At 39.5% G+C, this 54,400-nt stretch overlaps 1 pseudogene; it reads left to right on the top strand.

Annotated features, from left to right (window-relative positions):
- Nucleotides 1-11,566: 11,566 nt before the first annotated feature.
- Nucleotides 11,567-48,815, top strand: LOC100439876 (olfactory receptor 6M1-like; annotated as a pseudogene).
- Nucleotides 48,816-54,400: the final 5,585 nt, after the last annotated feature.

Below are 54,400 nucleotides of genomic sequence, written 5' to 3'. Positions count from 1 at the left end.
CCTTTGTAGGGACAAGGATGAAATTGGAAATCATCATTCTCAGTAAACTATCACAAGAACAAAAAACCAAACACCACATATTCTCACTCATAGGTGGGAATTGAACAATGAGAACACATGGACACAGGAAGGGGAACATCACACTCTGGGGACTGTTGTGGGGTGGGGGGAGGGGGGAGGGATAGCATTGGGAGATATACCTAATGCTAGATGACGAGTTAGTGGGTGCAGCGCACCAGCATGGCACATGTATACATATGTAACAAACCTGCACATTGCACACATGTACCCTAAAACCTAAAGTATAATAATAATAAGTAAAGAAAGAAAGAAAGAAAAGGAGTGATTAGAGGAGACATATTTGCTTTGTTCCTGATCTTAGTGGGAAAGCTTCTCATTTCTCACCATTAAGTATGATCTTTAAGTCAATTTTTTTCTAGATGTTCTTTATCCAATTGAGATAGTTTCCTTTTATTTCTTGTTTTGGGAGAGTTTTTATTATAAACCAGTCTTGGATTTTGTCAAATCTTTTTCTGTATCTATTGATATGATCATGTGATTTTTCCTTGTTAGCCTGTTATGTGATGGGCTACATTAGTTGATTTTCAATGGTGAAATATCTTGTTGAAGATTTTTGCATCTACCTTCATGAGAGATGTTCTGTAGTTTATTTGCTTATAATGTCTTTGGTTTTGGGTAACACTACCCTTATAGAATGTTAAAAATTCCTTCTGCTTCTGTCTTCTGGAAGAGGTTATAGAAAATTCGTATAATTTCTTCTTCAAATGTTTAGCACATTTCAGAGGAGAACCTATCTGGGCCTTGTGCTTTCTATTTTGGAAGGTTATTAATCATTAATTCAATTTCTTTGATACAGGCCTATGAAGAGTGTTTGTTTTTTCTTATGTTGGTTGTGGCACATTGTTTCTTTCAAAGAATCGGTTATCAAATTTGTGGCCACAGAGGTGTTCACAAAATTATTTTATTATTATTTTACTCCCCATGGGATCTGTTGTTATATGACCTCTTTCATTTCTGATATTAGTAATTTGTGTCTTCTCTATTTTTTTTCTTACTTAGCCTGGCTGGAAGTTTATTAATTTTACTAATCATTTTGCAAAACCAGTTTTTGGTTTTCTTTAATTTTCTCTACTGATTTCCTGTTTTCAACTTCATTGACTTCTCCAATTTTTTTCTTCTGATTATTTTGGATTTGATTTACTCTTCTTTTTCCAGTTTCCTAAAATGGAAGTTTAAATTACTGATTGTAAATATTTATTCTTTTCAATTACAGTTGACCCTTGAGCAACACAGGTTTGAACTATGTAGGTCTACTTATACATGGATTTTTCTCAATAAATGTGTTGCAAAATATTTCAGAAATCTGTGACAATTTGAAAATTATTACAGACAAGCTGCATAGACTAGAAATATCAAAAAAATTAGAAAACATTGGGTATGTCACGAATGCATAACAGCTGTAGATACTAGTCTATTTTATCATTTACTACTACGTTATATACACAAATCCATTATAAAAAAGTTAAAATTTATCAACACATGCACACAAACACAGACAATATGTGGTACCATTTGCAATTGAGAGAAATACAAAAAAATGCAGTGTTAAATCATAACTGCATAAAATTTACTGTAGTACATGTTGTACTACTGTAATAATTTTGTAACCACCTCTGTTGCTATTGTGGTGAGCTCAAGTGTTGACCATCCACTGAAAACGGTATGACACTAATCATATCCATGTGAGCAGTTTGTCTTTCCAGTAAATTGCATATCACAGTAAAAAGTAATCTCTCATGGTTCTTGCATATTTTCATGTTTAGTGCAATACAGTAAATCTTGAATAACACCATGGGACTCATATGAAGTGCCACTAGTGATGCTGGAAGTGCTCCCAAGAGGCAAAGTCACGAAGTTAGAAGAAAAAGTTGAATTGCTTTATATGTACCATAGATTGAGGTTTGCAACTGCAGCTGTTCACCATTTCAAGATAAATGAATTAAGTGAAAGGATCATAGTATAAAATTAAAAACAAATTTCTGAAGCTATCACTGAAGTTATGCCAGCAAATAAAAAAAATTTACTTTTTGCTAAATACCTTTTAATCTCACATTGAAAATGTAGCTTTTGGTGCGGTGGTTCACGCCTATAATCCCAGCACTTTTCAGAGGCTGAGGTGGGCAGATTGCCTGAGGTCAGAAGTTCAAGAGCAGCCTGGCCTACATGGCAAAACCCCATCTCTACTAAAAATACAAAAATTAGCTGGGTGTGGTGGCAGGTGCCTGTAATCCCAGCTACTTGGGAGGTTGAGGCAGGAGAATCGCTTGAACCCAGGAGGCAAAGGTTGCAATGAGCGGAGTCCATGCCATTGCACTCCAGCCTAGGTGACAAGAAGGAAACTCCGTCTCAAAAAAAAAGAAAGGAAAGAAAATGTAGCTTTCATGTCATTGCAGGATTGTTATAAGAAAGACATACCTGACCAGGTGCAGAGGCTGATGCCTGTAATCCCATGATATGTGTAAGTGGAGATATGCAATCCCTCTTATTAAAAAGAAGGGTGCATAATGATGGAACAATAATACAATCTACCAATGTTGCTTAATGTTTGCCTTGTATATCCCTTTTCTATTCTTTTATTTTTCAGTTATTACTTGTGCTTCTGTATTAGGTGTGCCTCAAGTAAACAAACTATATTTGAATTGCCTAACTTAACGCAGCAATCTCTGACTTTTAATAGATAGAAATGTCAAAGCTTCAAAGCTTTGATAGTAAGAACTTGATGGGTCCCAAAGACTGAATTTCTGTCCTTGAATAGAGGTGCTAAGAGCCGCAATGCAAAGAACACATACAGGAGCACACTGTCAGAGAGAAATGTTAATTGACCAGCTCTCCATTCCATGTCTGGCTGCTTTGGAAGGTGTCGATCCCATATCTTTTTGAGATTACTTTTCAAATCTAGAAAACAACTGCGTTCACTTATTTACATCTAGTCATCACTCTAATTCATCAACCTTAGGGATTTAGGCTAGTATAAGGATTAGGTATAGACTAATATAAATATGGAGAAAGTTACCTTTTATAGATCTTTGCAAAAATAAGAGAGTTTATCTGCATTTTAACAGAGAAATAAAGGTACGTTTATTATTTCAGGCCATTAGAAGGATCATTATTGCAGCATTCTTAGGAAAGAAAAATATGACATAATTTTGTCAAACATTTGGAAAGATTAAAAGTTTTCATGTTTCCAGTTTCCACAATGCTCTAATGCAGGCCACCAAGCTTTCATTAACTGAATAAAGCAAAACACCAGGAACCATTGCCCTAGAGTCCCAAGTTAGTCTATTTGGCATTTCCCACTAAACTTTGTAATTGTGACTGATTTTTCAGGCTTAAAATGCTTTGATTACAATAATAGTAATTAACCTCTTTCACTCAATGTTCCCAAGAGTCATTCTCAATCAAATCCCTAACAGCAAGCATGAGCTTCAATTGTCACAGTTTATTAATGGCCTATTTTAATAGAGAAAAGGACATATCACATCCTAGAGTCAGAAAAAGAGGTAGAAGCTCAACGTTCCATTTACCTTATAAAGGATGTGAAGTTTTCAGAATATATACATAAAAATAACTGGTAAGCAAATTCTAAGTCAACATAATGGCAAATTCTATGGTAGAGATGGACAAAGATGTAATAGACTATCCACAGTAAGTCTCTCAGGCTAGAACAATATTTTGGAAGAATATTGATATTTTGACCTTGATAAGGCTACATGATCCTAAATATCTCTTTCAATCCTGAGATTTTTTTCTGGATCTTAAAATGTTCCAGTTACTCAGTTACTCAAAGTAGTAAGAACATTTCCAAACATGGAACATGCTGCTGAGATTAACATATCTGCATTTACTAAACTAGAGCTGAGCCCTAGTTCTGCTTTAACAGACTTCTCATCTTGTTTTCCCTTTCTGCAAAAGTGGTAATAAGAGCCCCTACTATGCCTATCTGTGAGTAATGAAAATCTTTGAGTCACACAGAGCTGCATTCAATCTGGCTTTGCTACCTACTAGCTATGTGATTTTAAGTACGTCAACCTCCATAAATTTCCGCAAAATGTTTATTTTAACAATTCTCGATGAAAACAGTCAAACTTGGTAAAATATTTGAAGAGATTTATTCTGAGCCAAATATGAGTGACCACGGCCCATGACACAGCCCTTAGAAGGTCCTGAGAACATGTACCCAAGGTAGTTGGGGTACAGCTTGGTTTTATACATTTTGGGGAGGCATGAAATATCAATCAAACACATTTGAGAAATACATTGGTTGGGCCTGGAAAGGAAGGATAATTTGAAGCTGGAAAGGGGCTTCCAGGTTATAGGTAGAGTTAAACATGTTCTAGTTTACAATTGGTTGAGTTTGTCTAAAGACCTGGGATTAATAGAAAGACAATGTTCAGATTAAGATAAAAGACTGTGGAGACCAAGGTTCTTTTGAAGTCTCATAGTGGCTGCCTTAGACACAATAGATGACAAATGTTTCCTATTGAGGCTTTTAAAAGGTGCTAGCCCAAAATCTCCTTAAGCTGATAAGCTACTTCAGCAAAGTCTCAGAATACAAAATCAGTATGCAAAAATCACAAGCATTCCTATCCATCAATAATAGACAAACCAAGAACCAAGTCATGAGTGAACTCCCAATAACAATTGCTACAAAGAGAATAAAATACCTAGGAATACAACTTACAAGAGATGTGAAGGACCTCTTCAAGGAGAACTACAAACTGCTGCTCAAGAAAATAAGAGAGGACACAAACAAATGGAAAAACATTCCATGCTCATGGATAGAAACAATCAATATCATGAAAATGGCCATACTGCCCAAAGTAATTTATAGATTCAATGCTATCTCCATCAGGCTATGATTGGCTTTCTTTACAGAATTAGAAAAAACTACTTTAAATGTCATATGGAACCAAAAAAGAGCACATATAGCCAAAACAATCCTAAGCAAAAAGAACAAAGCTGGAGGCATCACGCTACCTGACTTTAAACTACACTACAAGGCTACAGTAACCAAAACAGCATGATACTGGAACCAAAACAGAGATATAGACCAATGGAACAGAACAGAGGCCTCAGAAATAATACCACACATCTACAACCATCTAATCTTTGACAAACCTGAAAAAAACAAGCAATAGGGAAAGGATTCCCCATTTAATAGATGGTGCTGGGAAAACTGGCTAGCCATATGCAGAAAACTGAAACTGGACCCCTTCCTTATACGAAAATTAATTCAAGATGGATTAAAGACTTAAATGTAAGACCTAAAACCATAAAAACCCTAGGAGAAAACCTAGGCAATACCATTCAGGACATAGGCATGGCCAAAGACTTCATGACTAAAACACCAAAATCAAGGGCAACAAAAGCCAAAACTGACAAATGGGATCTAATTAAACTAAAGAGCTTCTGAACAGCAAAAGAAACTATCACCAGAGTGAACAGGCAACCTAGAGAATGCGAGAAAATTTTTGCAATCTATCCATCTGACAAAGGGCTAATATCCAGAATCTACAAAGAACTTAAACAAATTTACAAGAAAAAAACAAACAACCCCATCAAAAAAGTGGGCGAGGGATATGAACAGACACTTCTCAAAAGAAGACATTTATGTGGCCAACAAACATATGAAAAAAAGCTCATCATCACTGGTCATTAGAGAAATGCAAATCAAAATCACAATGAGATACCACCTCACGCCAGTTAGAATGGTGATCATTAAAAAGTCAGAAAACAACAGGTGCTGGAGAGGATGTAGAGAAATAGGAATGCTTTTACACTGTTGGTGAGAGTGTAAATTAGTTCAACCATCGTGGAAGACAGTGTGGTGATTCCTCAAGGATCTAGAATCAGAAATACCATTTGACCCAGCAATTCCTTTACTGGGTATATACCAAAAGGATTATAAATCATTCTATTATAAATACACATGCATACATATGTTTATCACAGCACCATTCACAATAGCAAAGACTTGGAACCAACCCAAATGCCCATCAGTGATAGACCAGATAAAGAAAATGTGGCACATATATACCATGGAATACTATGCAGCCCTAAAAAAAGGATGAGTTCATGTCCTTTGTAGGGACATGGATGAAGCTGGAAACCATCATTCTCAGCAAACTAACACAGGAACAGAAAACCAAATACCGCATGTTCTCACTCATAAGTGGGAGTTAAATAACGAGAACACATGGACACAGAGAGGGGACCATCACACACCAGGGCCCGAGGGGCATGGGGGGCTAGGGGAGGGATACTATTACGAGAAATACCTAATGTAGATGACGGATTGATGGGTGCAGCAAACCATCGTGGCATGTGTATACCTATGTAACAAACCTGCCCGTTCTGCACATGTATCCCAGAATTTAAAGTATAATAATAATAATAATAATAAAGAACCTGGTAAGAGGAATCAGGAATGGGGAGGGAGAGAGAAGGAAGAGACAGAAATATGCAATTTTAAAGAGAGTAGTGAGGGTAGGCTTTATGATCAATGAAGTCTCTCAATCATTTTGAACCTCACTTTCCATAACCAAAAAAGCTCATAGTAGCATATGATAGTTATGAAAACAAAATGAGCCTGTGACATAAAACAACACCACACATAAACTGAGAATTTCTATACATGTATTGATTACAATTAATCTATGAACTGTAATTTTTCTATGTGATCTTTGGCAAATCATTTCTTGTGGCAGACATCCGCATCTGTGGCAGAGACTAGTAGATGTGCCCCATTTCCATGCCTCACACGCCCCTTCCCAATAGAGTGTGGGGACTTTCAGTTAGGCACATAGCCACGCAGTATAAAAGTAACATTTCCTAGCTTGCCTCTCACCTGGATGTGGTCAGGTGACTAAGTTCTGTCTAATAGAAAAGGTTTGAAATTTTCATGTGGTAGATTCCAGAAACCTTCCTTGAGAGACACTGTCATGTTCTTATGGTTCCCACGCTCCTCCTACCATCCCATTTCTTCTGTCCTGCTGCATGGGACATAGATAGGATAGCTGGAGCTACATAATGGACCATAAGAATGAAGACCACACCCTAAAGATGGTGAAATCTGAAAGTGAAAGGAGATGGGACCTTGAATAACTTGGGGAGCTGTCTTACCAGCCCTGAACTTTCTACCTCTACTTTTAATGTGATAAATAAGCTTTTTTACATCCTTTTTACTTACAGTGTGGTCCTCAACCCACCAGCATCATCAGTATTCCTTGCAACCTTGTCAGAACTGCAGATTTTCAGGCCCCATCCTGATGCACTGAATGACAATCTGCATTTTAACAATCCCCAGCCAATCCCTATGCTCAGTAAGCTCGGAAAGGAATTAGTTTAAACCACTGTTATTTTATATGTCTCCTTATAGCTGATCATTGTCTTCACTGATAACAATGTTTTATTTCATCTGTTCAAATAAGTGGATAGTTGAACAATTCCTGAGATTTTAACCACCTTATGAGTCTATGTCTCTTTGATTTATATTTACATTGAAAATATATTATTTTTGTTCCTCAGTGAAAAATTATTTTAAATATCCAGACATTTTTCTAGCACTGTCCTATAATATACCACTGGTTTCCAAAAAAATCTGCAAACACCATTCACCTAGAGTATAATTTATAGTGGAAGATATTTGATATGGTTTTTCTGTGTCCACACCCAAATCTCATCTTGAATTGTAGCTCCCATAATTCCCAAATATCGTGGGAGGGACCCGGTAGGAGGTAATTGAATCATGGGGGCGGGTCTTTCCTGTGCTGTTCTCATGATAGTGAATAAGTCTCTAGAGATCTGAGATCTGATGGTTTTATAAAGGGGAGTTTCCCTGCACATACTCTCTTTTGCCTGATGACATGTAAGATGTGACTTTGCTCCTCATTCACCTTCTGCCATGATTGTGAGGCCTCCTCAGCCATGTGGAACTGTGAGTCAATTAAACCTCTTTCCTTTATAAATTAAAAAAAAAAAAAAAAAGATACTAGACTCTCAGTTAATCTCTTCAGGATTGGGAGGGCCTGGAAGAAAAAGATCTAGCTATATTAATAGAGATTCTTTACAGATGCAAATTTTCCCCCACAAAGGACAGCTTTGCAAGGCCTTTTCAAAATATGTCAAAGAAACATGTCTTGGGGTAAAGTATTTTGATTTTATTTGTCACATAATGTTATGCCAGAGTCAGACTGGAAAGTAAGTCATGATATACAGGGTTAAATAAACCCATCTGATGAGAATTTATGATTTGTAGGGCATGACTCCCCAGACTCCTTAGACAGGAATTTGGGTAAGACAAAAATAAAATCAGAGCTTAGTCCTCACGGTCTACAAAAATGTAGGCCTAAAAATGTAGATCACAACAACACCTACTTTCAACTTCAAAGGGTTGTTCAAACAGCAGAGTCCTAAAGTGGACTAAAACAACTACTGACAAAATTGCTAGGTGAATCTGACAAATTCAAAATTGATTTTAGGTATAATTTAATATACATGTACCAGAAACTGATAGCTCAACAAAAAAAGTGTTATGAAAACACAAAAGCTTCAAAACTAAAAATTAGCAAGAAAACTTTGTATCTAAGAAATAGAAAATGCACATTTTTTTTCTAATGCCATTCAAAAAGTTTTAAAGCATCTAAAACAGTGCCTGGCACATACTAACCAAGAATTCAACGTATGTTAGCTAGTAACACAGCTATTATTTGAGACCAAAAATTAGAAATCAAGGCCTGTGGAGAAGATGAGAGTAGTGACTTTGTACAGGTTTCAGTGAAAGTCACTGGGAAAAAAGTTTTGCCTCAAGTTAAAGTATTTTCTAAAGATCAGAGATAACAAAATATGAAACAAGATATATGAATAAGCAGGACGTTCCCGAAAGTAAGAGGAGGAACACATCCACCCTAGGTACAATGCTTGCATATATGGGGAGATGTACTCTGCTACAAGGGCTCCTGACTTCTAAATGTGACTTTAATTTTCTCACTTGTAAATGGAGATATAATAAATACCTTCTGCTTAGGATGACAGTAAGAATGGAAATTAGACAAGGTATTTACTTACCAGCAAACAACTAACACAGTACCTGGAACAAAATAGCTGTTCAGTAAATGTTTTTGAAAAAAAATAAATAAACAAAAACAGGACTGGAAGCTGGGTAGGTGGAAAGGAAGGAAGAACGTTTAAGGATAAAATACAAAGAAAATACATTGCCATGAATAATAAAAATGTGAAAATACTAATATGCAGTGGAGGTGTGATAACACAGATCTCTCTGCTTAACCTGTTTGACTTCTGTCCACAATAAAACCTTAACCGATGACATTCCACCACAAAAGAAGTAAAAATGGCCTGTTCCTGCCTTAACTGATGACATTATCTTGTGAAATTCCTTCTCCTGGCTCATCCTGGCTCAAAACCTCCCCTGCTGAGCACCTTGTGACCCTCACTCCTGCCCGCCAGAGAACAAACCCACTTTTTCCTTTACCTACCCAAATCTTATAAAATGGCCCCACCCCTATCTCCCTTTGCTGACTCTCTTTCGGACTCAGCCCACCTGCACCCAGGTGAAATAAACAGCCTTGTTGCTCACACAAAGCCTGTTTGGTGGTCTCTTCACACGGACGTGCATGAACTTTGGTGCCGTGACTCGGATCGGGGGACCTCCCTTGGGAGATCAATCCCCTGTTCTCCTGCTCTTTGCTCCGTGAGAAAGATCCACCTATGACCTCAGGTCCTCAGACGGACCAGCTCAAGGAACATCTCACCAATTTCAAATCCGGTAAGTGGCCTCTTTTTACTCTCTTCTCCAATCTCCCTCACTATCCCTCAACCTCTTTCTCCTTTCAATCTTGGCGCCACACTTCAATCTCTCCCTTCTCTTAATTTCAGTTCCTTTCCTTTTCTGGTAGAGAGAGACAAAGGAAATGCGCTTTATCCATGGACCCAAAACTCCAGCGCTGGTCACAGACTCGGAAAGGCAGCCTTCCCTTGGTGTTTAATCATTGCGGGGACGTCTCTCTGATTATTCATGCATGTTCCATTGGTGTCTGATCTCCGCGAGGATGCCTGCCTTGATCATTCAACCACATTCCCTTGGTGGCAAGTCAATTGCAGGGACACCTGCTTTGGCTGCTCACCCACGTTGCAGCCCAGGGCTGCTCCCCACCCCCTTCTCCGTGTCTCTACCCTTCTCTTTAAACTTGCCTCCTTCACTATAGGCAAACTTCCACCCTCCATTCCTCCTTCTCCCTTAGCCTGTGTTCTCAACAACTTAAAACCTCTTCAACTCACACCTGACCTAAAACCTAAATGCCTTATTTTCTTCTACAATGACGCTTGGCCCCAATACAAACTCGACAGTGGTTCCAAATAGCCAGAAAATGGCACTTTCGATTTTTCCATCCCACAAGATCTAAATAATTCTTGTCATAAAATAGGCAAATGGTCTGAGGTGCCTGACCTCCAGGCATTCTTTTACACATCGGTCCCTCCCTAGTCTCTGTTCCCAATGCAACTCGTCCCAAATCTTCCTTCTTTCCCTCCCTCCTGTCCCCTCAGTCCCAACCCCAAGTGTCTCTGAGTCTAATCTTCCTTTTCTACAGACCCATCTGACCTCTTCCCTCCTTGGCAGGCCGAGCTAGGTCCCAATTCTTCCTCAGCCTCCGCTCCTCACCCTATAATCCTTTTATCACCTCCCCTCCTCACACCCGGTCCCGCTTACAGTTTCATTCTGTGACTAGCCCTCCCCCACCTGCCCAGCAATTTCCTCTTAAAAAGGTGGCTGGAGCTAAAGGCATAATCAAGGTTAATGCTCCTTTTTCTTTATCCCAAATCAGATAGCGTTTAGGCTTTTTTTCATCAAATATAAAAACCCAGCCCAGTTCATGGCTCATTTGGCAGCAACCCTGAGATGCTTTACAGCCCTAGACCCTAAAAAGTCAAAAGGCCATCTTATTCTCAATATACATTTTATTACCCAATCCACTACCGACATTAAATAAAACTCCAAATATTAAATTCTGGCCCTCAAACCCCTCAACAGAACTTAATTAACCTCGCCTTCGAGGTAAACAATAATAGAGTAGAGGCAGCCAAGTAGCAACATATTTCTGAGTTGCAATTCCTTGCCTCCACTGTAAGACAAACCCCAGCCACATCTCCAGCACACAAGAACTTCCAAATGCCTAAACCGCAGTGGCCAGGCATTCCTCCAGGCCCGCCTCCCCCAGGAGCTTGCTACAAGTGCCAGAAATCTGGCCACCAGGCCAAGGAATGCCCGCAGCCCGGGATTCCTCCTAAGCCTTGTGCCATCTGTGCAGGACCCCACTGGAAATCAGACTGTCCAACTCACCTGGCAGCCACTCCCAGAGCCCCTGGAACTCTGGCCCAAGGCTTTCTGACTGACTCCTTCCCAGATCTTCTCGGCTTAGCGGCTGAAGACTGACACTGCCCAATGGCCTCAGAAGCCCCCTAGACCATCATGGACGCCGAGCTTCGAGTAACTCTCACAGTGGAAAGTAAGTCTGTCCCCTTCTTAATCAATACAGAGGCTACCCACTCCACATTACCTTCTTTTCAAGAGCCTGTTTCCCTTGCCTCCATAACTGCTGTGGGTATTGACCACCAGGCTTCAAAACCTCTTGAAACTCCCCAACTCTGGTGCCAACTTAGACAATACTTTTTTAAGCACTCCTTTTTAGTTATCCCCACCTGCCCAGTTCCCTTATTAAGTTGAGACATTTTAACTAAATTATCTGCTTCCCTGACTATTCCTGGACTACAGCCACATCTCATTGCCGCCCTTCTTCCCAATCCAAAGCCTCCTTTGCATCCTCCTCTTGTATCCCCCCACCTTAACCCACAAGTATAGGATACCTCTACTCCCTCCTTGGTGACCGATCATGCACTCCTTACCATCTCATTAAAACCTAATCACCCTTACCCAGCTCAATGCCAACATCCCATCACACAGGGCGCTTTAAAAAGATTAAAGCCTGTTATCACTCGCCTGCTACAGCATGGCCTTCTAAAGCCTATAAACTCTCCTTACAATTCCCCCATTTTACCTGTCCTAAAACCAGACAAGCCTTACAAGTTAGTTCAGGATCTGCACCTTATCAACCAAACTGTTTTGCCTATCCACCCTGTGGTGCCAAACCCATATACTCTCCTATCCTCAATACCTGCCTCTACAACCCATTATTCTGTTCTGGATCTCAAACATGCTTTCTTTACTATTCCTTTGCACCCTTCATCCCAGCCTCTCTTTGCTTTCACTTGGACTGACCCTGACACCCATAAGGCTCAGCAAATTACCTGGGCTCTACTGCCGCAAGGCTTCACAGACAGCCCCCATTACTTCTGTCAAGCCCAAATTTCATCCTCGTCTATTACCTATCTCGGCATAATTCTCATAAAAACACACGTGCTCTCCCTGCTGATCATGTCCGACTGATCTCTCAAACCCCAGCACCTTCTACAAAACAACAACTCCTTTCCTTTCTAGGCATGGTTAGATACTTTCGACTTTAGATACCTGGTTTTGCCATCCTACCAAAACCATTATATAAACTCACAAAAGGAAACCTAGCTGACCCCATAGATCCTAAATCCTTTCCCCACTCCTCTTTCCATTCCTTGAAGACAGCTTCAGAGACTGCCCCCACCCTAGCTCTCCCTGACTGATCCCAACCCTTTTCATTACCCACAGCCAAAGTGCAGGGCTGTGCAGTCAGAATTCTTACACAAGAACCAGGACTGTGCCCTGTAGCCTTTTTATCCAGACAACTTGACCTTAGTGTTTTGCCTAGCCCTCAAGTCTGCGTGCAGCAGCCGCCACCGCCCTAATACTTTTAGAGGCCCTTAAAATCACAAACCATGCTCAACTCGCTCTCTACAGTTCTCATAACTTCCAAAATCTATTTTCTTCCTCACACCTGACACATATACTTTCTGCTTCCCGGCTCCTTCAGTTGTACTCACTCTTTGTTGAGTTTCCCACAATTACCATTGTTCCTGGCCCGGACTTCAATCCGGCCTCCCACATTATTCCTGATACCACATGTGACCCCCATGACTGTATCTCTCTGATCCACCTGACATTCACCCCATTTCCCCGTATTTCCTTCTTTCCTGTTCCTCACCCTGATCACACTTGGTTTATTGATGGCAGTTCAACCAGGCCTAATCGTCACACACCAGCAAAGGCAGGCTACGCTATAGTAGAAGCCACTAGCCCGCCTCTTACAACCTCTCATTTCCTTTCCATTGTGGAAATCTATCCTCAAAGAAATAACTTCTCAGTGCTCCATCTGCTATTCTACTACTTCTCAGGGATTATTCAGGCCCCCTCCCTTCCCTACACATCAAACTCAAGGATTTGCCCCCACCCAGGACTGGCAAATTGACTTTACTCAACATGCCCCGAGTCAGGAAACTAAAATACCTCTTGGTCTAGGTAGACACTTTCACTGGATAGGTAGAGGCCTTTCCCAAAGGTCTGAGAAGGCCACCACGGTCTTTTCTTCCATTCTGTCAGACATAATTCCTCGGTTTGGCCTTCCCACCTCTATACAGTCCGATAGCGGACCGGCCTTTATTAGTCAAATCGGCCAAGCAGTTTTTCAGGCTCTTGGTATTCAGTGAAACCTTTAAATTCCTTACGGTCCTCAGTCTCCAGGAAAGGTAGAATGGACTAAAGGTCTTTTAAAAACAAACCTCACCAAGCCCAGCCACCAACTTAAAAAGGACTGGACAATACTTTTACCACTTTCCCTTCTCAGAATTCATGCCTGTCCTCAGAATGCTACAAGGTACAGCCCATTTGAGCTCCTGTATGGACGCTCCTTTTTATTAGGCCCCAGTCTCATTCCAGACACCAGACCAACTTGGACTATGCCCCAAAAAATTTGTCATCCCTACTATCTTCTCTCTAGTCATACTCCTATTCACCGTTCTCAACTACTCATACATGCCCTGCTCTTGTTTACACTGCCGGTTTACACTGTTTCTCCAAGCCATCACAGCTGACATCTCCTGGTGCTATCGTCAAACCACCACTCTTAACTCTTAAAGTAAATAAATAATCTTTGCTGGCAAGGCTATTCTAAACCTCCTTAGGCACTCTCTAATTAGATGTCCTAGGTCCTCCCAATTCTTAGTCCTTTAATACCTGTTTTTCTCCTTCTCTTATTCCGTTTAGTTTCTCAATTCATCCAAAACCATATCTGGGCCATCACCAATAATTCTACATGACAAATGTCTCTTCTAACAACCTCACAATATCACCCCTTACCATAAAATCTTCCTTTAGCTTAATCTCTCCCACTCTAGGTTCCCACGCCGCCCCTAATCCCGCTTGAAGCAGCCCTGAGAAACATCACCCATTACCTCTCCATACCATCCCCAAACATTTTTGCCATCCCAACACTTTACCACTATTTCGTTTTATTTTTCTTATTAATTATAAGAAGACAGGAATGTCTGGCCTCTGAGCCCAAGCTAAGCCATCATATCCCCTGTGACCTGCACGTACACACCCAGATGGCCGGTTCCTGCCTTAACTGATGACATTCCACCACAAAAGAAGTGAAAATGGCCTGTTCCTGCCTTAACTGATGACATTATCTTGTGAAATTCCTTCTCCTGGCTCATCCTGGCTCAAAACCTCCCCTCCTGAGCACGTTGTGACCCCCACTCCTGCCCGCCAGAGAACAACCCCACTTTTTCCTTAACCTACCCAAATCTTATAAAATGGCCCCACTCCATCTCCCTTCGCTGACTCTCTCTTCGGACTCAGCCCGGCTGCACCAGGTGAAATAAACAGTCTTGTTGCTCACACAAAGCCTGTTTGGTGGTCTCTTCACACAGACACGCATGAAAAATAGGAACCATGGAAAATACTTTAGAAGAGACATACCTTAGTAACTACCAATAAAAGTCATATAAAATTAAGCTATTTATGTCTTTAATCAATCATCCTTGTGAAAAATGTCTTGTTGAGCTTGTTACACACACACACACACACACGGTTACAGAATTTTTAATACCATAAATTCTTTCTTTCTTTTTAAATCACTGCCAGCTGTGGGGTTAGAGATGATTAAAACAAAACAAAACAAACAAAAAAAGCCTTGCTTCAAAAACCCTGTTTTATCAAAAGATGAAAATTTAATCTCATTTAGGCATATAGGCAACTGGACTACCAATAGATGAAGAAGAAAGCAATGAGGTATTTTCTCAAGGAGAAAATGTCACAAGAAAAGACACATAAGAAAGAGAAGAGATGTTCAGTGGATTTCAGAAAACACTTGAACATAAGGCAGCATGTAGCATGTAGAACATGCTAGCTCCAAACAAAAACCAAATACTTGAAGTCATACAGAAGGAACAACAATTTCAAATGCTGGGTAATGAATAAACTGAATGACCTAATATTTCAATTTTCTGCATTCAAGTAGATAACACTGAATGCAATTAACAACCTGTGCACTTCCAATTAGCCATCCTTATATAGTTTGTGCTCAAATATTTTATCATAAAGCAATAAACCAACTTTTTCTTCAGATGACTTACTTGACATATGATGGGCTGATGGTCTATGCTACAGTCCTAAATAAAAGATTCTAAATGATTAAATGGGTTATGAATTGAGGGAAACCCAGCATTACATTAACAACTCAAAAGAATCTCAGAGCAAAGATATTGTGAATATCTTGTCCAGTAGGAGGCTTGTATTTTCATTTTGTATCAGATCCCTTTTGAATAGCAAGAATTCTTAATTTTAAAATATTTGAATTCCCTAATATTATCTCTTACTGTTAAGATTTCTTTAGCATTGCTGAGAAATCATCCCTACAGAATTTCAGAAATATACTTCTTTATACGTCTTTAAATGTTTAAGTTTAGGTTTTATATTTAAATCTCTAGTCTAATCATAGTTGATACTTTGTAACAAGGAGAAATCTCCTATTTCTATGGATTGGCTAATCTGAAATTTTCGGAGAATGCCAGGAATAGTTTTCATAAAATTACAGACTCTCAAAAACTTACAGGCTGTCTACTCCACTATTCCAATACAGTATTTAACCCATCACTAAAATATCACTGTTGACCTTGCTATTGCTGTTGTTACATTTTTGTTTTTACAGCCTCTTCCCTTAGGATTGGAACAGTCATAACCTTTGATTCATAATGTATTCTGATCTTTCTTCCAATTATGACCCTCTTTTATTTTACTGTTTGTTTTTAATAGTGAAATAAACATCTACCACCTGCCCAAGAATGAGAACATTATAAATGAATTACAACTACCTATGTGTTCTTTCTCCATCCTCACCTCCTGCTCCCTCATAGCCATATATATGGAAATATAGTATTGATATATATGGAAAATATAATTTTTATATATATTATTTTTTCCACATTTTCTGAAAATTTCTTCTTTTGCCACTGATTTGCCATACACATAAATTATATATCAAAGTCCTCTATATTCCATGGGTCTGTTTTATGGGGTTACGGGGTTTCTATTTTCTGGTCAACTTTTCAATCCTTGCACAAATGTGACATATTCTGAAAGAAAATTACTTTCTTACTGATAAGCAATAGTGTAATTCCTCTCTTCAATACATTGTTGATTAAATGAGCAACAGTGGTTATGCTTATCTTATTCCTGATTTTCAATTCTTCAAATGTTTCCTCATTTGGAATAATAATTTATGTAATTTTGGATAAATATTTTATACAAAATTAAATAAGTTTATTTCTATTTCTTTCTATTTCTATAATGACTATGTGTTTAAACCTATTAAATACTTTTTCTGTCCATTGAGGTGACAAAGTGGTTTGTCCTTGAACCTGTGAATGTGAAAGAATATTTACAAAAATTTAATATTCAACCATTCTTTCATCCCTGGGATAAGCTTATAGACACTACTGATTTTGGCTTACTTATCCTCTTTTGTTTTTTTCACTTACCAGTTTATTATAAAGGACATTACAAAGGATACAGATGAAGAGATGTGTAGGGTGAGGTATGGGGTAAGGGGCACGCCCTCCCTGGGTGTGCCACCATCCAAAAACCTCCACGTGTTCAGCTCTCCAGAAGCTCTCCAAACCTTGTCCTCTTGGGTTTTTTGGAGGTTTCACTATGTAAGCATGATTGATTAAACCATTGGTCATTGGTGATCAACTTTACCTTCAGCCTCTCTACCCTCCCCAGATGTTGGGGGTGGAGCTGAAAGTCCCAACCCTCTAATCATGCCTTGGTCTTTCCAGTGATCATCCCCACCTGTAACAAGGGTTATGAGACTTATCAGCCAGGAACTGTGGACAAAAAACAATATATATCATCATAATATCACAGTCCACTCACTGGTTTTCAAACACAGATGTTTTATATCCAAATAATACGCAACTCGAAAGATACTGCCACATTACTAGAATCCCATTCAATCATTAATAACTAGTCCAGCACATCATACCATATGAATATCTCACAGGGTGAGGCAACTCAGGTTTGCAAGCTTCTTTTCAATCTTCTCAGTTTCCAAAATCAGGAATGGTTTCAGCAAGCACAGCTTCACCCTTTCATGCATCTGGAATAATTGAGCTAAGAGACAATGTCATTTCTTGCTCTAAGAGTGTTTTGAGTTGTTAATGTAATGTTGGAGTTCCCTCAATTCATAGCCCATTTATTCATTTCTTTACTCTCAGCTACTATTTCCCCTTCTCTCCATTAGTACTCAAACTTTTTCACCTTTTGAAGGGACATCAGAATCACCACTATGCTGGTCTAGATTGCAGGAAGCAATACTAGTCTAGCAAATACCTCCCCCTCAGTCCACTCCCATTTAGATAATGTTACATAGGTGCAGAACTAGTGAGCTATTTTTACCACCAGGCAATATAGCTGCATTCACTCAGCCTCAATTTTGCTAGATAGGGTGAAAGCACAACCCATCCCCATTGGGTTCCTATTTAAAAACATAGCGATAGTTTCTTGCTTAGAAATTATTCCTGCTTCCAGCACTTGTAGTTGCAACCCTAGTCCTAGGATCATTGCATTAGGTAGGGGAGAAAAGAAAAAAAAAAAGGTTTTTTTGCAGTGATTTGGAGAAGAAAGAAAAAATTACAGTTGTTATACTAGGGTACTCCTCCCTTGGTAAGAATTGCCTAGTCATATCAGCATCCTCCCCACTGCCACTTCCCCAGATCAACAAGAAAAACAGAAAAATCTAATGGGGATACTCCTTTAGCTGCACTCTTATTGAGTGTGAACACACACTCATGAAGGTGTGAAAGCCAGCCCTTCATGCTTTCATCCTCCCCTGTTTTAGATAACCAATGTTTTAGTTGCTCCTTATGCTTCTCTATTAAACTATCAGTCTAAGTCTAAGGAGGGTATCTTTCAGCCCATTGCTGGATAGTATGGATTGCATGGTATGTTCCCTGGTGTGAAGGAATGACAGTCAGCCATCCAAATCCATGCAATATCTCCTGTTCTGGTTTCTTTACGGCATTCTGAGCATCTGCATCTTTCACTGGGAAAGCAAAACCCACTCCAGAGTCAGTGTCTATTCCTGCCAAGACCTATTTGTAACCCCTCAGGACTACCAGCATCAGTCTCCATTGCCACCTATGTTCAGGGCCTTTGTTCAGCTATGGGGCAAGGAATCTGACAGAACAAGAGCTGCTGAGATTGCAGATGACAGTTCCAAGGTGAACGGACATCATCCTGTTTGGAAGTCTGCTACTCTGACCAAAGAAGGTAAAAACAAATCAGCTTGGTGGGCTGAATTGCTTGCTGTTTTCTTAACAGAGATGAAAGAATTGAACAATAATAGAAGCCCCAGTGGTTTGGGTTTTTACTGACCCATGGGCAGTGACCAATGGCCCGGCCATACTCTCATGCAAGAAGGCAATGGAAACCTGGCCTATTAAAGGTATGGCCATGTGGAGCATGGCCCTGTGGAAATTTAAGGGGGTGCATTAAAGCTGCATGTGTTCTGCTGTCTAAAGCTCCAATTTGTTTATTCTTTATGTAGGATATTTGCATGTATACATGAATAAAATAGGCCTGTAATTTTCCTTTCCATATTTATCTGATTATAATCAATGTTATTATTGGCTTCATAGAATGAATTGCAAAGTATCTCCCGTTTCTTAAAATTTTCTGAGTTTTCATCACATTGCAACTAGTTGTTCCATGAAAGTCCCATAGAGGTCACCTGAAAAATTATGTGGACCTTCTTTGTAAGAAGATTTTAATTACTTATTCAATTCCTATAAGAGTTTTAAGACTACTAAGGTCTTTTTATTTTTTCCTCAGTTAGTTGTGTTAAGAACAAGTCTATTTCTTGTCAGTTTTCAAATGATACAGCCTATAGTTAGTGACATAGTCTCATTAACTCTTTAATGTTTGCCTTATTTTCTGTATTCATTCTTGATATAATATCATTTTACCTTCTCTTTCTTCTTCCTTGTCTCTTAATGAATCTCACCAGGATTTAGTCTTTTCAGATAATTAATTTTGGCTTTATTAATCAGATTGGATTTTTTTTGTTTTTCATTTTATTGATTTCTGCTTTAATCTTTATCAGCTTTCTTCTACATGTTTTGTGTATTATTTCTAAATCTTCTTAAGCTTTTCTAATTGTCAACTTTTGTTCTTTTATAAAAGATTTTTTTTCCTTGATGTACCCAACAAGGTCTCAGTGTGGCCTAATATTTGTTGTAGATTAAGAGAAGCCTTCAGATTATGATATGTCAGTCAGTCCTGATACAGGAATGTTCATATAGTTTGGATGTTCCCCCTCCAAATCTATTAGTTCACACAAGAACTGGTTGTTTTAAAAATACTAGCGCCTCCTCCTCTCCCTTTTGTTCCCTCTGTCACCATGTGACACTTCTGCTCCCCCTTTGCCTTCTGCCATGACTGGAAGCTTCCTGAGGCTTCCCCAGAAGCCAACTAGATGCTGGAGCCATGACTTGTACAGTCTGCAGAATGGTGAGCCAAATAAACCTCTTTGCCTTATAAGTTACCCAGCTGCAGGTATTCCTTCACAACGAGGCAAAATGGACTAAATAAAAATGGTAATAGAATTTGTTTGATTGCTTCTCTTCCCTCCACAAAGTATGATGTGATGTTATATGCTAGGATAGCCAATGAAGGGTTAAAATATGATTGAAATAACTTGGGGAATTTTCAGTTTATTATATACTTCAGTTAGCTTGGATGGTTTTGTATCTAAGAAGGAAATAGAGAAGAAATATATAAGTTTAACAGAAATCAAAAAGAGTTTAAAGGAACCAGAGAGTTGTGTAATTTTTTTTAATCCAACCTGTTAATCATATAGATGAGAACTGAGACCAAATGAGATCATTTGGTTTGCCCCAGGCCACAGTCACAGACAGGATTAGGACCCTTCTCCTCTGGAATGTCCTCCCTATTCTAGATTTAGCAAGATCATGGAAAATTTGAAGGGTATCTTAAACTGTTCTAATTTCCTTTGTTTGTTTTTTTGCCCCTCCAGTGGAAAGGGCCATACGAAACCAGACAATGGTAACTGAATTCACCCGGTCTCCCTTCCTGCTGTCCAGGAGCTTCAGATTTGGCTATGTGTCATTCTCTGGCTGGTTCATATGCTCACCATAACAGGAAACCTTTTCGTCATTTTCTTAATGTGGACAGATAATTGTCTCCAAACCCCAGTGGACTTGTTCCTTAGAAGAAAGTCATATCCTTCTCTGGCTGCATCACCCAAATATATTTCTACTTCTTTCTGGGGACAGTGGAGTTTATCCCCTTGGCAGTGATATCCTTCAACCACTGCATGGCAACCTGTGACCCCCGTGCTGCACCATCATTGCAAACAGCAGGGCCTGCCTCCTGCTGGCTCTGGGATGCTGGATGGGAATCTTCCTGGCTGTGTTGTGCCTGACTATTGTGGTGTCCAGGTTGCCAGACTGTACTGAAAAAGTTAGTCCCTTCTTCTGTGACATTGCCCCTTTACTGCAGGTGGCCTGTATTGATATTCATTTCATTGAGATGATAAGCTTCCTTTTATCATCTCTTATGGTCCTGAACTCGCTGGTGCTCAACGCCACATCCTATGCCTACATCATTTCTCCCTCCTGCGCATCTCCTCAGCCCAAGGATGTCAGGAGGCCTTTTCCACCTGTGCTTCACACATCACCATCATCTTTATTACCTGCTGAAACTCCATCTCCATGTATGTGAGGCCTAACCAGAGGTATTAGCTGGATTTTGACAAAGTGACAGCTGTCCTCACTATAGTAGTGACTTCTTTTCTGAATCCCTGCATTTATAGCTTGAGAAATGAAAAGGTAAAGAAAGTATGAAGGGAATCAATTTGCACAATAGTGTCACCACATTCCAAAGGAACATGACACTAAGCAACTTCAGGACATCTAAGCTATGCTGCCTCTGTATGGCACCTTGTTCATGTGAACAGTGGCACGGAAGTGAGGCTGAGCCTCAGATTATGCATGCAGAATGAATAAGCATCACACATCACTAACAGTGAAGTATTATAACCTTGATATGAAAGCCAGGGAAAAAAAAGTAAAGATTCTATGTCCTCATTGTCTTTGAAATATTCTTCATGTAGTAATATGGAATGGCAGAAAAACTCCAGACCCTGAGTTATAAGAGCTAATGTCTAATATTTGTTTAGCCACTAAATGTCCATAGAGTTAGATTAGTTATATTACATCTCTAAGCTTTTGCTTACTCATCTCTAAAATGATGGCAGGAATTTCTGCTGTTTATCTTACATGACACTTGTGGCTCTTAAATGAGATCATTCATATAAAGTAACAACATGTCATCACATGTAGACATTGGAAGAGTGAAAAATAATGAGCTTTCACTAGCCTGAAATGCTTCCTTTTAAATAATCTTGACTATGTTGAGGCAAAATACTTAATTCTCCTAGCCAATATGGCAAAGAGACAAGTTTAAAAGATTGATTAATGAAAAGACTATACCATCCTATGCTGTTTCTAGGGAAAAGGTCTATCCTGCACACAAGTCAGGTATACACCTGCTGTGGCATTGGGAGCCTCAGATTAGCTTTATCTTTACCTAGTTCCATTAAACATTTTATTTGGTTCCTAATGTCCTTTGTTCTGACTCAAGCTTCACCAAATACCTATGTACCTAATTTGTTTTCCCATATACTTTTTCTATTTGGAGGAAATATTCTGGCAAAAGCAAAAGTTGTGTAGCTGTCTAGCACTATCTTTGTTATTGTAAATTAATTTCTATTTTGATCAATGTGAGCCATCTCTAAATGTAGTTTCTATACACTGTGATCACAAATAGAAATGTGATTAATTTATCGACATAGTATGACTTTAAAGACTATATTTGGAAAGCAGGATCACCTTTTAAGTCTATTATTGTTTCCTGTAACTATGTATATAGCTCTTTTCTTCAAATTTTTATGCTCTGTTTAGGCTTTATTAGTTAGAAAGGGCAATGATGCAGTGCGATCAGTGTAACGAGGAAAGGGTAGGATGCAGAAGGCTGTTAAGAAGCAAGGTTAGAAATAGGAGTGTCACCATGGATGTTGATACTGTTGCTAAGTATCCTAGAGAATCAGAGAGCTTGGTTTGCGTCAAAGAGGGGTGAGATGTTCAACAACTAAGCATAACCTTAACAACTGAAACAGGATTCAATATAAAGAAGGAAACATCACTTTGCCACTGTAAAAAGAATTATGATAATGTATAAGAAAAAAGTAGCCCCTAACACCCAGAACTGCTCTGAGGTTCAAAGATAGGCCCTAATATTAGTATAAACTGATCTGATGATCACAGCTACGTTTTTCTCTCATTGCACATTAACAAGCTCACCAAACATCCATTTCAGACAAGATCGTCATGTGGCACAAAATATCAAACATCACCTTTTCTCGCCAAATGAATGACTGCTGTCTCTTTACCAATTATACCTTTATCTCACTCTGTCTGCCCTAACTATAGATAAGGTATTTTGATATACTCAGTAATAGAATTGCCCCATTTTTCTAACAATGCTTAATCCAGAGCAAGCCCCTACTTTTTTAGATACTTCCCGAAAGTACCAGAGCCTGTACTGTAGCTGTCCTGTAGCTGGTACACCCTCTTATTTAAATATTCTGTGGTTCCCCACGGTGTGGCCTCTTCTCATGGTGATGATTAATTAAACCCTACTTGTTTAACTATAGGTATGTTGCTGGTAGTCTTTGGCATAAGAACACTGACATGTAGAGAAACATAAAGCTCTGATAAAAGGCAAACAAACCTTAAAGCCTCTGAATCTAGAGAACCCCAAAAGTAAGAAAAAGTGTTTGAAAATACAGAACGGTGTAAAAATAGTACCATGAAAAGAACTGAGAGTCTACCTCTGGCTCTGCATCACCTGGTGAGTTTGACAATCCCTAATGAGAATGAATCAGTGATTAAATAAAACCACATCGTATAATTCAGATTATATTAATTATGTCTTTGTATGACTAAAGTGTATGTAAAGTTGTGTTTTGGTTACTCACAACACTGTTTTTATCTTCTTAGTTATAAATAATACTTACGTTGCTAAATCCCTAGGTTAAAGAACTCTACTGAGGTCTTGTTCATGAAAACACCTACCCCTAAGTGAACACAGCAGATATCTTTTTCTGCATTTGGTGCCAGAAGCCTATGAGAGCCTCAATTATACTAATACCTGTAACCCAGGTAGAAAAGAGAATAGTCCTCTGATAAGGAATTGCAGATAATTCTGTCTGTGTAACACTTTGTAATTGGACAAATCTTATTTTGATTATTTCTTACTCAAATTTTAGTTTGATTTATAATTTTCCTTGGAATGCTATTTCCTTATGCTCCAAGGTCCCCACCAAACACCCAAAGAGATCAATTTGAGTTCTTTTATGGATACAATGTAGTACAACAGTCTTCATTTATTAGATTTTTTCATGACATTTTGTGACAGTTGGAAGATATTACATTACCTAAAGCCTTGTTATTTACAAAATCAGTGACCATATGACGTTTTAAGTGTCTTCTTTTATGTTTGTTCCTCATTACTCACCATTCTCATCACTGGTTTAAGAGAGAGCTGACTGTCAGAAGACTACCCCAAGTCTGTGGGAGAACAGTTCTTTAAACACAAGTTTCTATCCTATAGACTAAAATGCAAAGCCCAAATTACTTATGTAAGTGTTTTTTTTTTTTCCTATTCATGCACATCATGTTAAAATCCCAATAAAGATAAGATTCAAGCTTCAGTATCTGATTTCAGTCACACACTTAAAAATGTCTAGCATGGTCTTATTTGCTTTGAATAGACCCATATCCCAATCAGTTTGTACAGTGGTGGTCTGGATTGGAGGTGAAGTTACGTTCAAGCGCAAAGAGGAAGGTGCTTTCACTTGGATACAACAAAAGGCCTATAGGCCTATAGGTAAATATGTAACTAAATACTTAGAAAAGGAATTTTCAAAACCTCTTCATTCATTCATAATTAAATTGCACTTCAAAATTTCTCATAGGCTGAAATGAAATACTCCAAATAGTTAACATAGATTAATTTGAGTAATACAATGGCTGGCATTTTTCCATCACTCTACTTTTCTACATTTCCTACATTTTCAGTACCCAGAATGCATACACTTAAATTTTTTTAATTAAATGAGAATTTTGTTATGAAGAGGTCAAATTTATTTTACCACTAATGCACAGGAAACTAACAAGGGACTCTCATATTTGGTTAAATAGGATATTCTCTTATTCTATCTGTTTTAAACTCTCAAGGTTCATGTTCTTTAATGTAGTGTCCATTTTGTGAGTAGAAATAAATATCTAAAACTTCCTGCTTTTTAAAAACTCATTTTTTTGTCTTCTAGTTGTAAGTAAATGTCCTAAGGGACTGTTTTTTTTTTTTTTTTCTTTAAGTTCAAAGTTTGGAAATTAATCCTGAGGGAAATGTACTGAGCCAAAGTGAACTGATTGCAACTTTTACTGGTTTTGAATTATCTCCACTGGCAGCAAGTTAGTAATGAAGTTCCCAAGTGGTAACAGCAACAAAATAATGCAGTATTTAATCTGGGAGTCTAGATCCCATATCCAACATAAATAAGCCACAGCTTTGGGGCAGAATTAAAATTATTCGTACAAAAGTCATAGACTAACCCATCAACAAAGGATGATTATCATGAGATCCAAGGTCCCACCACTTTCAAAAGTGATGATTCTGACAACTTTTGAAAGAATGTATTATTTGTGAATATTTATGAAGCACCACAACTTGATATACTTTGGGGCCATGTGCAAAGTAGAACATCAAAAGAGAAACTGAAAGTGACATGAGCAAGAAGGTAAATTAGGAAGTACCAGCCCTCATCTCCCCATGGAAACACTGATTAACATTCACATATGGGACAAAATACTTTCATGAGATCCCAGAACTCAGTTAAGAAATTGCTGCACTCTAGACGAACATATAACCAAAAACAGCTGCATTGAAACAGGTAAGAAGAGCAGTTTCACTTTATCCACAACAGTCCCTGACCCCAAACTAGCACAGCTCAATGCCCTGAGAGAGCTCCTCATCATGTGATTCCTCCCTCAGGACCAAGAGGGAGTGAAGCATGCATCCAATGTGCCCAGCAGTTAGGGAAGCTTCCCGAGATACCTGTTTCCCTCACTTCCCCCAAAGCATTGAGAGGACTTAGAATGATAAGGTAAGAACAAAAATGATTAAATCAGTAATCAAAAACCTCCCAACAAAAAAAACACACCCCCCCAAAAAAAGGGCCCACGATCAGATGCCTTCATGGATGAATTCTACTAAATACTTACAGAATAATTAATACCAATTATATGATTTGGCTCTGCGTCCCCACCCAAATCTCATCTTGAATTGTAATAATCCCCATGAGTCAAGGGTGGGGCCAGATGGAGATAACTGAATCATGGGGACAGTTTCCTCCATACTGTTCTCATGATAGTGAGTAAGTCTGATGGTTTTATAAATGGGAGTTCCCCTGCACAAGCTCTCTTGCCTGCCACCACGTAAGATGTGCCTTTCTCCCCCTTTGTCTTCTGCCATGATTATGAGGCCTCCCCAGCCATGTGAAACTGTGAGTCCATTAAACCTCTTTTTCTTTATAAATTACCCCATCTCGGGTATGTCTTTATTAGCAGCATGAGAACAGACCAATACAACCAATTATTCTCAAACTCTTCCAAAAAACTGAAGAGGAAGGAACACCTTCAAACACATTGTATGAGGCCAGCCAAACAGAGACATGATAAAACAAACAGAGACACTACAAGAGACAAAGCCAAAGAGAAACACTGCAAGAAAAGAAAACTATAGGCCAAATATCCCTTATGAACACAGATGCAGACTTGTTTGTGTGGTTGCTTCATAGTGTCACTGGTCTGTGTACTTCACTGTGTTGTGTAGTGGCTGGTAACAATTTTTCCTTTCCATATTTAGTGCTTCCTTCAGGAGTTCTTGCCAGGCAGGCCTAGTGGTGACTAATTCCCTCAGCATTTGCTTGTCTGTAAAGGATCTTATTTCTCCTTCACTTATGAAGCTTAGTTTGGCCGGATATGAAATTCTGGGCTGGAAATTCTTATCTTTAAAAATGCTGAATATTGGCCCCCAATCTCTTCTGGCTTGTAGGGTTTCTGCTGAGAGATCCTCTGTTAGTCTGATGAGTTTCCCTTTGTAGGTGACCTGGTCTTTCTCCCTGGCTGCCCTTAACAGTTTTTCTTTCATTTTGACCTTGGAGAATCTGATGATCATGTGACTTGGGGTTGATCTTCTCATGGACTCTCTTACTGGGGTTCTCTGGATTTCCTGAATTTGAATGTTGGCCTGTCTTGCTAGATTGGGGAAGTTCTCCTGGATGATATCCTGAAGTATGTTTTCCAATTTGGTTTCATTCTCTTTGTCTATTTCAGATACCCCAATCAGTTGTAGGTTTGGTCTTTTTACATAGTCTCAAATTTCTCAGAGGTTTTGTTTGTTGCTTTTCATTCTTTTTTCTCTATTCCTGTCAGCCTGTCTTATTTCAGAAAGATAGTCTTCAAACTCTGAGATTCTTTCCTCCACTTGGTCTATTCTGCTACTGATAGTTGTGATTGCATTGTAAATTTCTCATGTTGTGTTTTCCAGCTCCATCAGGTCAGTTACGCTCTTGTCTAAACTAGCTATTCTGGTTATCAGCCTCCTGTATTTTGTAATCATGATTCTTAGCTTCTTTGCATTGGGTTACAACATGCTCCTTTAGGTCAGTGAAGTTCACTATTACCCACTTTTCGAAGCCTACTTCTGCCAAGTCATCCATCTCAGCCTCAGCCCAATTCTGTGCCCTTGCTGGAGAGGCGTTGCAGTCATTTGAAGAAAACGCACTCTGACTTTTTGAGTTTTCAGCATTTTGCATTAATTCTTTCTCATCTTTGTAGGCTTATCTACCTCTGATCTTTGAGGTTGCTAACCTTTGAATGGGGTTTTTGTAAGGTCTTTTGTTGCTGTTGTTGATATTGTAGTTGTCTTCTGTTTGTTTTTAACAGGCCACTCGACTATAGGGCTGCTGCGGTTTGCTGGGGGTCCACTCCAGACCCCACTCTCCTTGGCCTCTCCTGCATCTGTAGGAGGCAGCCGGGGTCCCCCACTGGAAGATCTCACCCAGTCAGGAGGGACAGGATCAAGAATCCACCCCATGAAGAAGTCTGGCTGCTTCTTGGTAGAGCAAACATGTTGTGCTGGGTCGGGAGAAGCCTCTTTCATGAATATGGGACTGCCCATATTCTCCTCAGCCAGCAGAACAAAATGGCTGAGTTTACGGAACTGCAGAGATGGTGGTTGCTCCTCCCCTTGGGAGTTCCCTCCTAAGGAGAGGTTAGATCTCTGTCTGCAGAGCTGAGGACCCACCCAGTGAGGAGAAGTGGGTCGGGGTCCCGGTTAAAGAAGTAGTCTGGCTAAAGAAGCAGTCTGTCCACGATCTGGTAAGGCAGCTATACTGCGCCCCGGGGTCCTTTCCTTTTCTGTGCCCCTGGCAGGCTGGGATGGCTGAGTCTACAGAACCACAGATATGGTGGTCATCCCTCCTACCAGGAACTCCCTGCCAGGGAGAGATCGGAGTTCTGTCTGTGGAACAAAGGACCCATCCAGTAAGGAGGACTGTGTCAGGGCCCAGGTTAAAGAAGCAGTCTGGCCACGATCTGGCAAGGCCATTGTGCTGCACCGTGGGGGCCCCTATTTGTCTGGACTGTATGCATTCTCCACAGCCAGAAAGCTGGAATGGCTGTTTCCCTCTGAACCATAAAGATGGTGGCCATCCTTCCCTCCAGGAACAAGGTCTTGTCTCCAGCTGACTTAACCCTCTGCCCTTGGCTGGCCAGATTCTAACCCAGTGGGTCTTAACCCATGAGGTGCTGTGGAAGTGGGGCCTACAGAACGATGCTGCTTGACTCCCTGTATTCAGCCTCCTTCCTAGGGATGTGTATAGAAGGATTTTCCACCTTGGCAGTATCTCTGGCCCGAGCATGCAAAACTCCTGGGTCTCTATGTGTGTGTAAGTGGCTATTTTGCCAGGACTCTGCCCAGCTTTGTGTAACAAACCCAAGGCCCTTGTGATGTGGGCTCATGAGGGGATCTTCTGCTCCACAGGTTGCAAAGACCTGTGGGAGAAGCGTGACTTCCCGGGTGAGTCACACAAACACCCACCACCTCCCCTGGCTGGGGATGAGGGTTTCTTTGGCTCCAAGCTTCTCCTGGGTGGGCCCTCACTGCACCCCCCACCTCCAACCTGCTTCTCCCCACTCTCTGTGGATCTTAACTGCTTGCCTATTCATTCCTAATATGATAACCTGGATATTTCAATTGAAGGTATTGTATTCACTCGCCCCTTTTCATTCCTCTCCATGAGTGCCATGGACCACAGCTACATCTAACTGGCCATTTTGTCCCCAACCCAAAATGTCTTAACGCAACTCAGCATCAACTCAAAAGTCCAAAGTCTTCAATTTAATCTGAGAGTCAAGGCCATGTTTCTTCCACCTATGAACATGTAAAATCAAAACAAGTTATTTACTCTAAAGATACAATGGTGGTAAAAGCAATGTGTAGACACTTCCCATTTAAATAGAGAGAAATTGGCCAAAAGAAAGAGGCAACTGGGGGGAGGAGCCAAGATGGCCGAATGGGAACAGCTCCGGTCTACAGCTCCCATCGCGAGCGACGCAGAAGACGGATGATTTCTGCATTTCCATCTGAGGTACCGTGTTCATCTCACTAGGGAGTGCCAGACAGTGGGCGCAGGTCAGTGGGTGAGTGCACCGTTCGCCAGCCAAAGCAGGGGCGAGGCATTGCCTTACTCGGGAAGCGCAAGGGGTCAGGGAGTTCCCTTTCCAGGGGTGACAGACGGCACCTGGAAAATTGGGCCACTCCCACCCGAATACTGTGCTTTTCCGACGGGCTTAGGAAACGGTGCCCCAGGAGAGTATAGCCCGCACCTGGCTCAGAGGGTCCTACGCCCACGGAGTCTCGCTGATTGCTAGCACAGCAGTCTGAGATCAAACAGCAAGTCGGCAGCGAGGCTGGGGGAGGGGCGCCCGCCATTGCACAGGCTCGCTTAGGTAAACAAAGCAGCCTGGAAGCTTGAACTGGATGGAGCCCACCACAGCTCAAGGAGGCCTGCCTGCCTCTGTAGGCTCCACCTCTGGGGGCAGGGCACAGACAAACAAAAAGACAGCAGTAACCTCTGCAGACTTAAATGTCCCTGTCTGACAGCTTTGAGGAGAGCAGTGGTTCTCCCAGCACGCAACTGGAGATCTGAGAACGGGCAGACTGCCTCCTCAAGTGGGTCCCTGACCCCTGACCCCCGAGCAGCCTAACTGGGAGGCACCCCCCAGCAGGGGCAGACTGATACCTCACACGGCCGGCCAGGTACTCCAACAGACCTGCAGCTGAGGGTCCTGTCTGTTAGAAGGAAAACTAACAGAAAGGACATCCACACCAAAAACCCATCTGTACATCACCATCATCAAAGACCAAAAGTAGATAAAACCACAAAGATGGGGAAAAAACAGAGCAGAAAAACTGGAAACTCTAAAAAGCAGAGTACCTCTCCTCCTCCAAAGGAACGCAGTTCCTCACCAGCAACGGAACAAAGCTGGATGGAGAATGACTTTGACGAGCTGAGAGAAGAAGGCTTCAGACGATCAAATTACTCCGAGCTACGGGAGGATATTCAAACCAAAGGCAAAGAAGTTGAAAACTTTGAAAAAAATTTAGAAGAATGTATAACTAGAATAACCAATACAGAGAAGTGCTTAAAGGAGCTGATGGAGCTGAAAACCAAGGCTCAAGAACTACGTGAAGAATGCAGAAGCCTCAGGAGCCGATGTGATCAAATGGAAGAAAGGGTATCAGCCCTGGAAGATGAAATGAATGAAATGAAGCAAGAAGGGAAGTTTAGAAAAAAAAGAATAAAAAGAAATGAGCAAAGCCTCCAAGAAATGTAGGACTATGTGAAAAGACCAAATCTACGTCTGATTGGTGTACCTGAAAGTGACGGGGAGAATGGAAACAAGTTGGAAAACACTCTGCAGGATATTATCCAGGAGAACTTCCCCAATCTAGCAAGGCAGGCCAACATTCAGATTCAGGAAATACAGAGAACGCCACAAAGATACTCCTCGAGAAGAGCAACTCCAAGACACATCATTGTCAGATTCACCAAAGTTGAAATGAAGGAAAAAATGTTAAGGGCAGCCAGAGAGAAAGGTCGGGTTACCATCAAAGGGAAGCCCATCAGACTAACAGCGAATCTCTCGGCAGAAACCCTACAAGCCAGAAGAGAGTGGGGGCCAATATTCAACATTCTTAAAGAAAAGAATTTTCAACCCAGAATTTCATATCCTGCCAAACTAAGCTTCATAAGTGAAGGAGAAATAAAATACTTTACAGACAAGCAAATGCTGACAGATTTTGTCACCACCAGGCCTGCCCTAAAAGAGCTCCTGAAGGAAGCACTAAATATGGAAAGGCACAACAGGTACCAGCCACTGCAAAATCATACCGAAATGTAAAGACCATCAAGACTAGGAAGAGACTGCATCAACTAATGAGCAAAATAACCAGCTAACATCATAATGACAGGATCAAATTCACACATAACAATATTAACTTTAAATGTAAATGGACTAAATGCTCCAATTAAAAGACACAGACTGGCAAATTGGATAAAGACTCAAGACCCATCAGTGTGCTGTATTCAGGAAACCCATCTCACGTGCAGAGACACACATAGGCTCAAAATAAAAGGAGGGAGGAAGATCTACCAAGCAAATGGAAAACAAAAAAAGGCAGGGGTTGCAATCCTAGTCTCTGATAAAACAGACTTTAAACCAACAAAGATCAAAAGAGACAAAGAAGGCCATTACATAATGGTAAAGGGATTAATTCAACAAGAAGAGCTAACTATCCTAAATATATATGCACCCAATACAGGAGCACCCAGATTCATAAAGCAAGTCCTTAGTGACCTACAAAGAGACTTAGACTCCCACACATTAATAATGGGAGACTTTAACACCCCACTGTCAACATTAGACAGATCAACGAAACAGAAAATCAACAAGGATACCCAGGAATTGAACTCAGCTCTGCACCAAGCAGACCTAATAGACATCTACAGAACTCTCCACCCCAAATCAACAGAATATACCTTTTTTTCAGCACCACACCACACCTATTCCAAAATTGACCATATACTTGGAAGTAAAGCTCTCCTTAATAAATGTAAAAGAACAGAAATTATAACAAACTATCTCTCAGATCACAGTGCAATCAAGCTAGAACTCAGGATTAAGAATCTCACTCAAAACCGCTCAACTACATGGAAACTGAACAACCTGCTCCTGAATGACTACTGGGTACATAACGAAATGAAGGCAGAAATAAAGATGTTCTTTGAAACCAACGAGAACCAAGACACAACATACCAGAATCTCTGGGATGCATTGAAAGCAGTGTGTAGAGGGAAATTTATAGCACTAAATGCCCACAAGAGAAAGCAGGAAAGATCCAAAATTGACACCCTAACATCACAATTAAAAGAACTAGAAAAGCAAGAGCAAACACATTCAAAAGCTAGCAGAAGGCAAGAAATAACTAAAATCAGAGCAGAACTGAAGGAAATAGAGACACAAAAAACCCTTCAAAAAATTAATGAATCCAGGAGCTGGTTTTTCGAAAGGATCAACAACATTGATAGACTGCTAGCAAGATTAATAAAGAAAAAAAGAGAGAAGAATCAAATAGATGCAATAAAAAATGATAAAGGGGATATCACCACTGATCCCACAGAAATACAAACTACCATCAGAGAATATTACAAACACCTCTACGCAAATAAACTAGAAAATCTAGAAGAAATGGATAAATTCCTCAACACATACACCCTCCCAAGACTAAACCAGGAAGAAGTTGAATCTCTGAATAGACCAATAACAGGAGCTGAAATTGTGGCAATAATCAATAGCTTACCAACCAAAAAAAGTCCAGGACCAGATGGGTTCACAGCCAAATTCTACCAGAGGTACAAGGAGGAGCTGGTACCATTCCTTCTGCAACTATTCCAATCAATAGAAAAAGAGGGAATCCTCCCTAACTCATTTTATGAGGCCAGCATCATCCTGATACCAAAGCCTGGCAGAGACACAACAAAAAAAGAGAATTTTAGACCAATATCCTTGATGAACATTGATGCAAAAATCCTCAATAAAATACTGGCAAACAGAATCCAGCAGCACATCAAAAAGCTTATCCACCATGATCAAGTGGGCTTCATCCCTGGGATGCAAGGCTGGTTCAATATATGCAAATCAATAAATGTAATCCAGCATATAAACAGAACCAAAGTCAAAAACCACATGATTATCTCAATAGATTCAGAAAAGGCCTTTGACAAAATTCAACAACCCTTCATGCTAAAAACTCTCAATAAATTAGGTATTGATGGGTCGTATCTCAAAATAATAAGAGCTATTTATGACAAACCCACAGCCAATATCATACTGAATGGGCAAAAACTGGAAGCATTCCATTTGAAAACTGGCACAAGACAGGGATGCCCTCTCTCACCACTTCTATTCAACATATTGTTGGAAGTTCTGGCCAGGGCAATTAGGCAAGAGAAGGAAATCAAGGGTATTCAATTAGGAAAAGAGGAAGTCAAATTGTCCCTGTTTGCAGATGACATGATAGTATATCTAGAAAACCCCATTGTCTCAGCCCAAAATCTCCTTAAGCTGATAAGCAACTTCAGCAAAGTCTCAGGATACAAAATCAATGTACAAAAATCACAAGCATTCTTATACATCAATAACAGGCAAACAGAGAGCCAAACCATGAGTGAACTCCCATTCACAATTGCTTCAAAGAGAATAAAATACCTAGGAATCCAACTTACAAGGGATGTGAAGGACCTCTTCAAGGAGAACTACAAACCACTGCTCAAGGAAATAAAAGAGGATACAAACAAATGGAAGAACATTCCATGCTCATGGGTAGGAAGAATCAATATCATGAAAATGGCCATCCTTCCCAAGGTAATTTACAGATTCAATGCCATCCCCATCAAGTTACCAATGACTTTCTTCACAGAATTGGAAAAAACTACTTTAAAGTTCATATGGAACCAAAAAAGAGCCCGCATCACCAAGTCAATCCTAAGCCAAAAGAACAAAGCTGGAGGCATCACACTACCTGACTTCAAACTATACTACAAGGCTACAGTAACCAAAACAGCATGGTACTGGTACCAAAACAGAGATATAGGTCAATGGAACAGAACAGAGCCGTCAGAAATAATGCCACATATCTACAACTATCTGATCTTTGACAAACCTGACAAAAACAAGAAATGGGGAAAGGATTCCCTATTTAATAAATGGTGCTGGGAAAACTGGCTAGCCATATGTAGAAAGCTGAAACTGGATCCCTTCCTTACACCTTATACAAAAATCAATTCAAGATGGATTAAAGACTTAAATGTTAGACCTAAAACCATAAAAACCCTAGAAGAAAACCTAGGCATTACCATTCAGGACATAGGCATGGGCAAGGACTTCATGTCTAAAACACCAAAAGCAATGGCAACAAAAGCCAAAATTGACAAATGGGATCTAATTAAACTCAAGAGCTTCTGCACAGCAAAGGAAACTACCATCAGAGTGAACAGGCAGCCTACAAAATGGGAGAAAATTTTCGCAACCTACTCATCTGACAAAGGGCTAATATCCAGAATCTACAATGAACTCCAACAAATTTACAAGAAAAAAACAAAAAACCCCATCAAAAAGTGGGCGAAGGACATGAACAGACACTTCTCAAAAGAAGACATTTATGCAGCCAAAAAACACATGAAAAAATGCTCACCATCACTGGCCATCAGAGAAATGCAAATCAAAACCACAATGAGATACCATCTCACACCAGTTAGAATGGCAATCATTAAAAAGTCAGGAGACAACAGGTGCTGGAGAGGATGTGGAGAAATAGGAACACTTTTACACTGTTGGTGGGACTGTAAACTAGTTCAACCCTTGTGGAAGTCAGTGTGGCGATTCCTCAGGGATCTAGAACTAGAAATTCCATTTTACCCAGCCATCCCATTACTGGGTATATACCCAAAGGACTATAAATCATGCTGCTATAAAGACACATGCACACGTATGTTTATTGCGGCATTATTCACAATAGCAAAGACTTGGAACCAACCCAAATGTCCAACAATGACAGACTGGATTAAGAAAATGTGGCACATATACACCATGGAATACTATGCAGCCATAAGAAATGATGAGTTCACGTCCTTTGTAGGGACATGGATGAAATTGGAAATCATCATTCTCAGTAAACTATCGCAAGAACAAAAAACCAAACACCGCATATTGTCACTCATAGGTGGGAATTGAACAATGAGAACACATGGACACAGGAAGGGGAACATCACACTTCAGGGACTGTTGTGGGGTGGGGGGAGGGGGGAGGGATAGCATTGGGAGATATACCTAATGCTAGATGACGACTTGGTGGGTGCAGCACACCAGCATGGCACATGTATAAATATGTAACTTACCTGCACGTTGCGCACATGTACCATAGAGCCTAAAGTATAATAATAATAATAATAATAATAAAAAGAAAAAAAAGAAAAAAAAAAAAAAGAAAAAAAAACAAAAAGAAAGAGGCAACTGGCCCACACAAGTTTGAAACGCAGCAGGCAGACATTAAATCTTAAAGCTCCAGTGTAATCTCCCTTGACTCCATGTCCCACATTCTGGGCACACTGATGTGAGAGGTGCACTCTCAAGGCCTTAGACAGTTCCACCCCTGCATCTTTGCAGAGTGCAGCCCCTGTGGCTGCTCTCACAGGCTGCAGTTAAGTGCTTGCAGCTTTTCCGGGCTCAAGGTGCAAGCTGCCACTAGCTCTACCATTCAGGGGTCTGGAGGGTGATAGCCCCATTCCCACAGGCAGTACCCCAGTGAAGTCTCCATGTGGAGGCTCCAACACCACATTTCCCTTCAGCACTGCTCTAGTAGAGTCTCCGTGCAAGGGCTCCACCTGAAGCAAGCTTCTGCCTGGGCACCCAGGCCTTCCAATATTTCCTCTGAAATCTAGGTGAAAGCTGCCAAGCCTCCTTCACTCCTGCATTCTGTGCAACTGCAGGCTTAACATCATGTGGAAGCCACCAAGGCTTACAGCTTGTGCCCTCTGGAGCTGTGACCTGAGCTGTACCTGGGTCTTATTGAGCCATGACTGAAGGAGGAACAGCCATGATGCAGGGAGTGGTGTCCCAAGGTGGCACTGGGCAGCATCCGAGGCCTTGCCCAGAGTGGGTATGTCCTAAATGCCTCTAGGCATGTAATGGAAGAGGGATGTTCTAAAGACTTCTGGAATGCCTTTAAGGCTTTTTGCCCATTGTCTTGGCTATTAGTACTTGGCTCCCTTTTAGTCATGCTAATCTTTCTAGCAAGTGGTGGCTCTGCAAGCCACTTGGATTCCTTCTCTACCACACCGCCAGGCTGCAAATGTTCTAAACTTTTGTGTACTGCTTCTCTTTTAAATATGTTATAATTTTAAGTAATTATTTTGTTTGATATCTGATCCCAGGCTGTTATAAGCAGGCAGGCCACATCTTGAATGCTTTGCTGCTTATAAGTTTCTTCTGCCACTCTTAAGTTCAACCTTACACAGAGACCTAGGATATAAATACAATGCAGCCAAGTTCCTTGCTAGGATATAACAGGGTAACCTTTGCTCCAGTTCTCAATAACTTCATGATTTTCATCTCAGACCTTATCAGCTTGGCCTTCGCTGTCCATATTTCTATGAGCAATTTGGTCATAATCACTTAACAAGTCTCTAAGAAGTTGCAAACTTTCCCTTGTCTTGCCATCTTCTTCTGGGACCTCCAAATTCTTCCAATGTCTTCCCATTACTCAATTCTAAAGCCACTCTCACATTTTCAGGTATTTTTATAGCAATTCTCCACTCCTCAGTTCCAATTTTCTGTGTTAGTTCATTTTTGCATTGTCATGAAGACATATCTGTGACAGGATATTTCTGTTTCCACTCATGGTGGAAGGTGAAGAGGAAGCCAGCACATCACATGGTGAGAGCAGAAGCAAGATGGAGGAGGGGTAAGTCTCGGACTATTTAAAATAACCAGATCCCACATGAACAAACCTAACAAGAACTCCCTCATTACCAAGGGGAGGGTGCTAAGCCACTCATGAGGGATCTGCCTCCCTGATCTGATACTTCCCACTGGGCCTCACCTCTGACACTGGGAATCACATTTCAACATGGGATTTGGAGGGGACAGACATGCAAACCAGATTCAAGATAAGTGACTAGAAGCAGCCAGAAGGAACATCTGACACCAAGAGACTGAGACATTGAGAAGACAGGCACACTCTGAGCAGATCTTCAGAGTAAAGGCATTGAGAGTAGACAGAGGGATGACGCAGAGGCTGCGCTGAAGCAGGAGGAAGCTGGCAACTCTGCATGGAGCTACTGCACACTGGGGCTCATTCGTGGCCCTCAATTCCTGGGGGAGGAGTGAGGTGAATAGGCAAGAAGTGACTGCTCTCACCACAGACCTCTGGAATCCTGGCAGCATGAGACCCTATGAGCCCCATGGGCACTTGAGCTGGCAGGGAGAGCTTCTTAGAGAGGTGGTAGGGGCAGGACTCCAGCCTGTGCAGAGCCCAGAGGGTTTGGTGTGGAAACATCTGCAGTGGAGCATGGCCAGGGATACCCATCACCCAAGGCTCACTATGCTCCTCTAGGAGACATTAGCCTTAGGGGGCCTATTGGACACGAACAGAGCAGGGTGTCTTGCCTGTGAGATGGGTCCAGTCCAATGTGAGCAACTCCCTGTCTGTTGCCCCCACCCCCAGGACCACAGCCTGGCCATGCATGCCTACAGTGCAGCCTCAAATACCCAATCGAGATGTTTCCTGAGTGCCCTTATCACAGCTCCCTCACTGGCAGACTGCATCTGACCATTGGAAAGCTCCAAAAGAGTGGCCCTCACCATCATGTCCCACACTGTCCCCCTACTGCAGCCTCTCCCATGCCACTCTTTCAGCTTGCACTCACCTATAGCCACCTCCCCACCACACTGCTGCCATGTGAGACAGTGGGTAGACCTCAACTCCCCTCACTCACCGGCACATGTGTACACATGCACCCTGCACCACTGCTACTGGTATGAGGCCACCCCACCCCTGGCTGTGTCACCATTGCCAGCACAAATGCACACACAGATGCCAGCAACCCCACTCCCCCAACACAGCAGCAGCTGCTGACATGAACACACATACAATGACAACCCCAACCCCTGCATACAACACCACCACCCCCGCTACTGCAAACACAGGCACAGAAGTTGGCAGCCCTGTGTGCAACAGCAGCCTGCCCCCACCACGGGCATTGCCAATGTGACTATGAATAGGAATGCCGCAGCTCCACTCCCACTGGTACCCACCACAGGTGATGAGCATAGTACCCTGCCGCACTGCCGCTACTGCTGGCACACATGAATGAACATGAATTCCACTGCTACTGCCCCAGTGAAGTGCTTTGGCTGGCACCATCCATCAGAGTGCTATGGCCAGTGGGCCAGGAATATCTTGGCTGCTCCAGCAAAGGTTCCTAACAAAGCCAGAGGTCTGAGCCAGAGGTCAGAGCCAGAGGTCAGAGCCAGAGGTCTGAGCCAGAGAACAAAGCCAGAGGTCTGATACCAGCCCCCAGATTTACAGCACACAACCCAAAAGCACTAGGCTGAGCACTAGCCCCCTAAAACCTTCCAAAAATAAAGCCAGTTGACTGAACTCACATTATACCATTATCAAACCTGCAAGGGCATCAAAGAAGATAAAAGAACAAAAAAACATCCAAAGGATAGCAGCTTCAAAGACTGAAGGAATATCAGCCCACACAGATGAGAAAGAACCAGTGCAAGAACTCTGGCAACTCAAAAAGCCAGAGTGTCTTCTGACCTTCAAACAACCACACTAGTTCTCCAGCAATAAATTGGAACCAAGCTGAAATGACAGAAATAGAATACAGAGTATAGATAGAAATGAAGATTGAGATTCAGAAGAAAGTCGAAACCCAATTCAAGGACTCTAATGAATACAACAAAATAATATGGAAGATGGATGATGAAATGGCCATTTTAAGAAAAAAAATCAGACTGATCTGATACAGCCAAAAAACTCACTTCAAGAATTTCACAATACAATCACAAGTATTAACAACAGAATTGACCAAGCTAAGGAAAGAATCTCAGAGCTTAAAGACTAGTTCTCTGAAATAACTCAGTAACCCAAAAATAAAGAAAAACCAATAAAGAAGAATGAACAAAACCTCCAAGAAATATAAGATCAAATAAAGAGACCAAATTTACAATTCATGGATATCACTGAAAGAGGGACAGAAAGCAAGCAACTTGGAAAACATACTGAGAATATTGTCCACAAAAATGTCTCCAACTTCGCTAGACAGACTGATTTTCAAATTCAAGAAATGCATGCAGAGAACCCCTTAGAGATACCAAACAAGATGACCATCCCCAAGACACATAGTCATAAGATTCATTCTGCAAGGTAGAAATAAAAGAAAAAATATTAAAGGTAGCTAGAGAGCAGGTGCAGATCACCTACAAAAGGAACCTCATCAGGCTAACAGTGAAATTTTCAGTGAGAAGCCCTATGAGCCAAAAGAGATTAGGGGCCTATATTTAGCATTCTTAAAAGAATTTTCAACCAAGAGTTTCATATCCAGCCAAACTCAGCTTTATACCTGAAGATGAAATGAGATTCTTTTAAGACAAGCAAGTGCTAAGGGAATTTGCTACCAACAGACCTGTCTTACAAGGAGTTTGTAAGGAAGTGCTAAATATAAGAAAAGACCATTATTGGCTACCACAAAAACACACTTAAGTACATACACTAGTGACAATATAAAGCAACCACACAATCAAGTCTGCATAATAACCAGTTAACAACATGACAGTATCAAATCCACACATATCAATATTAACCTTCAATGTAAATAGGCTAAATGCCCCAGTTAAAAGGCATACAGTAGCAAGTTCAATCAAGAAGCAAGACCCAATGTATGCTGTCTTCAGGAGACCCATCTCACATACAATGACACCATAGGTTCAAAGTAAAGGGGTGGAGAAAAATCTACCAAGCAAACAAAACAACAACAACAACAAAAAAAAAAAAAAAAAAAAAAAAAAGAAAGAAAAGAAAGAAAAAAAGAAAAAAGGAGGGGCTACTACTTGAATTTCGGACAAAACAGACTTTAAACCAACAATGGCCAAAAAAGACAAAGAAGGGCATTACATAATGGTAAAGGGTTCAATTCAACAAAAATACCTAATTGTCCTAAATATATATGCACACAACAAAAGAAGACACAGATTCATAAAGCAAGTCCATAGAGACCCACAAGGAGACTTAGATAACTACACACTAATAGTGGGAGAATTCAATACCCTAATGACAGTATTAGATCACTGAGGAAGAACACTGACAAAGATATTCAAGATCTGAACACAACACTTGACCAAGCAGACCTAATAGGCGTCTGCAGAATGCTCCAACCAAAAACAACAGAATATACATTCTTCTCATCTGCACGTCATATACTCTAAAATCAACCACACTTGGGCATAAAACAATCCTCACCAAATTTTTCAAAACTGAAATCATACCAACCTCACTCTCGAACCACAGCACAATAAAAATAGTGATCAATCCCAGCTACTTGGGAGGCTGAGGCAGGAGAATGGCGTGAACCCGGGAGGCAGAGCTTGCAGTGAGCGGAGATCACACCACTGCACCTCCAGCCTGGGCAGCAGAGCAAGACTCTGTCTCAAAAACAAAAACAAACAAAAAAAAGAAAATCTAGAAGAAATAAATTCCTGGATACATACAACCTCCTAATATTGAGCCAGGGAGAAATTTAATCCCTAAACAGGCTTATAATGAGTTCTGAAATTGAATCATTAATAAAAACCCTACCAACCAGAAAAACCTCAAGACCAGATTCACAGCTGAATTCTACCAGATGTATAAAGAAGACCTGGTACCATGCCTACCATTTCAAAAAATTGAGGAGGAGGGCTCCTCCCTAATTCATTCTGTGAGGCCAGCATCATCCTGATACCAAAACCTGGTAAAGATGCAACAAAAAAAGAAAACTTGAGGCCAATATCCTTGATGAACAGAGATATAAAAATACTCAACAATATACTAGCAAACTGAATATAGCAGCAGCACATCAAAAAGCTGCCAATCTACCATGATCAAGTAGGATTTATCCCTGGTATGCAAGGTTGCTTTGACATACACAAATCAATAAATGTGATTCACCACACAAACAGAACTAAAAACAAAAACCACAGGATTATCTCAACGAATGCAGAAAGGGCTTTCAATAAAATTCAACATCACTTTATGTTAAAAACCCTCAACAAACTAGTCACTGAAGAAAGTTAGTACAAAAAATTGAGAGCCTTCTATGACAAACCCACAGCCAACATCATACTGAATGCGCAAAAGCCAGAAGGCTTCTCTTTGAAAATTGCAACAAGACAAGGATGCCTTCTATTACCACTCCTATTCAACATAGTACTGGATGTCCTAGGCAGAGCAGTCAAATGAGAGAAAGAAATAAAAGGCAAACAAATATGGAAAGAGGAAGTCAAACTATCTCCTTTTACCATCCAACATAGTAATCCCGTTCTTAAGAATGTATCCAAGACAAATAAAAACAAATATTCACACAAAAACAGAAACTCAAATGTTCATAGATGCTGTATTCATAATAGCCAAAATCTGAAACAACTCAAGTGCCCATTATCTGATGAATAGATACACAAACTGTGGTATATCTATGCAATCTGTACAATTGATCATCTTCAACAGTACAAAGGCAGAAGCGACTGATACCTGAATCATTTGTATTATTGTCAAAGCATTAACTTAAGTGAAAGGAACAAGGTACAAAATACTATATGCCATAAGATTCCATTTATGTAAAATTTTAGTAAATTCAAAATTATAGTGATATGAAATATGTCAGTGGTTTTCAGGAGCTGGGGTTGGGGAAGAAAAGCATTTATTGCAAAAGAGCACCAGAAAACATTTTAAGGTAATGGAAATATTTTTAAAATATTGTCACGTTGATGACAGTAGCTACATGACTGTATACATGTCAAAATTTAACAAATTATACATTTTAAATTACTAATTATGTATAAAGCATACCTCAATAAATGGATTTTAAAATATCTACATATATATGTAAATAATCTCACTTTGAAGAGCAGTTGAAAGCCTATTTTAAGACATTATGAACATGTCAGAATTTTTTAAGTTTTCCAAGTTTCTATTTCTCTGAGGCTCTAAAGCAGGTCTCTAAGCTTTTCCTGAAAACACCCAAAAGAGTTTTCCAGGAAACCTTAACTTTTTAACTCTGATTAGTTGCTTCAATTCTAACATTATTTGATTGCAGTAATAATAAACTTTTTCTATGCAATAGTCCCAAGAGCCATTCTAATCCAGATCTCTGAAGGTAAACAAAAAATCATTAAAGATCACAATTATAATCACTTTAATATAGGGAAGGTCATATTATTTTCTGGGGACAGCAAATAAGGTAGATGTATCTAAAATCAAGTCAAAATATGCCTGATGAATAAGCAGGAATACCTAAACAAAATGCTGAAGGTTAAAGAGATTACTTCACTGAATACAAATATAATATTTTCTAACAATCAAGAATGTTCAAGTAAAATAAGATGATTTAACAATAGCAAGGTTAATGTCACTGGATAACTTGTTGAAGATATTGTAGAACTTTTTAGGACAAGTTGGCTCAGATGCCCTTTAAGTTTTCTTCTAACCTGATATTCTATGGGTTTGAAAAACTTCAATTTTCAGGATAGATCCACTGAAAAAATAGAAATTGACTGAATAGACAGGAAATTACATTCCTACTGCTGAAAAAAAAATTGAGAGTTGAGAAGTTCAGTCATTTTACCAGTGATCTAAAATAGAAGCCAAGGACCTATGCTTAATTCAATTGTGTCTAATGTCTTGATTCATTACCAAATCGAAATTCTTTTGGCAAAAATGTAGTCCTTGAAACTCAGAGGAATATTCAAAGTTTGAGATACACTAGATATGTAGGATGAAATGATTAAATAATGGTATAACACTTGGACTTAGTATAAATCAAGACTTAGACTTCTTCAATGAGACTAAGAAAAAGAACTGGGAAAAGTAATTAGAGGTTATAAAAAGATAGCTTCTCAATCAAGGGAAGACGGATGGAGTATTCCAGACAAAATTGAATAATCATTCGGTATGGTTCTGCAAAGGGGATTAAGTGTGGTATAGGGAGGAGTCTCAGCTAAAACAGAGGTAGGTTTATAGAAAATTCAAAATTGGAGTAATGAAAGCATTCAAAGAATAATGAATGATATGGAGTAGGAAAAAAATACTTGAAGTTCAAATTTCTTAACATATTTGAATGAAGACATTACCAATTGTTCTACAAGCAGTGTAATGTAACTATACTTTGTCACATAATTATCTGTATTTACATGTTAAACAATCTGAGTGTCACTGAAATTTGTTTATGGGTAATTTTATAAATTAAAATGTAATTACCATTCTGTCAAATATTTTATGAGGGAAGGTGTCAAATGTTATATCTTTGTCCTAAGTATGTAATTAAATCTTTTAATATACTTCAGTAAGAAACATTTTTACATTTTACTGATAGTAAAGAACTTGAGTTACGTCTAATCCCCAACCTGCATCACATCTTATTTCATTTCTGTTCACCCTTTCCCAACCCTAAGTTCTTAAAAAACATTTAGTGAGCACCTACTAGGTATAAATCACTGTGGTAGGCACTGTCTTAGGACCTTGAATCTGGCATTACTACTTTTGCCATTTTAGAGATGAGAAAGATAAAACTCAGGATGCTTTAGAGTCCTATTAAAAGATCATAAAGCTACAAGTGATTAAACAAAAAATATAGCACATCATCGATTCTAAAACCTGCTACACTTTTTCCTATTATGCCACATTTTCCTGACTAATTCTTGAATCTTTAAATATGCAATTTTATGCAATTTTCTAAGAATCCACAGAAATGTTAATGAGGGAACAAATGCCCCCAAAAATGAAAGCCTAAATTGTTACACACAAGTCGTTACAGTCCAGAAAGCCCAGAGCCTTCCTTCCTAGATATGATGAGGTCCTCAGGGCCCTGAGATAACTTTAAAAAGGCCAGGTTCTTTTCAGAAGTTAAGAGACTCCACAAAGAAGAACAATGCTACATATTCAGTTCTTCTCAGAGACGTATATTTGACCCAAAGTACAGCAAAATAGAAAGCTCGCAATACCATTTTTTTCTTAGTGATAAATTTTTTATGACAATCATGACAAATAACATCTCCGTTTGTTTTCAATAACCACAGATTTTGATTTTTTAAAAATTGTATAATGCTTTTGAAAAGCATGAGTTGTTCAATTTTTAAAATACCAGAGGGGAATCAAGCTCCTATCAGGGTCCTAAAAGACTATCTAGCAAGAAAAAAAAATGTAAGACATTAAGGATGTTGTAAAGAAATTAGACAAATGAAAGGAACAATGGGACGATAGGCATTGAACAATGGGATGATAGGTAAGAAAATCTTCATTAGTCTGCCTTAAGATATCTGTCAGTCTTCAGTGCTATCAGTGATGAAGGGAGGAAGGGGAAAATGCAGGGGAATTCTAAAGCATTTCTCCTTGTCTACATAGTGTGCTCTATTCTATTTTTGTATTATACCTCAATAACATTATTACTTGCCTAACCAGATATAGTTTTGCTCTTTGTGCAGTAGTCAATAGTTTGGAAATTTATTGTCTGGGCAAAAGAGCAGTAGAGTGAGGAGAGAACATTACAGTATTTGTGGTAAAAAGAGTTTCTATTGGTGCCAAGAGCCTATTTCAATAGATATTACTCTTTGGAATTCTTTAATAACTTAAAATATAATTAAACAGCCCAACTTGTAACAATTCAAAAAATTACTAGAAGAAGTGGAATAATGCACCTTACTATTGTAAACTTCTCTTTTAATCACAGACTTTCCCCTTTTTGTTTGTCTCCCACCTCTAAACTACAAAAGATCTTGATTAGGCATTGTGGTGTTTGGGTTTCTTCCCAAGCCCAGCATTAATATTGCAGGAATCAGTTTTCCAAAACTACACAGATCCTGATAACTAGACAAAGAAAAACACACCAAGAAAGTACAGGTTGTGATAGAAGTCTGTATTGGATATATGAAAATACAAGCTATAGAGCTTACCATTGCTTACCCTTGTGGCAGCTGCAACCTCATGCTTAAGGGAGAAGCTTCCCCAATTCTGATTTATTTATTTAGTAAATCAATGAGCACCTTCTGTGCTCAAAGAATGAGGTATGAAATAGATATGGTGCCTGACCTCATGAAAAACAAAAGAAACATTTAGACTGGGAAGGAATATGGAGAGGACCAATACTCATGGATTTAGAAACCAGGACCAAGGATGTTAAGGGAGTAAAAAGAGCTACTAAGCTCAACAGCAAGTCAAGTTATTCCATTCCACTTACATTTGAAAATTACTCTTAAATAGACAAAAACCACTACGCGTTTGTAAAGTGTACTGACCAACAGCCTAGAAATGTTAAAAAATTACAAGAAACCAGAATTTTCTTATATAGAACAGAGAAGATGAAGATAATTATTAAAATAACAAGGATACCTTGATTCATGAAAAAATGAGTAGTGAATAAAAATAAAGCAGCAATTACAAGAACCAGAAAAAGTCACAGCCAGATTTGCAAATGGAAATATGTTTAGAAAAAAATGTTTTAGCTCTGAGACTTATCACCATTAAGATCATAGCATTTATTTTACTTATTTAGCTAATTTTTTGTCTCCCTTAGCTATATTGTAAGCCTCATAGGAGAAGTTTTTTGATGTTAACATTTTTGGTTTGTTTTTGCTTTACATTTTTTGTTTTCCTCTGATATAGCTCCAGCACCTGAAAATTTGCATGATGCACAGCATATGCTAAAGAAAACTGTGTGTTGATTAAAAGAATAAATAAATGAAAAAATAATAATAATAACAGCTTCTGGCAGGTCACTTTTCCCAGGTAGAGAGTGTGAGGAAATGGCCTCCCTTAAAGAGGAATTCTCTGTGCACCACATTAAAAAATTTACCTAGTTCAGGGATATAAATTGGTTGTTTTAACTTGAAACTAGAGCACTAGCCACAAAATAATACACCAGAGGACAGTGCTTCAACTGAATTACATAGACATGAAAAAGATCTTCGGTGAAGCTGGGCAGTATTCAGAGATTAAGCTGAGTGTTTCATATACATCTTTTTGCTAGATCAAATACATGTTTCGGCATCCACTTTTTTGCAGTATTATTAATAACCTACTCTTCAAATGGCTGGGAAAAAAATGCTGAGTATAAAAGACTTCTTTGGGAAAATCTGTAAGAATCAGTTGGAGAAGGGAAGGGGAAACGTTTGTTGTTCTTTTGGATGCTGCCATAAATGTAACGTGGCAACAAACAACAACAATAACAACAAATAATCATTTTCCTGTAAGATTTTTTTCAAAATATTTAAAATAGGTTACACAGATTATGAATTATGTATCATGGACCTACTTGTTCCATAACAGTGTAGACATCAAAATATTTCTATTACATAAAGTAAAAACAAAGAAAAACTAAGTAGGGAAAGACTGATTGATTAGAGTAATTTGTGTGCAATTGTCTATTACACTGATATTCAAAACATGGTAACAATAACAAAAATGAGTAGAGATAAATGTAGACTCCCCTCAATTTAACTGTCTTGGCCAGTTTTAACAGTTTCTGTTCTTTGATTTAGAAGATATCTTCGAAGTTGAAATAACTTTGAGAAAAGTAACAAGTTTTTTTTGTTTTTTGTTTGTTTGTTTTGAGACAGTCTCGCTCTGTCACCAGGCTGAAGTGCAGTGGTGTGATCTCAGCTCACTGCAACCTCCGCCTCCCGGATTCAAGCAATTCTCCTGCCTCAGCCTCCCGAGTAGCTGGGACTACAGGCACCCGCCACCACGCCCAGCTAATTTTTGTATTTCTAGTAGAGACAGGGTTTCACCATGTTGGCCAGGATGGTCTCAATATCTTGACCTCGTGATCTGCCCACCTTGGTCTCCCAAAGTGCTGGAATTACAGGTGTGAGCCACCGCACCGGGCCTAACTCAAGTTTTATTAACCTTCTTTTTCTCAATTTTTCAAATAATTGACTGGATTCTCAGTTTAGTATGCCTCTCCTTTTAAGAACAGAATTTAGCTGGGAAAATAGTAGGTCAGGAAGAGCAAAAAAGAGACAGGAAGGAGCATTGTGTAAAAGAGACTAAAATCATAAAGACTAGAATTATAGGGACCATGAGGATGATTTCATTCAATCAAAACTTTGAAATATGAGAATACTGAAGTTAGAAGAACTAATGTCATTTACCCAAGGGACCACATTTAATAAAGTCAGAAGCAGACTGTGAACGAATCACTCTTGACTCCTCACACAAAGTTTTTTCTACTTCACTCTTATCATAGATATTGGGGGTTGAAAACTTCCTTAAGCTGAGCATCATCTCTGTATTTTATCATTTTTTTTTCAGAGAAGTGCTGCCCACTAAGCATTGCCTGCAGTGGACATCCAAAATCAGACCACAGTGACTGAGTTTACCCTGACGGCCTTTCCTGTTCTTCAGCAGCTTCAAATTTCCCTTTTTGCAGTCCTCTTGTTTACTTATATGCTTACTCTAACAGGAAACAGTGCCATCATTTCCCTAATGTGGGCGAATCATCGCCTCCAAACCCCAATGTACTTCTTCCTCAGTAATTTGTCCTTTTTGGACATTTTTTTCACCACCTCAGTTACCCCAAAGCTATTAGCCTGTCTCCTGCAGGACAAGAAGACCATATCTTTTGCTGGGTGCATCACCCAAACTTATTTCCTTTTTTTTCTTGGGGACAGTGGAGTTTATCCTCTTGGCAGTGACGTCCTTTGACCGCTACGTGGCCATCTGTGACCCCCTGCACTACGCCATCATCATGAACAGCAGGGCCTGCCTCCTAGTAATTCTGGGCTGCTGGGTTGGAGCTTTCCTGTCTGTGTTGTGCCTAACCATTGTAGTGTTCAGATTGCCTTTCTGTTACAAGGAAATTAGTCACTTCTTCTGTGATATTGCTCCTCTGCTACACGTGTCCTGTATAAACACTCATTTCATCAAGATGATAAACTTCCTCTTATCTCCCCTCATCCTCCTGACCTTACTGGTGCTCACCACTGTGTCCTACATCTACATCATTTCCACCATCCTGCACATCCCCTCAGCCCAAGGATGTCGGAAGGCCTTTTCCACCTGCGCTTCCCACATCACCGTCATTTCCATTGCCTACGGGAGCAACATCTTCATGTATGTGAGGCCCAGCCAGAGTCATTCAATGGACAACAAAGTGATAGTTGTCCTCACCACAATGGTGACCTCTCTTCTGAATCCCTTCATTTATAGTCTAAGAAATGAAAAGGTAAAGGAAGTCTTGAAAGAAGCAGTCAGCAAAATTATGTCCTCATGGCACAGGAGAACTTAAAATTTTAACCAAGCTTTTTTGCTCAGAATGGTTATTTTCATCTCTAGCTCAGTGTGGAGAAAGACAGATTTAGACACCAGAAAATCAAAGGCATATGGGAAGGTAGGAATAGGCTCAGTGCCGCATCAGAGGCAAAGTATTGTAGTCACAGTTTAGAAGAGACAATTCAGCCACAGAGAAAATAACATTCCCTGAACTCTATTATTGAACCACTGTGCATTCACAATATCATGGATTAATGAAAAATACAAAACTAAAATCAAAAAACCTAAATTTTGAGCCTGGCTTTATCACCTTTTTTTTTTTTTTTAATCGAGTGACAGTTAGCCTATCTGACCATTTGTTTTCTCATCTGTGAAATGGGGACGTTGTGCTTTTTCTTTTTGTTGTTGTAGGCTTAGCCAAGATGGTCTAAGAAATGAAACCACATATAATTAAAAACAAACACTTCTACTAGTTCTTTTCAGGTGTTGCAAGGCTTCAACCTTGACAGCTAAATATTATATTATAATAATAATAATAGCAAGGAAGGAATAATAACAATAACATAATCCAGGGTTTGTACAGTATACTTAAATATATATGCATGTATTTCATTTATTCCTCCTAATAACCTTAGAAAGCTGATATCATTATCTCCATTTTACAGATGAGAAAACTGACGTTTCCAGAGGTTAAGCATCTTGCCCCAAACTACACCATTGGTAAGTGGCAGAAATTTAGAATATGTGAACTTCAGACTCCCCTCTTTAGCACCCCACTATATTATAAAGTGTGGAAGGAAAACTTAAGAGGGGAAACCAAATTAGCCTGGAAGCTACCTTCTTTTTCTGAAGCCAGAAGCCAACAGTTAGACAGACCTGCAGATCAAGGCAGACCAGAAGTGGGATACAATTAGAACGGACTGAGAGGTAATTTTGTTTGAAAGGAAAACTATTTATTCAGAAGCCATAACTGACCATGAGTCTAGACTGATCATCTATAGCAACTGGCGAATGTGGCCATCATATACAGAAGATCATCTTAGCATTCATTTGGTTGAGGAAAAAAAAATCAGAAAAGTAATCAAACTTGCTTAAATAAACTATGTACTTATCATAATAATCAAAAGTGCCATATGGAACCCCAGAAGATAAGAAACATCAAAACCTGCTAAGTGACAAAAAGAAGGAACTAGAAATTTGTAAGGAGCCAAGGTAGGTATTCTCTTCTCTTTAAGTCTCTGATTTCTCTTTAGGTCTCTCTGTAGTTGTATTTCTCTGTATTATTTTTCTCCATATACTTTGTGGCAGGCTGAATAATGGCCCCTAAAGATATCCAGGTTCTGACCTCTGGAAACCATGAACATTAACTTATGTGGCAAAGAGATTTTTGTAGATGTGATTAAGTTAAAGTTCTTGAGATGGGAGATTATCCTGGATTACCCAGGTGGGCCCTACATGTAATCCCAAATGTCATCATAAGAGCTAGGCAAGAGGAGATTTTACTACAAAAATGAAGGTCATGTGATGATGCAAGTAGAGAGAGATTTGATGATGCTGCTCTGCTGGCTTTGGAGACAGAGGAAAGGGCCATGAATCAAGAAATAAACCTCTGAAAGCTAGAAAAGGCAACGAAGCTGATTTTCTCCCACAACCTCCAGCATGACTCCGCCAACACCTGGGTTTCAGCCCAGTGAAACTGTTTTTGGATTTCTTGCCCTCAGAACTGTGAAATAATACATTAGTGTTGTTTTAAGCCACCAAGTTTGTGGCAATTTGTTACAGCAGCCATAAGAAACTAATATACACCTGATTTGTTTTTCTCTCTCTGCAGTGTTTTCTTCCACTTTTCTGTGCACATGGAAGATAGCTGCTTTTGTCATTCACAAATATATGTATATACTCAATTATAGATATATATTCAATATATAAGGGTATAGATATTGAATGTATTTGAATGTATTTATATGTATTAAATTTAAGTGGATGCATATTTAAAATGATCTGAGTTCAAAATCCAAATTTCTGGGAGGAGGATGTGGTTGGTCCAACTAGAGTGAGATTTCCACTTCTGATTCACTTATTTGTAAGAAGAATGAGTCAGCAAGGTGTCAAATCACTGAGTCCACAATGCCAATAAGTAGGTGCTGTGGGAGTAAGCCCTCTAAAAAGAATGTAGGAATGGGAAAAAGACAATTAGACTCTGTAGCTGAGTGGACAAAAATAGGGACCTTAAGAATTGGCATGGAATCTCTCAGTAAAGAGCAGGTAAAGAAAGAGCTGTCTTAGGAATGAATTCAGAGTATTATAAGAGAGCATAGTCCATCATAAGATAATGAAGTGGATAAATGTTTAAAGACAAAAAGAAGGTAGACCAAAGTCACCAAGAATGAAGTAGTCCTGTAGTTTTCTGCTCTGTGCTTATAATCAGACCCTAATTAAGACAAGGTATCAAAAGTTACCATATTAGTTTACCATTGCTGCCATAACAAATTCCCACTAATTTGGCAGCTTAAAACAATACAAATTTGTTGTCTCATACTTCTGTAGGTCAGAAGCCCAACACAGGTCTTACCAGGCTAAAATGTCAGCATGCTGCCTTCTTTCATGGGAGCCTTAGCAGATAATCCATTTCCTACACCTTTGGGTTGTTAACAGAATTCATTTTCTTGAAGGCTATACTATGGTTTCAACCTGGAAATTTGTTTCACTCAAGGAGGAAATTTATTCCACTAAATCTAAGAAATTGTTTGTTTTGCTATGGTTATGACATTGAATTAAGTGGTAGTGATAAAATGCTAAAAAAGACCTTTAACATTGAAACACTGTATACATTTTAATCATGAGCAGTAATACCTTTAAGAGCTTCTTAAAATCTTAAAGCCAAATCACCTATTTTGAAAAGTCATTTTAAAGCTGGAAGAAAATCCACTATACAAAATGTTTAAATAACTTTGTTTGAAGAGTGGGATTATAATTATATCTCTTTTTTCCCACCTTTTGGAGCTTTTAAAACTTGGGAAGCATATGTCAATTTTAATATTGGAAAAATTAACAAACATAATTTTCATAAACAATAAAATATATATTAGAAGGAGAGTTAAGTTCAGATGTTTCCTGAAGTAGGAGATATGATTTAAAACTTTTTATTTTACAATTAAAGAGAAAAAAACTGTCATGAGTTCACTTTAGTAATAAACTTATAAAGAATACATTCTTACTAGCACAGAGACTGAAGTCAAAAAAATTTTTTTTAATTTTTTAAAGGAATACATTCTTAAATTGAGATTCCTCCTCCATAAAGATAAATGCAAATCCTTGAAAATGTCTACATCTTAAGAACTCGGTTATTTTTAAAATATTAATATAATTAAATACTCCAAAGATTTTTTTAAATCCTTGGATTTATGAAATTGAAAGTATAAACTGAGGGAGGTGTCCTGAGAAAAACTGAATGGAATATTCTCTTAATGGTCACATTCCCACTCCACATTCCCATTCCCATCTGCCACATAGAAACTGGACCCCTTCCTCAAACCTTACACAAAAATTAACTCAAGACAGATTAAACACCTAAATGTAAAACCCAAAACCGTAAAAACCCTAGAAGAAAACCTAGAAAATACCATTCAGGACATAGATATGGGCAAAGACTTCATGACTAAAACACTAAAAGCAATTGCAACAGAAGCCAAAATTGACAAATGGGATCTAATTAAACTAAAGAGCTTCTGCACAGCAAAAGAAACTAGCATCAGAGTGAACAGCCAACCTACAGAATGGGAGAAAATTTTTGCAATCTACCCATCTGACAAAGGTCTAATATCCAGAATCTACAAAGAACTTAACTAAATTTACAAGAAAAAAAAAAAACCCATCAAAAAATGGGCAAAGGATATGAACAGATGCTTCTCAAAAAGGACATTTATGTGGCCAACAAACATAGGAAAGAAAAATCATCATCACTGGTCATTAAAGAAATGCAAATCAAAACCAAAATGAGATACCATCTCACGCCAGTCAGAAAGGTGATTATTAAAATCTTAGGAAACAATATATGTTGGTGAGGCTGTGGAGAAATAGGAACACTTACACTGTTGGTGGGAGTTTAAATTAGTTCAACCATTGTGGAAGACATTGTGGCAATTCTTCAAGGATCTAGAATCAGAAATACCTTTTGACCCAGCAATCCCATTACCCAAAGGATTATAAATCATTCTACTATAAAGACACATGCACATGTATGTTTACTGCAGCACTATTTACAATAGCAAAGACTTGGAACCAATCCAAATGCTCATCAATGATAGACTGGATAAAGAAAATGTGGCACATATATACCATGGAATACTAAGCAGCCATAAGAAAGAATGAGTTCATGTCCTTTGCAGGGACGTGGATGAAGCTGGAAACCATCATTCTTAGCAAACTAACACAGGAACAAAAAACCAAACACCACATGTTCTCACTCATAAGTGGGAGTTGCGCAATGAGAACACACGGACACAGGGAGGGGAACATCACACACCAGGGCCTGTCAGGGGGTGGGGGTGAGGGGAGGGAGAGCATTAGGACAAATACCTAATGCATGCGGGGCTTAAAACCTAGATGATGAGTTGATGGGTGCAGCAAACCACCATGGCACATGTATACCCATGTAACAAACCTTCATATTCTGCACATGTATCCCAGAACTTAAAGTAAAATAAAAATGTCAAAAACAGAAAACATATGGCAAACTTATGAAGTGTTGATACATTTTCTTAATTCCAAAAGTAATATAGGGCTCTATTTCCAATAAGCAGCCTGAAAGAATTGCACCTTTGCAAAGAAATCAGCCTCACAAATAAAAAAAAGGCTAAAATTAGACAGTCATCAAAAAAGAACTGCTTAAAGCCTGGCTAATTAAAAATGGCATAACAAAGCAGAGATAGATGGAATATTCACTAATTTTTTTCTTTATTTCTTGTAAAATAAATGGGATACATGTGCAGAATGTGTAGGCTTGTTACATAGGTATAAGAAACCCATGTAACCACGGTGGTTTTCTGTACCTATTGACCCATCCTCTAAGTTCCCTCCCCTCACCTCCCACCCCGCAACAGGCCCTGGTGTGTGATGTTCCCCTCTCTGTGTCCACGTGTTCTCAATGTCTAACTCCCACTTATGAGTGACAACATGCGGTGTTTGGTTTTCTGTTCCTGTGTTAGTCTCCTGAGGATGATGGTTTCCAGCTTCATCCATGACCCTGCAAAGGACATGATCTCATTCCTTCTTATGGCTGCATAGTATTCCGTGATCTACTAAAATTTTAATGAATCATCATAAAAGATGAGTGGTCCTGATGCTTCACCAACCCTTCAACCTGTAAAAGGACCACAAGAGATTCACTCAATTTATACTAGCTTTGATATTTTTTTTAAACTGATTGTTTTTTTTTAGGGTGGTTCACATCTGTAATCCCAGAACAGAGAGGCCAAGATAGGAGGATCGCTTGAGTCCAGGAGTTCAAGATCATCGTGGGCAACATAATGAGACTCTGTCTCTACAAAGAAAATCAAAAAGTGGCCAGGCACGGTGGCTCGTGCCTGTAATCCCAGCACTTTTGGAGGCTGAAGCAGGCAGATCACGAGGTCAGGAGTTCGAGACCAGCCTGGTCAATATGGCAAAACCCCGTCTCTACTAAAAATACAAAAATTAGCTGGGCATGGTGGTGCACGCCTGTAGTCCCAGCTACTCAAGGGGCTGAGGCAGAAGAATTGCTTGAACCCAGGAGGTGGAGGTTGCAGTGAGCTGAGATCACACCACTGCATTCCAGCCTGGGCTATAGAGCAAGACTCTGTCTCAACAAAAAAAAAAAAAAGAAAGAAAGAAAGAAAGAAAGAAGGAGAAGAAAAGAAAGAAAATTTTAAAAGTTAGCTGGGCATGGTGGTGCATGCCTGTAGTCCTAGTTGCTCCAGAGGCTGAGGCGGGAGGATGCTTGTGCCCAGGAGTTCAAGGCTGCAGTGAGCCATGATC

This window comes from Pongo abelii, chromosome 9, assembly GCF_028885655.2.
Source record: "Pongo abelii isolate AG06213 chromosome 9, NHGRI_mPonAbe1-v2.0_pri, whole genome shotgun sequence".
In the NCBI taxonomy this organism is placed as follows: domain Eukaryota; kingdom Metazoa; phylum Chordata; class Mammalia; order Primates; family Hominidae; genus Pongo; species Pongo abelii.
This window is presented reverse-complemented; position numbering and strand designations above follow the sequence as displayed.